Genomic DNA, 71,523 nt, shown 5'->3' on the forward strand with positions numbered 1-71,523 from the left:
AGTCCTCACGTCACCTCCACAGGTCGTTCAGACGGACACCTGAGTCAGTAGGAACCATGAACATCAATGTGCTGGGGTATTTCTCCACATGGATGGAGGCCTGGACCACTGCCCAGCTGGTCCCTCAACCTGGGCTCGGCTCACAGTCACTCTACTCCATAGCAAAGAGATTGGCCTGTGACCCCACAGCCCCCTGCTGCCGGGCTGCCCTCCTACCTCTCAGCAGGAGTGGCGCGTCCCTTGAAAGGATGAGTGGACATTAGAGCTGATGAGCAGAAAGATGACCAGATTCGAGAAGTTCCATGTGCTGACCTCCATTAGTCCAGGAATTGGACAGGCTTCCTGACACTTAGTACGATAGATGTTTCTGAATAAAATGACCCATGGAATAACTTTCCGTGTCTTTCTTTAAAATAGGAAAATTAATTAAAAGAAAAAGAAAACTTTGCTTAAAGATCTTTTTTTGAACTGCTTTGTATGTGTGTCTGTTCTGGTACTACCTAAAACATCCTTCTAAAGCACTTCAAAATTCAAACCTAAAGCTAGAGGTTTAATAGCTTGATGCATCTAAGCTATTGGTTCCAGATAGGTCATATTTATGATCAAGTAGACTTATTCTTTTATGTGATATTTTTGGTTTATGTTAGCACTTTGAACGTTCTGATGGAATTACCATGTATCATCTCTTCTAAAATGCCATCAGCTATAAAAGAAGTTTCATTATTTAATGCATCAGTCAGAAAAAAAAATGCCACCAATTTAAGCAACATGCCATTGATTGTAAGACCTAGCAATTTAGCTTTTTTGTTTGTTTGTTTTTATGAAACAGCTCATCTCTTTCCCAATTCCAAATATATATAGAGTTAGAACAGTACAATGTGGCCATAAAGTCTGAAAACAAGAGATTGAACATATCAAATATTTTAATGTTCTATCAGTAAAACAACTACTACATTAAATCAGTTCATCAAACAGCATGAAGACCTACAATAACACAGCAGAACAGAGGGAGAGTGACAGCTCTCTAGAAACCAAATTTGAAGTAACAGAAGATTACAATGTGACTGACAGAGAACTGAAAATTGCTATCATAAAAAAACTCACTGAGTTACAAGAAGACTAAGAAAGATAATTCAATGAGCTTAGGAATAAAATTAATGAACAGAAAGAATACTTCCTCAAAGAGACTGGAGCTCTAAAAAAAAACTAAACAGAAATTCTAGATATGAAGAACATAATTAATGAGATAAAAATAATGTAGAAAGTACGAAAAATAGAGCAGACCATATAGAGGAGAGAATCAGTGAGCTCAAAGATAGAAACTTAGAAATGATCCAGGTAGAGGAGGAGAGAACTAAGATTCAAGAAAAATGAAGAAATTCCTAAAGAAATATCTGACTCAATTAGGAACCATAACATAAGGATTATAGGTATCCCAGAAGGAGAAGAGAGGGAGAAATGAGCAGAGAGCTTATTCAAAGAATTAAAAGCTGAGAACTTCCAAACCTGGGGAGGAAAATGGACATACAAGTACATTACATTAATAAGGCCGGCATGCTGGGCATGCTGTCTCGGGTGCATTCCTGTCATTGTTTGCCCAAGACAGGGCACAGCCTGAGAGTGGGGGCCCCAGCTCTGCTTATAGAGTAAGAGTCCGTGGAAATATGCTGTTGGTAAATATCCAATAGTGTAATAGCTGGGTCATATGGTATTTCTATTTTTATTTTTTTGAGGAATCTCCGTACTGTTTTCCACAGTGACTGCACCAGTTTGCATTCCCACCAGCAGTGAATGAGGGTTCCCTTTTCTCCACCACCTCTCCAACATTTGTTGTTATTTGTCTTGGTGATTGTAATCACCCTAATGGGTGTAAGGTGGTATCTAAGTGTAGTTTTGATTTGCGTTTCCCTGATGATTAGTGATGTTGAGCATCTTTTCATGTGTCTATTGGCCATCTGTATGTCTTCTTTGAAAACATGTCTGTTCATGTCTTCTGCTCACTTTTTGATTGACTTGTTCGTTTTTTTGTAGTTCATTTGTGTGAGCTCTTTATATACTATGGAGATTAACCCCTTATTGGATATATGATTTGCAAATATTTTCTCCCAGTTGGTGGGTTGTTTTTCATTTTTATCTTGGTTTCCTTTGCCTTCCAGAAACTCTTTAGTCTGATGAAGTCCCACTTGTTTATGTTTTCTTTTGTTTCACTACACTTCTGAGTAGACATGGTATTGAAAAAGATCCTTTTAGGTCTGATATCAAAGAGCATACTGCCTATATTCTCTTCCAGAAGTTTTATGGTTTCAGGTCTTACCTTCAAGTCTTTGGTCCATTTTGAGTCTGTTTTTGTGCATGGGGAGAGATAATGCTCTACATTCATTCTTTTGCATTTGGCTGTCCAGTTTTCCCAGAACCATTTATTAAAGAGGCTTTCCTTACTCCAGTGTATGTTCTTGGCTCCTTTATTGAAAATTAGCTGTCCGTCGATGTGTGGTTTTATTTCTGGGCTTTCAGTTCTGTTCCACTGATCTGTGTGTCTCTTCTTGTACCAGTACCATGCTGTTTTGATTAGTATAGCTTTGTAATAATATTTTGAAGTCAGAGATTGCAATGCCACCGGATTTGTTCTTGTTTTTCATTCTTGCTTTAGCTATTCAGGGTCTTTTGTTGCCCCAGATGAATTTTAAGATTCTCTGTTCTATTTCTGTGATGAATGTCATTGGGATTCTGACTGGGATTGCATTCAATCTGTATATTGCTTTAGGTAGTATGGACATTTTAACTATGTTTATTCTTCCAATCCATGTGTGTGGAATATCTTTCCATTTCTTTATGTCATTATCGATTTCTTTCAGTAATGTCTTATAGGTTTTTTTTGTATAGGTCTTTCACCTCCTTGGTTAAATTTATTCCTAGGTATTTTATTCTTTTTGTTGCAATTGTAAATGGAATTGTATTCTTGAGTTCTTGTTCTGTTAGCTCCTTATTTGAGTATAGAAATGCTACTGATTTTTGTAAGTTTACTTTGTACCCTGAAACTTGGCTACAGTTGTTGATTATTTCTAATAGTTTTCTGATGGATTCTTTAGGGTTTTCTATACATAAAATCATGTCATCTGCAAACAATGAGAGTTTCAATTCTTCAGTGCCTATTTGGATTCCTTTTATTTCTTTTCCTTGCCTAATTACTCTGGCCAAAACCTCTAGTACTATGTTGAATAAGAGTGCTGAGAATGGGCACACTTGTCCTGTTCCTGTTCTCAGAGGGATGGCTTTCAGTTTTTCCCTGTTGAGTATGCTGTTGGCTGTGAGTTTGTCATATATGGCCTCTATCATGTTGAGGAAATTTCCTTCTATACCCATTTTATTGAGAGTTTTTATCATAAATGGATGTTTGGTCTTGTCAAATGCCTTCTCTGCATCTATGTAGATTATCAAGTGGTATTTTTTCCCTCATTTTGTTAATGTGGTGAATCATGTTGATGGATTTGCAGATGTTGAACTATCCTTGTGTTCCTGATATGAATCCCACTTGATCATGGTGTATGATCTTTTTAATGTATTTCTGTATTCAGTTTGCCAATATTTTGTTCAGGATTTTTGCATCTATGTTCATCAGCGATATTGGCCTGTAATTTTCCTTCTTTGTGCTGTCCTTATCTGGCTTTGGTATCAGGGTGATGTTGGCCTTGTATAATGTGTTAGGAATATTTCCTCAATTTTTTGGAATAGTTTGAGAAGAATGGGTAATTAATCTTCTTTGAATGTTTGGTAGAATTCTCCTGAGAAGCCATCTGGTCCTGGACTTTTATTTTTGGGGAGGTTTTTGATAACTGTTTCAATCTCTATACTTGTGATCATTCTATTCAGATTCTCTATTTCTTCTTCATTCGGTCTTGGGAGGTTGTAAGAGTCTAAGAATTTATCCATTTCTTCTAGATTGTCCAGTTTGTTGGCATATAGTTTTTCACAATATTCTCTTATAATCTTTTGTATTTCAGTGGTATCTGTTGTAATTTCTCCTTTTTCATTTCTAATTTTATTTATTTGAATCTTCTCTCTTTTTTTCTTAGTGAGTGTGGCTAAGGGGTTGTCAATTTTGTTTACCATCTCAAAGAGCCAGCTCCTTGTTTCATTGATCCTTTTTACAGTCTTTTTTGTTTCGATTTCATTTATTTCTGCTCTGATTTTTATTATTTCCCTCCTTCTACTGAATCTGGGCTTTGTTTGTTCTTCTTTTTCTAATTCTGTTAGGTGTAGTTTAAGATTATTTATTGAGCTTTTTCTTGTTTGTTAACATGGGCCTGTATTACTATAAATTTCCCTCTTAGGACTGCTTTTGCTGCATCCCACATGAGCTGGTATGGTGTGTTTTCATTCTCATTTGTCTCCAAATATTTTTTTATTTCTCCTTTTATTTCTTCAACAACCCATTGGTTGTCCAATAGCATATTGTTTAGTGTCCACGTTGTTTTCCTTTCCCTGCTTTTTTCTTGTAGTTGATTCCTAGTTTCATAGCATTACGGTCAGAGACAATAGTAGATATGATTTCACTCTTCTTAAATTTATTGAGGTTTGCCTTGTTTCCCCATATATGGCCTATCCTTGATATGTTCCATGTGCACTTGAGAAGAATGTATATTCTGCTGTTTTTGGATGGAGTACTCTCTATATATCTATTAAGTTCATCTGGTGTAGTTTTTCATTTAATTCCACTATCTCCTTGTTGAATTTTTGTCTGGATGATCTATCCATTGAAGTAAGTGGGGTGATGAGGTCCTCCACTACTATTATGTTGTTGATAATATCTCCTTTTAGGTTTGTTAATAGTTGCTTTACGTACTTTGGTGCTCCTGTGTTGGGTGCTTATATATTTATACGTGTTTTGTCTTCATGCTGGGGAGTCCCTTTTATCATTAAATACTGCCCCTCTTTGTCTCTCTTTACCTATTTTATTTGAAGTCTACTTTTTCTCATATAAGTATGGCAACACCTGCTTTCTTTTGTTTGCTGTTAGCTTGGAGTATCGTCTTCCATTCCTTCACTTGGAGGCTATGTTTGTCTTTAGAGCTGAGATGTGTTTCCTGGAGGCAGCATATTGCTGGGTCTTGTTCTTTAATCCATCCTGCCACTCTCTGTCTTTTGATTGAAGAATTCAGTCCATTTACATTTAGAGTGATTATTGATATATGAGGGCTTAATATTGCCATCTTATTGCATGTTTTCTGGTTCTTCTGCATATCCTTTGTTTCTTATCCCATGTATATTGGGCTACTAACTTGATTAGGTAGTTTTCTACGTTGGTTTTCTTCATTTTCTCCTTGTTTATCATATATGTCTCTGTTCTAATTATTTGTTTAGTGGTTACCATTAGTTTCATATAAAAAGTCTCAAAGATGAGATAGTCCATTTTCTGATTGCCTATTTCCTTAGGCTATACTGATTCTGTCCCTTTCATTTTTCCCTTCTAATTTATTTTTGTCATATCTTATTCCATCTTGTGTTGTGGTTAAGGTGATGATATAATTTTTATTTTGGTGTTTTCCTTTTCTTTATGCTTGATGTAGGAATTAAGTGTTTACCAACCTGATCTGATAGAGAGCTGCCAATTTCTGATTGTTGCATATCTATTCATCTCTTTGCTCAGGGCTTTGTAGCCTTTTTCCTGTTTTCTTTTTTTTTTTTCCTTTCAGATATGAGAGCCTTCTTGAAGATTTCTTCTAGTGAGGGTCTTGTAGCAGTGATCTCCCTTAGCTTTTGCTTATCTGGGAACGTTTTTATTTCTCCATGATATCTGAAGCAGATTTTTGCTGCATAGAGAATTCTTGGCTGGAAGTTTTTGTCTTTCAGGATTTTGAATATATTATTTCACTCTCTCCTAGCATATAAGGTTTCTGGTGAGAAATCCACTGAAAGTCTGATAGGGGTTCCTTTGTGAGTTATTTTCTTCTGCCTTGCTGCCCTTAATATTTTTTCCTTGTCATTGATTTTGCCAGCTGTACTGCTACATGCCTTGTAGTAAGTCTTTTTACATTAATGTAGTTGGGAGTTCTGGTAGCCTCTTTTACATGGATTTCCATCTCCTTTCCCAGGTTTGGGAAATTCTCTGCTATTATTTCTTTGAACAAGCTTTCTGCTCCATTCTCCTTTTCTTCCCCCCTTGAATACCTATAATCCTTATGTTGCATTTCCTGAGTCATATATTTTTCTGAGAGCCTCTTCATTTCTTTTTAGTCTTACTTCTCTCTCCTCCCTCAGGAGTGTTTCTATAGTATTATCTTCTAAATTGCTAATTCTGTCTTCCATACTGTGAGTTTTGTTGTTTAGGGAGTCCATTTTTTTTAAATCTCATCCATTGTTTTCCATCTCCAACAATGCTGATTGGTTCTTCTTTAAAGTTTCAATCTCTTTTGTGAAGAAGCTCCTGATTCGTTAATTTGTGTTTCTGTGTTTTCTTGTAACTCGTTGAGTTTTTTCATGATAGGTATTTTGAATTTTTTGTCGTTTAGGTTATGGATTTCTGTGTCTTTGGGGTTGGCTTCTGGGTACTTGTCATATTTCTTCTGGTCTGGAGATTTAACATGCTTTCTCATATTGCATGATGATGTGGATTTTTTTCTTAATTTTTTTATTGAGTTCATAATAGTTTACATCAATGTGGGACTTCAGTTGTACATCATTTCTTGACCATCACCACATAAGCACTCCCCTTCAGCCCCTGTGCCCACTCCCTGCCCCTGGTAACCACTGAACTGTTATCTTTGTCCCAGTACTTGTTTATATTCCACATATGAGTAAAATCGTCTGGCGTTTATATTTTTTAGACTGGCTTATTTTGCTTAGCATAATTCCCTCTAGGTCCTTACAGGTTATTGCAAATGGAATGAATTTGTCTTTTTTCTGGCTTAGTAGCATTCCATTGTGTGTGTGTGTGTGTGTGTGTGTATATATATATTACAAATATTTTCTTCCAATTGGTGGCTTATCTCTTTGTTTTGATCCTAGTTTCTTTTGCCTTCCAGAAGCTCTTTAGTCTGATGTATCCCCACTTTATTTTTTCTTTTGTTTCCCTTGTCTGAGAGGACACGGTATTTGAAAAGAACCTTTTCAGTTCAATCTCAAAGAGTGTACTACCAATATTATCTTCCAGGAGTTTTATAGTTTCAGGATGTATCTTCAAGTCTTTGATCCATTTTGAGTTTATTTTTATGTATGGTGTGAGATAATGGTCTACCTTCATTCTTTTGCATGTGGCTGTCCAGTTTTCCCACCACCTTCAGGCGTATGGCTGTGTGGGTATCCCAGAGGTCTCCTGTGTTGTGTGGGTGTCCTCTGTTGGTGTTTGAATGTCCTGCTAGTCATATTTTAGAAGGGAGAGTCTTAGGGAAGAGCTGACTCTGCCATGATGCTGACGTCACTCAGCTCTGCTTAACTTTCTGAGGAAGAGCCAAACTGTTTTCCACAGTGGCTGCACCATTTTACATTTCCATCAGTGATATATGAAGGTCCACATCCATATCTACATTTATTCTGTTGATATGCTATACTAAACCCTATACTAAAGTCACAAACCTTAAAAGCAAGACCCAACTGGAACACAACTGTTTCCAAGTAATGTAACTGTGTTCCAGAACAAAGCTCAAGAATATTGATGGGAATACAAAATACATCCAACACCCAATGAGGTAAAATTCACAACACCTGGCCTCTAACAAAAAATCGCCAGGCATGCAAAGAAGCATGAAAATGAGACTCATAATGAGGAGGAAATCAGCCAGCTGAAACTGACCCAGATATAACAGAATGATAGAATTCACAGACAAGTACATTAAAACAGAGTATTAGACAAGGACTATATTCCATATGTTCAAAAAACTAGAGGAAAATATATTAAGAGAAGGAGAAGATATAAAACATGCAAATCAGATTTCAAGGGATTAAAACTGTAATATCTGAGATGAAAAATATACTTTATGTGATTGTCAATGGGTTGGACATTGCAGAAGAAGAGATGAGTGAACTTGAAGACACAGTAATAAAAAATGCTCAATATTAAATGGAGAGGAAAAAGACTGAAGAAGAAAGGGGCGAGGGAGGAACAGGGCATTAAAGAGCTATGGGACGACTTCAGTAGCCAAATATGTGTGGAATTGTAATCCTTGAAGTAGAGAGATATGAAAAAATATTTGAATAATGGCTGAGAGTTTTTTCAAAATGATAGCAACTGTAACCCCACAGATCCAAGAAGTTAGATGAACCCAAGCCCAAGAAACATGAAGAAAATTACACAAATGCATATCATAATCAAATTTCTTTGAACCACTGATAAAGAGGAAATCTTAAAAGCAAGAGAGAAAAACAACATTAAGTACAGAGGAACAAAGATAAAGATGGCTGCAGATTTCTCATCAGAAATAATGCAAACTATGTCAGTGGACCAACGTCCATATGAGTGGAAGAAAAACACTGACAACCTAGCATTCTTTGAGTAGTGAAAATATCTTTCAAATATGAAGGCAAAATGGAGGGTTTCTCAGACATAGTATAATTGGAAATAATTCCTTACCAGCAGACCTGCACTATAAGATTTGTTAAAGAAAGTTCTTCAAGCAGAAGGAAGATCATAAGAGATGGAATCAAGAAAGGAATGAACACTGGAAATAGTAACCTCATAGGTAAAAATACATATATGTGTATATATACAAACACACATATATATTTTAAAATTAAATATCTATAAAGCAAAATTGACTATTTAAAGCAAAAATAATAGCAATGTATTATGTGGTTTTAAACATATATAGGAAAATATGATATCAATAGCACTAAGGCCAGGAGGGGAGAAATGAAAGTATGCTTTAATTGGTTCTTATTCTGCAAAGTAATATAGTATCATTTCAAGGTAGGTTGGTTAAGTTAAAGATGTATTCAAAAAACCCACCACAAAGGAAGCACTAAGATGACATAGAGTTATTACAGCTCTTAAGCCAACAGAAAGGATAAAATGCAATGTTAGAAAGAACTCAATCCATAAAAAGGCAGAAAGAGGAAAAGGGAAACAAGGAAGAGATGGGTCTGTTCCCCAAATAGAAAAGAAGACACAGGAGGGTAGATTTAAATCCAACTGAATCCATAATCATATTAAGTGTAAATGGTCTAAACAAGTCAGTTGCATCCAGTTGATGGTGCTGTTGAGTTCAACTGTATCCTTTCTGATTTTCTGCCTGCTGGGTCTGTCCATTTCTGACAGAGGGGTGTTGAAGTCGCCAACTACAAGAGTGGATTCATCTTTTTCCCCTTGCAGTTCTATCAGTTTTTGCCTCATACATTTCAATCCTCTGTTGTTAGGCTTATACACATTGAGGATTGTTATGTCTTCTTGGAGAATGGACTCTTTTATCATTATGTAATACTTTTCTTTATCCCTGATAATTTTCCTTGCTCTGAAGTCTGTTCTGTCTGAAACTAATATAGCTATTTCCACTTTCTTTTGATTAATGTTAGCTTGGCATATGTTTTTCATCCATTTGTTTTTATTCTATTTATATATTTACATCTTTATATTTAAGTGGGTTTCTTGTAGATGACACGTATAGTCACATAACGACGTTTAAGTCAACAACAGTCCCATTAGATTAGCACTATATGACTGAGGCGTAGTGGGTGATAACATTTAGGTTCACTGAAGTACGCTCTATGACGTTCACACAATGACAAAATTGCCTAGTGATGCATTTCTCAGACAGTATCCCCATCCTTAAGTGACAGTGTAGTTGGATCTTGTTTTTGGATTCACTTTGACAATTTCTCTCTTTTTTTTCCCCTGAAATGGAAATTTTATGTTTTTTTTATTGAGGTAACATTGGTTTATGACATTATAGAATTTATAGTGTGCATCATTATAGTTTGATTTCTGTGTAGACTACATGATGTTTACCACCCAAGGACCAATTTTACCATCCATCACCATACACATGTGCCCAGTCACTAATTTGACCCTGCCCCCTCCTCCCTTACCCTCTGGTAACCACCAATCCAATCTCCGTATCTATGTGTTTGTTTGCTGTTCTTGTTGTTTTTATCTTCTACTTATGAGGGAAATCATATGGTATTTGACTCTCTCCATCTGACTTATTTCACTTGGCAAAATATCTTCAAGGTCCATCCATGTTGTTGCAGATGGCAAGATTTCATCTTTTTTATAGCTGAATTTTATTCCATTGTGTATATATACCACATCTTCTTTATCCATTCATCCCTTCATGGGCACTTAGGTTGCTTCCAAGTCTTTGCTGTGAATAATGCTGCAGTGAACATAGGGGTGCATATATCTTTACATATTTGCACTTTTGTATTCTTTGGATAAATACCCAGAAGTGGAATAACTGGATCATATAGTAGTTCTATTCTTAATTTTTTTTTGTTTGCTGAGGAAGATTTGCCCTGAGCTAAAATCTATGCCAACCTTCCTCTATTTTGTATGTGGGTCACTGCCACAGCATGGCCACTGATGGGTGGTGTAGTTCTGTGCCCATGAACTGAACCCAGGCCACTGAAGCAGAGTGTGCCAGACTTAACCACTAGGCCATGGGGCTGGACCACTCTTTTTAATTTTTTGGTGAACCTCCATACTGTTTTCCATAGTGACTGCACCAGTTTACTTTCCCATCAGCAGTATATGAGGGTACCCTTTTCTCCACACCCTCTCTAAAACTTGGTATTTCTTGTCATGTTAATTATAGCCATTCAGACCAGTATGAGGGGATATCTCATTGTAGTTTTGATTTGCATTTCCCTAATAATTAGTGATGTTGAACATCTTTTCATGTGCCTGTTGACCATCTGTATATCTTCCTTGGAAAAATGTCGGTCAGATCTCTTGCTCATTTTTTAATTGGGTTTTTGCTTCTTTGTTGTTGAGATGCATGAGGTCTTTATATATTTTGGATATTAACCCCTTATCAGATATATGGTTTGCAAATATCTTCTCCCAATTTTTAGGTTGTCTTTTCATTTTGTTGATGGTTTTCTTTGCTGTGCAAAAGATTTTTCATTTCATGTAGTCCCATTTGTTTATTTTTTCTTCTGTTTCCCTTGCCTGGTGAGACATGATATTCAAAAAGATACTGCTAGGACCAATGTCAAAGAGCATACTGTCTGTTTTCTAGGTATTTTATTGTTTAATTTATTCCTAGGTATTTTATTCATTTTGTTGTGATTATAAATGGGATTGAATTCTTAATTTCTCTTTCTACTACTTTGTTGTTAGTGTGTAGAAATGCAACTGACTTTTGTATGTTGATTTTGTATCCTGCAACTTTACTGTATTTGTTGACTATTTCTAATAGTTTTGCAGTGCATTCTTTAGAGTTTTCTGCATATAGAGTCATAGCATTTGCAAATACTAAGAGTTTCACCTCTTCCTCTCCAATTTGGATCCCATTTATTTCTTTTTCTTGCCTAATTGCTGTGGCTAAAACTTCCATTACTATGTTGAATAAGAGTGGTGAGAGTGGGCATCCTTCTTTGGTTCCTGTTCCCAGAGAAATGGCTTTCAGTTTTTCTCTGTTGAGTATGATGTTGGCTGTGGGTTTGTCATATACAGCCTTTATTATGTTGAGGTACTTTCCTTCTGAACCATTTTGTTTAGAGTTTTTATCATACATGGATGTTGGATCTTGTCAAATGCTTTCTATGCATCTGTTGAGATTATCATGTGATTTTTATTCTTCATTTTGTTAATGTGGTGTATCCTGTTGATTGATTTGTGGGTGTTGAAACATCTCTGCATCCCTGGAATAAATCCCATTTAAGTATGTTGTAAGATCTTTTTAATCTGTTGTTGTATTCGATTTGCTAATATGTTTTTGAGGATTTTGCACTTATTTCCATCAGTGATATTGGCCTGTGATTTTCTTTTTTTGTGTTGTGCTTGTGTGGTTTTGGTATCTGGGTAATATTGGCCTTGTAGAATGAGTTCAGAAGCTTCCCCTCCTCTTCAATTTTTTGGAAGAGTTTGAGAAGGATTGCTATTAAGTCTTCTTTGAATGTTTGGTAGAATTCACCAGGGAAGCCATCTGGTCCTGGACTTTTATTTTGGGGGAGTTTTTTGATTACTGTTTCAATCTCCTTACTGGTGATTGGTCTACTCAAATTCTCTGTTTCTTCTTGATTCATTCTGGAAGGTTGTATGATTCTAAGAATTTTTCCATTTCTTCTAGATTATCCAATTTGTTGGCATATGGCTTTTCATAGTATTCTCTTATAATCTTTGGTATTTCCCAGGTGTCGGTTGTAATTTCTCCTCTTTAGTTTCTGATTTAATTTATTTGAGCCTCCTCTTTTTCTCTTGGTGAGTTGAGCTAAAGGTTTGTCAATTTTGTTTAGCTTTTCAAAGAACCGGCTTAGTTTCATTGACTTTTTATATTGTTTTTTAGTCTTGATTTCATTTATTTCTGCTCTGATTTTTATTATTTCCTTCCTACCACAGACTTTGGGCTCTGTTGTTCTTCTTTTTCTAGTTCCTTTAGGTGCAATGTTAGATTGTTTATTTGATATTTTTCTTTTTGTTGAAGTAGGCCTGTATTGCTATAAACTTCCCTCTTAGCAGCACTTTTGCTGTATCCCATAAAATTGGCAAGTCATATTTTCACTTTCATTTGTCTCCAAGGTATTTTTTGATTTTTCCTTTGATTTCTTCAATGACCCAGTCGTTGTTCAGTAGCATTTTGTTTAATCTCCACATATTTGAGGCTTTTCCAGTGTTCCTTTTGTACTTGATTTCTAGCTTCATACTGTTGTCATAAGAAAAGATGCTTGGTACTATTTAAACCTTCCTAAATTTACTAAGACTTGTTTTGTGGTCTAATTTGTGATCTATTCTTGAGAATGTTCCTTGTGCATTTGAAAAGAATGTGCATTCTGTGCTTTTTTAGATGGAATATTCTGTATATGTCAACTAAGTCCATGTGACCCAATGTTTCATTTAAGGCTGATGTTTGCTTATTGATCTTCTGTTTAGGTGACCTATCTATTGATGTAAGGGAGTGTTAAAGTCCACTACTATTATTGTGTTACTGTCTGTTTCTCCTTTTATGCTGTTCAAAATTACTTTATAAATTTAGGTTCTACTATGTTGAATGCATAGATGTTTATAAGGGTTATATTCTCTTGTTGGATTCTTCCCTTTATCATTATGTAGTGCCCTTCTTTGTCTCTTGTTATAGTTTTTAAGTCTGTTTTGTCTGATGTAAGTATTGCTACCCCAGCTTTCTCAGCAATGCCATTTTATGAAGTATCTTTTCTCTCTCTTCATTTTCAGTTTATAAGTATGTTTAAGTTTGAAGTGTGTCTTTTGTATGTAGCATGTATGTGGCTCTTCTATTTTTATCCATTCAGCCACCCTATTTCTTTTGAATGGAGCATTTAGTCCATTGAAATTTAAAGTAGCTATTGATAAGTATATACTTATTTCCATTTTGTTAGTTTTTTTTTCCTGGGTGTTTTAGTAGTTCTTCTCTATTTCCTTTTTCTTTTGCTCTCATGCCTTGTGATTTGATGGCTTTCTCTAGTATTCTGTTTGGGTTAATTTTTTGACTATTTATTATAGGTTTATGATTTATGATTACCATGAGGTTCATATATAATAACCTATGCCAATAGCAATCTACATTAAGTTGATGATCTCTTAAGTTTGACCTCTGACTAAAAGCCCTACTCTTTTACTCCCCTTACCCCAACATTTTATGTATATGGTATCATATTTAACCTCGTGTGTGTGTGTGTGTGTGTGTGTGCGTGTGTGTGTGTGTGTCTCTTAACCTCTTATCACAGAAATAGATAATTTTGGTACTTTTGTCTTTTGACCTTCATATTAGCTTCATATGTAATTGATCTTCTACCTTTACTGTATATTTGCCTTCACAGTGATTCTTTTCTTTGATAATTTTCTTATTTCTATTTGTGGTCTTTTCTTTTCCAGCACATGACAGTAACTTTGGTGCTCTGTAACCAGACCCCTGCAAATCACCCTTACTTACTGTGTGATCATGGGTAAGTCATTGAACCTCTCTGTGCCTCTGATTCCTCATCTGAATGCTACCCACCCCACATGGCTGTCACAGGGGTTAAGTGAAGAAGTAAAGCACTTCCAGCAGCCCCGGGCACCCAGTGCTGTTGCGGGGTCCCATCCCTGGGTGTGGGCCTCCTTGCAGGCTCTTGCTGACAGTGTGTGGGCTGAAGGAAGTCCTGGAAGCTGAGCGCTCTGCATGGACCTCACCTCTCAGGGCCATCTGTAAAGCCTGCACTGGGACTGTCCCCACATTACTGTGAGGAACGAAAGTCGTCCCAGCCGGGAGCCCCGGGTCTGCCTGCAGCGCCCCTGCTCTTAGAGGCTGCCGTGACCGGGGATGACGGGGACAGAACACAGGCCTCTGAGTCACAGAGAGTGGGGAAGTCACTGTAAATCTGTTTTTCCAAATCATGTTATTTTAACTGCCCAGGGCGCATGCCCTCAAGAGCAAGGACACTCGGCTGGGCTAGAAACACTTTCTCCCCTGAAAGGCCCCATTGTGACCCCGAACTGCTCCCGAGTGATTCCCAGAACAGCAGGCCCTTGTGTGGGCCCCGCAGGCCTGCTCACTCCACCCCCAGCTGGTGTGAGAACCCTCTGCTCCTCTGTAAGGTCAGCATAGGAGCCTTAAACCCCCCATTCGGGCTGCTGCCGGGCTTCTGATCAGAGATGCTTCTTAGAGTTTGGTTCTAGGATGTCGATGAAGCTCAGCTCCTGTAAATTGCATCCTCCCCAGAGAAGGGCAGGTCCAGTGGGACCGACTGTGAGCAGAACAGGGGCCAGGGGGCTGGTCCCAGAGGAGGACTGCGTGTGGATGAAGCCCCTCCCAGGCCACCCTGCCCTGCCCTGGGAAGGCCACCAGGAGAATGCCCCCAGGAGGTGCCCCAGAGCCCCATGAACAAGGGGGCCCCAGCCACTGCAGTCACAGACGACAGCCTCCAACACGTCCTGGGTGGACGTGACCCACAGCTGCCTCTCGCTGTGGGCCCTCCCCTGACGCACACCCTCAGCACATATTTGTAGGGACTGTGGTTTCTTCTGTCCTGCAAGCTTTGGTTCCTGGTCACAAAAGAGACATCAGCTTCTTCTGAATCCTTTCTTGTGCCCATGGAGGCATTCAGCTCTTTGTTCCAGGAGTTTAAAACGCCCAGTTCCTCACCATCTTTACAAAGCATCAGCTGCACTGGGTGGGACTTTGGCTTTGTGGGGCTGCAAAGTGGAACTTGGCAGTTGCCTGAACTGGCATTGTTCTGACTTTAAAGCTCACACCAGCCAGCCCCTTTCAATAAGGACCTGGACTTGGCCATGTGGCCTGCTGAAAACCCTGCCAGTGGTCTGTCCCAAATGTCCGGCTTCATCTCCTTCTGAAGGCCCACTGGCATCAGGGCCAGTGAAAGGTCTCCTGTCGATGTCACTTACTGAGCGGCTGGAGGACAGACCCTCATGGGGACAGGTCTGGGCACCCCAGAGCAGTCAGCAAGCACAGGGCCCCAGGGACAGAAGGAGCAGGCCCAAAATCCAGCTCCAGTTCTCCCTAGCTGAGAGAGTCTGTTTCCTCACCTGTAAAAGGACAGTCGTGGCATCTCCTGTGGCCACGGGGAGGACAGGAGGCTACAGAGATGTAAGGTGTTGATTCAGTGCCTGGCCCAAGGAAATTCTAAAAGCAGTTTATTATCCACATCACTAACTGGAACAGAACACACAGCCCACTGTCCACAACATCTCTGACCAGCTTCACAGAGTGAGAGGAAACTTCTATACCTTGTTTTCTTGTGGCTTGAGGACTGTCTAATTGAGCACAGACCTCTTTGTCTTGTAGGAAAAAGAAGGGACCCCAGGCTGGTACTTGGTGAGTGTCCAGAGGGTGAAGGCATCTGAGGCCCCTGGTAGCTGGGGAGGGTGGGAGACCAAGTGCGGGCCTCCCTGAGTGCAGTGGCCGAGCACACACAGCTGTCATCTGAACTGCCATTGATGCCACATCTATACAGTCATTCTAAGCCAAGGATTCCTCAGAAAGAAAGCTGGAAAGATGGTCCTGATACTGGGGAATCGAAACAAAATGCACAAAACACCCAACAAAAGTGTTGAACATAAAGGCACTTTGTAAAGTATTTCAAAGGTTTATCATCTTCCACCATGGATGTATGTAAGTACTTGTTGGACCAGTATCATCCTCATGACAGGTAGAATCTCCATGAAGACTTAGAAACACGCCACCAGATGGGGGTTCAAAAGAGCCTGTGGAAAATTCCAGTAGAGAGTTCTCAAGCTCCGGTCCAGGGCTCAGCAGGGATCTTTGTTTCGTGGTCTCTCAGATCACAGTCCCTACACTCCACCCCACCGCCCCCTTCCACAAATAGGAGATGACCCTGAAAGAAAGACGGCTCAGTAGTTGGAGGTTAAACGCAGCAGGTCCCAACCCTGACAGGAAGGACAGGGGCGAGTCAGCATAACACCCACAAGACACACAGCATTGCTCTTCTTTTGGTTTCTTTTTTCCACCTTCAAGAGCATTTCTGCATGCTGAAAAGCTTTGCTGCAAGGTGGGCCGATCAGTTATCACTATCTGAATCTTCACCTAAACTATAGTCTAATATGCCGCAAGAAGCACACACATGTTGCATGTATACCAGAGTGGCTAGGCACGAAAAAACCTGAAATGAAGATAAATGACCATTAATGGGCACGCATGGGGAGATGACTAGGCACGGGCTGTCCACACTTGGGTGGACACTCACGCTGAGCTTGGGGACAACAGACCCAAAGTGTGTGGACTGTCACTGTTTCCCATCACTCAGGCAGACATTCTTTCTCACTGAGCCCAGACGTGGTCCTGAATGCTTTCGGCACAGAGCTCCAGGTGACCTGATGACCCCCTGGATGTGGTGTGCAAGATTCACTGTCTCCATATCACATCATCATGCTGGTGCCACCAACTGCAAACAGGGGTCCTCAGAGGCCCCTCAAATGATACAGGCGAGTATCAACTGCTCTCCATGGGAAACTTGCTTCCTCCACACCAGGAAGAGCCGGGTCCACCAGCTGTGAGCCCAGCGGCCTCAGTTGGAGAACATGAGCACAGGGTTTGCTGGCTCTGGGTAAGGTCTCGATGCTGCCTGGATGTCCTCAGACCCATCAGAATGTTATTCTAGGATCATAATCTCACAGACACGGGCGAGGAGCCAGGCTCACAGGACTGAGGGACAGGGACAGGGAGGTGGGATTGTGAGATGCTGCAAAGGAGGGGCTCCTGAGAAAGCCGCTGGGAAGATGCAGGCGGCTGTTTAGATGCTGGGAACAAAGTCCTTGGAAAGGTAGCACAGGGTCACCTGTGGACAGTCAAGTCCCTGGGGTTGAACCCTGAGTGACCAGGACTCCTTCCCATGTGCACGGACACAGCTGATATTCTGAACAGAAAGGTGGGACTTCACATTGAACCGGGCTCGTATCCCCCTTGATGGTTTCAGCCCAGCGCCTCTGCCTGCTGAGAACATCGTGATTCCTGGTTCTGGCACTCCTGACTCTGCCTGGGTGCGCTCACATTTCTCCAACTCAGCTAACAGAAAGGGGGACACAATCAATTGTGGACTGGATAAAGAGACGCTGGGATAGTCATGAATGGAATACTCTACAGCAACGAGAAGAAACAGTCTGCATCTCCACCCAACAGTGGGACGAGCCTCACAAACCTAAGGCGGAGAGAAAGAAGCCAGAGAGAAAAGACACACACTGTGCAATTCCATTCACATGAAGTTCAAAAGCAGGCAAAATCGAGCTGGGGAGCTAGGAATCAGGCCCATGGTCATCCTTGGTGTGGGTGCACAGTGACGGCGGCAGGACAGGAAGGAGGTCTCTGGGAGCTGTTTATGATGCTCTATTTCTTAATCTGGATGCTTGTTACACAGAGGGGTTCACTTTATGGAAACTCATCAAGCTGTGCACTTGCATCCTGCTCACTTCTCTGGATCTATGTTGCATTTTCATAAAACATAAAGAGAAGTTGGAACACGGTAGAGCCCAGTGGTTCTCAGCTAGAGGTCTGTCCAGTGGGAAGGGCATTAATCCACCCCATCTGGGTTGTTCCGCCAAGTGCTGACCCACTAGCCATGTTCCATCTACATGTCATTACTGTTGTCTGCAATAACTTTATGGAAGTTGTTGGCAAAGGCCTTGCTGATGTCTGTTCAGAGAGAAGGCTTCTGGGGTTGGAAAGGGGCGAGGTATAAGGCTCTCTAGATGAGGGGAGATGAAACAGAGTCATTTGAAGGATGGAGGAGGTGTATGACCAGCCTCCCAAGAGAAGGAAGAGCATCCTAGGGGCTGCCTGTCTGTGCTACTGTTTAGAAACCAGCCATCTTGGGAGATGAGCCAATATGGGAGGCGATACCACACTGTGGGACATTTGAGGGGTGCAGGGAGCATGAGGTGGCCATGTTGATGGATCTGGGGAGCATGCTGGGAGCTTAAGAGGAGCATGTGGCTTCCCTGGGGCAGGGGATGGGCCCACAGGGACCAGCAGACAGGCTTTGAGGAACCTTCCTCAAGGAATCAAATAACTCCCATCCCTGTGGGATTTCTCTCAGCCTCTGCTCTGTCCTCTCCACAATGGGGAGATGGCACAGCTTTGGCTGCTGGAGCTGCTATCTTGTGATCTGTCATTACGTTTCACCTCAGGATTTCCATAATTCATAAGTTGACCTCTAGAAATCTGAAGAGTGCTATTTCTGAAACTTTTTCTTATTTTTTAAACAATACCCTTGGCTAGAAATACATCTGATATGGTGAGTCAGCACACATGTGCAAGCCCACCATGCACAGCTCTGGAGAAAAGTTTTACAAAACAATACATGCTCTTACTCCTGTCATTCCAACCCATTCCATAAAAAGGAAATCCAGGTCATGACCTCACATGACCTCCCCCATCAGTGGGTCAGGCCCCGCAGTGGAGACCGTTCCTTTTAGAGCTCAGAGACCTGCACACACCGTGCCCCCAGTCACACACAGTCGGCCCCCGCGTTTGTTCTGCTGACGGGGTGAATGAGGCTCAAGCCCTGCTCCCCCCAGGGCTCCTGTGAGGCCTCGGCAGGAAGCTGTTCAATATCCACAGTCCTCGAGGGGAAGGGACAGGAATCGCCGTCCCATTTCACAGAGGAGCAGGCCGAGGCTCAGGGAGCACAGGGGACGTGCACGGGGAGCTGGTGAAGACGTGACCTCCGGCCCCTCCTCCTCCCACAGGTGCTCAGAGCTGTGGGGCAGGAGACGCCGTCACGAGGAGCCAAGGCCTGATTGCACAGCAAACACCCACAGCTGGGTGTCTGGACTCACTGGGCCCAGAAGGGCCTCCCCACAGCCCACCCCAGAGCCAGGGCCTGGGGAGACCCCCGCCACTCGATTTTCACCCCAGGCCTCAGTCTCGCGCCCCTGACTGTGCTTCCATGGAAGACCGCTCAGGGGGCCAGGACACCCAGGGGCCAGACTCACTGCTCCAAGCTGGTGCTGAGGGTGCTGACAGGGCACCTGGCCTGACACCAGCCCCACCCATTCCCGGTGACCTTGGAGCACGTTATCCTGCTCGTGGTGCCCTGGCTCTCCATCTGTGAAATGGGGATGACACAGCGCCCACACCCCAGGGCTGCTGTGAGGGCTCAATACGATGGTTCACAGAGAGCTCGGATGGTGCCGGGCATCAGCAGTCCCGTCCTCACACACCCGCCCTCCACAAAGCCCACCCGGGACCAGACCCTGGGCCAGCCTAGGCCTGGGCAGCGCAGGGCAGCCTTCCACTCAGACCCTCTGTCAGCGGGCAGTGGGAGCTGTGCACACGGGTAGGCTGACTGGGGGACCCACCGTAGCAAAGATGTTTTCAAGATAATGTTGGTACGTGAAGTAGGAGCCCTCTTGCATGTTGTTGGTGGCCAAAGCTTCCAGGATGGAGGCGCTGAGGTAAAACATGGAGGCGAAACAGTGGTAGACTATGTCCTGCAGGGTCAGAAAGGGCGGTTGGAGAGATGAGGAGCCCAGACATGGAGACTTGGCGCAGCTCTGCTCTCAGCAGGGCTGGTCCATCCCACCCGTCCCCACAGGGCATGGCTCAGGATCCTTGGTCGTCTTCCACTGCTTCCTTTGACTCTCCCCACCCCATCCACCATCACCACACCCCCACACCCTTCACATGGAGGTTGTTTGCTCAGCTGAGTTTCATCTCGCTGGTTTGGGGGCAGAGGAAGGGATTCAGTGGAGAAGGGACACTGCTCTCCCTTGAGGGGGGATCAAGTGAGGGGGGCAGCTGTGGAGTTAATAGGTAGGAATTGGTTCTGGACCTGAGAAGTGTCATACATGGTCACAGTCCTAGTCTGGATGTGGCCTCGGTGACCAGTGCAGGGGAGAGAGGCCCAGACCATTTCCATTGTTGTTTTCTTGTCATTTGGGTTTTTTTTGTGGGAAAGGCAGGGGACTCCACATATGTTTACAAGGAAAAAAGTCCTAGACCGGGGTTTGAGTGGCTGTAATTGGGAGGTGATTTCTCAAGTGACAGAAGGAGACCTTTTGAGTGACAGCCCAGGCCAAATGACCCCACCCACTCCAGAGGACATAAGGGGCAGGGGTCCATGAGTAAATTTTACCCTCTTGAGAGGCCTTAAGCCAGAATTTATGCAGAACAGAGACCACAGGTTATCCTTCTCCCCCATCAGCTCCTCTCTGGTGACCCAGCTTTAGAAGCTGTGACATGGAGCTGGGCAGTATGCATGGCCTCACATAGGCAGCCAAGGCCAGCCCCCAGGACCCTGCTCCCAGGAGATGGAAATCAGCCCTCCTGGATGATGGGAGGTGCCAACAGGCCCCTGGCAGGTGCAGGCAGGATGGGAGGGGGGTTGGGCTGCTGGTTACACAGGAAAAAGGCAGTCACACAGGAGGAAGCAGAGCAGACGGTGACAGTTAACCTCTGCCGTCCCCTTCTCCTGCCCTCCTGGCTGCAGGGAGCCCTGGGCTGCTGTGCACAGCTCGGAGCTGCAGGCCTGGCCAGCTCAGCCTTGGAACATGGTGGGAGACGTCTACAGGGCAGCCTCAGCCAGCACTGGAAAAGCCAGCCTCCCAGGGGAGATGGTCCTTACCAACCCTCCTCAAACATCCAGGTCTGGGACTCACCAGGATAACCCAGGAAGTCTCCTCATAGTCACTGCCACACATGTACCAGAAGAGCAGGACAGTGGTGCCCACGGAGCAGAACACAGACACGAACATCACCCAGCCCTGGGTCAGGGGGAGGGGCACCAGGGACGAGGCGATCAGGATCCACACGAGGCCCCCTAAGACCTGCAGAGGGAAGGAGGGCAGGGTGAGCATCGGGCCAGGAGAGCCCATGCCCAGGAAGGGCCAGACCCAGAGGTCACACTGGGGCACGAGGGGCAGAAAAACAGGAAGGAGGCAGAGAACAGCGGGGGGCATTTCCTCACCAAGAATGACTCTTTCAGCCCCAAGGCTCTAGGCTGACTCTCCAATCTCAGTCTTGCCCAATCCTGTGCTTCCTTGCCTTTATTCACTTTTTAAATACAATTTATTTTTTGTTATTTAATGAGTACTTGTATCACATTTATATGCCAGCCACTGTCCTAAGCACTTTACAAATATTAACTCAGTTAGTGCTCTTACAACCCCAATGAGCAAGGTACTGACCATTTGTCAGATGGGGAAACTGAGGAACATGGAAGTTAAATAATTCATCATCCCAAGAAAGAACTTCTACCAGCCAGTAGTATTATTAGAAGGGATTATATCCTTCCTAGTGTGTTTGATTTAAAAATATCCTTTCTTTTATGAAATGGTAGTGTCCAGAAGATTCTTTTGGTCTTTATTGCCAAAATAAATTAGCCACATTGTGTCATTACCAGTTTTTAAAATAATTGACCCCTTAAGTCCCCAAGTCCAGGAAGTGCTCTGAGTGCTGGCGCTGGGGCTGGAGAGAGGGCTCAGGGCAGCCGGGCTCCTTGGGGGGCTGAGGATGGGCATGACAGAAACACTCCCTGGTCATTATTCAGAATACACCCCAGTTATCTTCACAGAATCAGTGAGCCCCAATCAAAGAGGAGCATAAGGACAGACATGATGGTCACAACACCCCTCAGTGCCACAGTCCCGCTCCCCCTGTGGACAAGCTCACCCCAAGCTGGGACTCTCTGTACTTCTCTTCCCTTCTACTTGTCCATCTTCATCCCATTGACATCAGCTCAGTCTCATCCACCATCACCACCCAGAATATACAAGTATGTACTGGGAGCCTTTGGGGAGAAGAAGAAGAAAAAAATGGAAAAGGCAAAAAAACCCCAAGACCCAAGGATAATGTACAAAACTAGACCAAAAATTTCCAGACTTAAGAGTTTACATCCGTGGTCTACCGGATCAAATGATTTTTGTGAAAAAAATTTCCTCAGGAGATAGTCATGGGGGGAGCTCTCGTGTAATCTCAGAGACGGTTCTCTCTTTTTCTCTCTGAATTAATCCACAGGAGGCAGGCGAGGGTGGTGAAGGGTGTAGACTTTAGAGCCAGAGTTACCAAGTTGGAATCAGCTCTGTCACTTACTAGCTGGGTGGCCTGTTGTCCCCGGGCGAGTCTCTTAACCCCTCTGTTCCCTCTCTGAAAAACAGTGATAACAGCAGGACTGCCTCATGGGGTTGGGCCCGAGTGCCTGGCACGTGGGGAGCACTCGAAGTGCTCGCTGTCACAGCTGTCATGTGATGAGGCAAAGCCTCCCCTGTAACCACGTGACATCTCAGGAGGGCTAGGATCTCACCGTGCACAGGGACTCCTTCCTCATCCGGGTGCGACCCAGGATTTAAAGATAACTTCAAAATCAGCAAAGAGACAAACCTGTGATCTCCCAGAAACCAAAAGTGGAGGAAAATGTGTGTGCCTCCACAGAAGGACACAAAGGACGTAAAAATATGAGCAAGTCCTCCTGCAAACAGTGAGCCTCGGTCACAAAGGGAAAGGGATCCTCCTGCACGTTCTTGAGATCCGTGTGGCATCCCCCTGCTCGTGCGGGGCTGGAGGAGCTCTGTGTGCACAACCGTCCAGTGTTCTTGCTGCAGGACGTGGACACCTGAGGTCAGTGCAGAGGAATTGCTCATATTCTCTGGAATTTTCTCGGGGGCTCCATCTTACTGTGTCAGGGTCTCCACAAGCAGACCCTCTTCCAATAACAAGTCAAGACATGAACCACAGAGCACTTCCCACACAAACGTCTGGCTTTACCCAGCAAGATAAACAGAAACAAGAAGGATCTGTGAAAAAGTCCGTAAGCCACCTCTAAGAGACAAAATCCGTGGACATGTAGACCAGACGGGAGAGGCTTCTGTGCAAGGAAAACAAAAGGTATTGATGGGAGTCACCAAATAGGTGAGCGATGTGGTCAGCTAACAAAACAGGTGTGCACCTGCCAACAGTGAGAAGAAACCCACATCAACGGCCCGGCGCTTCTCTGAGGGTCCCAGGCGTCTCCCTGGGGAGTGGTGGTGACTGTCAGTTTCACCCTCTGTCTGCCCTTGGGGTCAAGGATTCTCTTGTGATTCATAAACATTGTCCAGGTGAGAGACAAAATGCTAGCCCCTTTCCCACCAGTGCATGCTGAGAACAAATGTCTCAGAGGCCACGGTCTGGGCCGGGACACAGGCAGACTCGGGGTCCTGGTGGGAGACCAACCATAAGCAAGGGTCTGCAGGACAGGAAATCGGTGCCTGTAGGTGGGCTTCTGAGTGGAGGCATTCGGTGAGCTGGGCCTGAGGGACAGAGGACTTAGCCCCACCATGCCACCTGCACCAAAGGAGCATCACAAATGGAGAGCAGCGAGGACTGTGGGGCTGGTTCTGGAAAGAGTCGTAAGATGTAAAAGCTGGGTGGTTCCTTCCTGCCAGGGCCCTCAGTCCAACCGTCCCTGGCTTATCACCAAGCAGCCACAGGGCAGGATGGAGGCTGGGGAAGTGGGGCACAATTTTGTGCCAGAGAATGTCCCCTCCCTGAACCAACGCCCTCCCAGACGGTGATGCGTTGACCCTGATGACAAATCAGTTTTAAAGGTTTGCTCCAGGCCCACGGGAAACTGGTCCCTTTGCCTTCGGGCAGATGCAGCAATTTGCTTGGCTCTCAGAATTCAGAGCTTTCCCCCCACCACGCCTGGCACCAGCCTGGCAGGGCGGTGCAGAGAGAGGCTCAGGAAGTCCCCACCCCCAAGGCAGAAGGCAGGACGGGACTGCCATGGCCCCCTCGTCCCTTTGGCCACCCCCATCAGGCTGACCAGGGGCAGCTCCGAGCACAGGAGCCACTGGAAAGCCCTACAGAGGGGGCTGTCTCTGCAGTACTTGGGGACCCCAGGGACAAGTCATGTGTGCCTCCACAGCCCCGCCCACCCCCTAATCTCACTCTCCCCCTGCCTCGTGCACCCTGCCCGGGAAGGGCATGGAAGGTCAAAGGTGGCGGGGATCAGCCTCACGGCCCATCCTGCAGGTGCCCCCTTTGAGCGCGGATCGGCCAGTTGATCGGAGCAGGTGTTTGACTTATTAGTAAATTAATGATAATTGCACCTAATGGCTATTGAGCAGAAGCTGCAGGCACCACGTGGTTTGAAGAGCTTTGCATACGTTACACTCACTTAATCCTCACAGCAATCCTGGAGGCCGGTGCTATTACAGCCCATTTCATTGATGCAGAAACTGAGGTGCAGTGGCCGCTCACACTCCCACAGCTGCTGAGGGCCAGCTCTGACAGGCTGGTTGTGGAGCCTGGTCGGGACGGCCCTGTGTGTGGCAGTCACCCAAGGCTACACACTGGCAGTTCACCATGAAACCTTCCGTGGGTAGGGCCATTTTGTAAATGTCCATGAGAACAGTAACACGGAGGGAGAGGAGACTGCCCAGTAGCCTTTGTCCTGCTCCCTCCTCCCTGAGTCTAGAGGAGCAGAGAACCCAAAGGAGGTGGTGATGGGAGGCAGCCTCCCCTCCCCCACCCTCCACTGGCTAACAGGCTCTGTCCCTTCAGAGGAAAGAACACCAAGGTGTGTGTTTAAGACCAAAAACAAGCAAAAGATCTGAACCCTGAAGGACATCGCTCCCTCTTCGGCAGGCACAGGCCTGTGGTCCTCATCCCCGGGTCCATCAACATGACCTTTGTCACCCCACCCCCACCCCTACTGCCAGGGTCAGGATGTGGCCTTCATCTCCTGTCCTTCCTCCTTTGCTCTTTTCCTGGAGTGTCTCCCCCAAAGCCTGTGCCCTGGACCCTCTAAGGACCTCCTTCAAAGGTGGATCCAGGAGTTTCAGGGTCCTCCCTCTCCCCATCCTGCCCCCTCCCCTCCAGCCGTACAGCCTTCTAACAGGAGAGGGACTCTGGGGTGCAATTTCAGGTCAGCTGAGAGGGGCTGGGTGGCCCTGGGCCTTCCTCTTTCCACTGCCGGTGCAGATCAAGGTGTCAAGGCAGGTGACAAGGCTTTTCTTCTGGTTCCTGCATATGTTCTCAGGCCCAAGGGCCTTGGTGCCACAAAGCGACTCACCACAGGGGTGGCTCTGCTCCAATATGGACAGAACAGTAGCTATTAATGAGCTGGGAGTGCTAGAGAGCCTGGAGCAGAGAATCAAGGCCAGTCCATCCCCCTAGGAAGTCATTATGCTGCTGGGGCCCAGCAGGAGCCAACCAGGAACCAAACCTTCCACCAGAATGCAGAGGGCAAGTCAGGGCCCAGGACGCAGAGAACCCAGGGAGCTGCTCCTGCTCCCGGGACAGTCCGAAACCTGTGAGGAGTCGGCCACACTTCTCCATGGCATCAGTGCTCCAGGGACCAGGGGATCTTCACCCACTGTGCTCATCCATCAGCACCTGAGGAGGACACCTGCTCGGCCATCTCATAGGGCCTGCCCTTTGTGGCCTTTGTTCTCAAACGCTATTTCCAGGGACTGAGACTTGAGAGGCCAGGAGGGAGCCGAGACGGGCTTGTGTCACAGATGGGAGCCAGGGCTCAGCTCTGAGTCCATTAGGATTCAGCCTGCAGACTGTCTAGACTGGCTGGCCCCCTCCCACCTCAAGGCAGGGCCCAGGGGGGAGCAGTCCCCCACCCCAGCCCTTCCCTCAGAGGATGTGCCTGAGCCCAGAGCAAAGCCAAGCCATTCCTAAGGCTGCAGAAGTGGCCTCGGCCAGTTGCACAGTGCCCTCTCCCACTCTCTCTGGGCCTGTGGGTGCCCATTGAGAAACAAATGGCAAGCAATAGCATATACTGGAGTATAAGAGGAAACCATTTGGTGTAAAACTAACTTGGCCCGATCTTGTTTATCCAAAAGGGCCTGACGTGGCCGTTGAGCATGCATTGTATATTTGCTTTAAGCATTTGCTATGTCCCAAAGATAAGAACAAATGTTTAAGATAAAGATGCAACTTCCCCCTCGTTGGCATTTCCTTAAGGATAAACATCTCTCCCTAGGCTAGGAACTGATTGCTGTGCTCACCTGTGACCACCCAGCTAGATACAGGAGATCTGCCACCTGCTGCGTGAATCACTCTGACAGCTGGGCAAGCTCATGACTGTTGTAAAAGGGACATCCCTGTCATATGTGATGTATGCTCTTTGTTCTGAGACGGGATATAACCACTCTGTGCACCCCACTTCTTTGGTGCCCTTCCTTCCTTCCTCAGATTTGGCTCATAATAAACTCACACCAATTTTGATTTATAGATTGGTTAAGAATTATATGTGTCTACATTTCTTGGTGTAGTCAGCATGATTTCAGAGAAACCCAGCAGAGACCATCTGGAATCTATGCTGAACCGGCATTCAGTACCAACAGGGACCCATTGAGCCCCCTGGATCACTGCATTCTTCAGGTGACGCTGGTGAGTTCTCCTGAAACCCAGACCTCCTTATTTTAAGTTGATGGTCCAGAGCTGTTTGAAACCTTAAGACTAAGTGTCTTAAGCGGGTACTGGTACATACCCTAGGTAAGAGGAACCTGGGAATGAAAAACCTAGGGGGAATTTCCTACACAGGGGAGCCTAGGAAAACTTTGGAGTGAGTGGGGCAGGCTGACGTTTTAATTTGGCTTTAAACTGGAAAGAATTTATTTATAAATTCTGAACAAATTGCTTGATAGAGAAATGAGAGACTGAATATGTTCAGCTCCAAAGGAAAGGGACATTGCTCCTCCAAGCCGAAGGGTGTTCTCAGGTGACTGAGAACCTTAGCATGACTTTGGAAGATCAAATCCCTCAAGACATGTATCAGTCCCATAGGGAACTCCACTATCATTCATGTTAATTAAAGGTTTGTCTAGGGAAGCACTTATAAGGGTTGGTCACTCACATTCCAAGCCCCCATGGTGGTTTTAGGCTGCCAGAGGGAGAAACCAAGGCATGTAAGAGAGTGTTTATGACCTTTCTCTAGGGAGTAACACTCACAAGCAGCACACTTCTGACCCACCACACTGTCCCTAGGAATTGTTCAGACTTTATAGCCAAACAAAAACCTAAAAGAAAATTGGTAAATCAAGCTTCTAAAAAAGCCCAACCATTTCCCAAATGTACAGCCTCTCCTCTAAGCTCCGATTGGCTTCATGTTGAGACTTGCAATTGCTTAACAAAAGGGGGACTATTCCCATCCCAGATTCCAAAGACTGAGAGAAAGAAAGAATATGGGAAAAGAAGTTTTTGCAGATGTCACCTGCCATGAAAACACCCTTACCCAAAAACCTAAGGAAAATTTTTAAAACAGAGGCTGCAGAATCTTCATTGTGTCTTGTTTATGTGTGTGTCTTTATATGTATGTTAGAAATGTGTGATATCTGCCTCCAGATGGTATAATTTCTGAAGAGCTCTATTCAATTGATTTAAAGTAAGCACTTACAAAATTTTTTTCTAGATGCAACTAATCCAAATGTCTTTCAAGTTAACATGATATGAAATAATAAATAAAATAATAAAAAATAAAAGCTTTTTTAACTTTGTTGGTTTGATTAAAATAGGAATGTCCTTAGAGTTATCAGCATTGGCTATGATGCAGACATGAAGCCTTTATTCTACATTTACTGGTCAAATAAGCTGATGTTATCTCTATTACGAAACTGGTTAACAAAAATAATAACTTAAAATGATGGCTAATTTTGTCTAATGTCTCATGAAGTCTTGTATGCAATCTAAACAATTATTGAGAACAAATAACTAAATAGATGTGGAAAAGATGAGTGTTGAGTGAACTTTTAACAATAATTATGCATTATGCTCTATGGACTTAAAATAGCTTCCAATGTCTCTTTGGTAACTTGAAACTTGGAAGTTTTTCTAGGTTATTTTAATTGATACAAATTCATTGAATATCTAGGTCATCTCTAAATAAGATAAAATATTGAACATTAATTATTTAATATAAGTTTATCTACTCTTGTCTCCTTATTACAGACAAACTAAAAGGTGTTTAGGTCTATGAGTAAACATGTATTGTACTTTATTAAAAGATTGTACTATGAAGTAACATGTTTTTAGAAATTGTAAAGATATTTATAAATTTGCCAAGCCACAGAATTCTAATGTAAAAGACAGTTTAAAATTACTTACTTCTTAGTTTTCAGTAAAAAAATTAAAGTCTATAAGGATTAAAAATTCTAATTAATATATGTGATTAAAGCTACTAAAAATTAAAAAGGAAAACATCTTTGTATTTAAGGAAAGAGGTATATTTTCAGTAAAGAAGTTATAAGTAATGGAAATATTTTTGTTTGTTTTGTTAAGAAAAGTAAATTTGTCCCAAAGTAATAGGAGGGGAAAAAAGGCATGTGACAAGTTCTGAATGTAAAAAGAAAATTGTAGAAGGTTGATGGAAGTAAAACCCTGAGGAGTTTTGTACATGGTCAAGGTGGCTAAGACTGAAATGAATATAATGAAGTAAATGAGTTTTAGTATAAAAAGTAAGCTGGTACGAGCATTAGAATATGGCTTTCTGTCTTAAATGGGAAATTTTTCTTAAACTCTCAATCTGCTCTTGATAAAGACGTTATAAAAGGTTTTTCTTTATTTTTGAGTAAGTTTACTTAAAAGAAAGAAGATCTAGGTTTTGTTGAAATAATTCCTTATGTTCAAAAAGACTGAGGTCTCTCTGTTAAGGTTTTTGATTGTTTTAACTCTCTGTTTGCCCTTGACTGTTTCTGTCGTGACTTTGGTTAAATGGATAACTAAGCATTATTTCACAGCAGCCCTTGTTTCACAGTCACAAGATCAGCAACCCCTTGATCTTTAAACAAGTATTCTAAAATCTTTTGATATTTTGACAAACTCCCCATAATTCATATCCTAAATGGAGTCTTTCTTTTGGCTTTCTTCTTTGAGAGGTTTCAGAGAGCCCCTGGGACTTCTCAAAGAAATTTGTTCTCTCTTCCTATAAAGGGAGGGATGTTAATTAGGCTTGTTTGGTATGCTAAATTGCATGGGAAGCATTGTCAAGTACATGATGATAAACCTTAGTCTATATTGTGTAGGTAGATATTATTCACTATTTTAACCCTGCTACCTTGCTTTCAACATCACAAAAGGAAAAGACCATGACTGCATCCTATTATTTAATTGGTTTATAGATGGGTCTCACTTAAACAATAATCAAGGACTTTACCAAGCTGGAGATCCTGTCCAGCTCAAGAATACCTACTACTTTCTTTCTTTCTTTTTTTTTTTTTGTTTTTTTGAGGAAGATTAGCCATGAGCTAACATCTGCTGCCAATTCTCCTCTTTTTGCTGAGGAAGACTGGCCCTGAGCTAACATCCATGCCCATCTTCCTCTACTTTATATGTGGAATGCCTGCCACAGCATGGCTTGACAAGCAGTGCCATGTCCCCACCCAGGATCCGAACTGGCGAACCCCAGGCCACTGAAGCAGAATGTGCGCACTTAACCACTGTGCTACCGGGCTAGCCCCCCACTCCTTTCCATCAGCTCTGCTAACCCAGTGAAAGATGTCCTTCTTTAGGCTCAAGAAATTGCCATGGAAGAACAGAAGTAAAGGTGGCAACAAAAGGGGGGAAGATGATACTTTTGGAAACTTTCTCCCACAGTGGTTCATAAAGGCTATCCTGGTTGTGCTATATGCCTGAAATATTATCGAGGGAAACTGTTTCATGAATCACAAGGTGACTTTCTCCTTCCTAAGGGACCCTTTGAAGTATGGCAATTGGACTTTGTCCAAATGCCACCATCTCAAGGATATAAATATATCTTGTAATGATCATTATGTTCTCACTTTGAGTTGAGGCTTTTTCTTCGGAAGGGCAATGGCTTTAGGTAAATTACTATTGAAAAGGATGATTCCTGTTTGAGTAATTCCTGCCGAGTTACACAGTGACCAGGGAACTCATTTCACCAGACAAATAATTAAATCTATTTGTAACATTTTCCCAATAATGCAGCATTTTCACTGCATTTACCATCCCCAATCCTCAGGATTGATGGAAAGAACTAATGGCACAATTGACACTCAACTGGCAAAGCTTTCAGAAGCATTTACTCTCTCACAGCCAAAAGCTCTTCCACTTGTGCTCCTTAATCTTAGATCTAATCTTAGATCATGATTTTGGTAAACATTAGCTATCTTCTTTTGAAATACTAATAGGACAGCCTACGCAATTAGATGAGTAATTATATGAACCAACTTTGCTTAATGGTGATATATTATATTGTTCTCAGGGTCTCATTACGATGCTTAAAAGAAATGAAAGGTTGGTAGCTGATTCTTTTCACAGAGAGCTCCCAGACCTTTAAGATCATGGACTATAACCTGGGGAACTTATTTATGAGAAGAGGCATCAAATAAAAGACTCTTTGCAGCCCTGTTGGAAAGGACCACACCAGGATGAGAAAAAGATGCATCTGTTGTAGACAGCTGTCCCAAGACTCCAGACCAGGCCTGTATTCCCAAACTTATGTCACCTCATTTAAACCTTTCTTATGCTTAAACTGTATACCTGTTTTATAATTGTTCCATTTAAGATTTTAAAATACTATCATACGTAAGAAAGTGACTGATTTGGAACATGAGTACAATGTTTGTGCAACAATCTAAAATTAATTGAAAATTATATAACATATGAAATGCTTCCTCTGTTAATATGTACACCTCTATGCTTGATCACTATATCTGACTATTTCCCCCCATTGTGGACAACAGGGCAAATAAATGAAATAGAAGCCTAGCACTGAGGGACATGATGGACCCAGGGCAGGCAGCAACCACCCTGGTGCCAAGGGACAATATTTTGACCACCAATGCTTTCTATCAAAAGATTATAGATCAAAAGGGAAAAATGATAAGTAAGTGGCAAACAATAGGACATATTGGAGTATATGAGGCAGAAATTTGGTGTAAAACTAATTCAGCCTAAACTTGTTTTTCCAAAAGAGCCTTATGTGGCCATTGAGCATGTATTGTATATCTGCTTTAAGCATTTACTATGTCTCAAAGACAAGAACAAATGCTTAAGATAAAGATGTAACTTCCCCCACACTGGCATTTCCTTAAGCATAAGCATCTCTCCTTAGACTAGGGATTAATTGCTGTGATCACCCTGTGACCACCCAGCTCAAGACAACAGACCTGCCACCTGCTGTGTGAATTGCTGCGCTGTGCCAGCTGGGCAATCTTGTGACTGTTGTAAAAGGGACATGCCTGTCATATGTGATGTATGCTCTTTGTTCCAAGATGGTATATAACCACTCTGCACACCCCAATACTTTAGTGCCCTTCCTTCCTTGAGCAAGGATGGCCCCAGGCTAGTTCTCAGATCTGGCTCATAATAAACTCACCCCAATTTTGATTTATAGATTGGTTGTGGATTATTCGCCTCGGCACAATAGTCAGCCTTTGATTCTGGCCAGACCTGAGCCTGAGCTCTCCCATGACATGGCATCTGGGACCCTCCTACTCTCTCCTGAATGCACTGGGACAGAGAGGAGGCCTCATACACCCCTGACATTACCCCATCTACATTGAGCCCAAGAATGACTTATGGAAAGGTTAAAAGCAATCTTTCTCCAAGGAGCTTGGTTGTGATGTCATATGCATGACCATCACAGAACTGAGTCCACCATCACACTTAGCAGCTTCCAGACAACAGCTCAGAGTCACTGACTGCTAATCAAACCAGGCCTCTGGTTCTGGAAAACTGTAAAAGTCACTTAATTCACAGAACAAACCCCCGAGAGACCACTGCCTGTAATTCCCCTCTTTAGAGAGGAGGAAGGAGAAAACCCGGGCAGTGTCCTCACCCCTTCTAAACAGCCAAGAGAGGGGCCCACAGCACAGGAAGATGACACAGGGCCAGGGGTCAGTGGGCACAGCCAGGGAAGGCCAGCCTCACCCACTGTCCTGCACTGGCCAGCAGGGCTGCCCCTACTCCCTGGGGACTGTATGAGTGTCCTTGGCTGGGGCAGCACAGCGAGGGTGCCTGCCCTGAACCCAGGAGACCCTCAGGACCCTGGCTTCCCGCCCCAGCTTCTCACTGAGAACTGTCCCCACTGTCCTCGCCCCCATAACTACATCGAGGGGGTGCGCTGGCCTACCGATGCCCACTCCAAACCTCGCTGGATCCATGGGGGCTGGGCAGTGACTATCAAATGAAGATTCGTGGGTCTGCCTTGGATGTACTGACTCAGAACCTCCAGAGTGTGTATGTGACAAGCAGGCCTGGGGGTGTGAGCTCCCCACTGGCTCTTAGCTGTCCCTTCACTCCCTGGGAGGAGAGCAGGGGACAGGCCTTGCCCAGGGTTCACAGGTGGGTGGGGTCCCCTGTTCATGATCCCTCCTACTATGAGCAGTTCATCTCAGGTGTTGGAGTGAATGCAGGAAGCTGGATGTGACCTGCTGTCACTGCAAGAAGTCCCACCCTGGAGACCGGGGCACCTGGGCAGCTGCCGCCCCTCTTAGAGCCTCAGTTTCCTTCCAGCTCAGGAAAGTCAGGTTTCTGCTTCTGCATCTCTCAGCCTAGGAGTCCTCATGGGGCCTTCTCTGTGGAGCCGGAATGTGGGTCACTCACCAGAAAGCTGCTCTGTCACCCTGCCCGCCACCCCACTGCCCCATCCTGGTTCTGGGGTCTGAGAATCCCAGACAGGTGAAAATCTAGGGCAGGTCCCAGGTCACTCTCAATTAACAGGAAGTCCCCAGTCCCTTTGGGTCACAGAAATAGGCTCATGTTAGTAACTACTCCGTCCAGTTCACTGTAAGAATGGAAACTGCACACCGACTCTAGGTGGTTCCCCCATCCTACCCCACCCCACCCCAAAAAGTGCACCCTACAAGCACTGCCTCCCACCAGGTGACCCTACCCCTCTGAGTCCCCAAGCTCCTGAGGGGCGCATGCAACGAGGGGGTCTGCCCTGGAGAGAGGGTGGCATCCAGCAGGCTCTGTCCACAGAAAAGTTCTCTCCATTCCAGCCATTCTTTCAGGGGCTGCACTGCACACAGGCTGGGGGGAGGGAGCCAGGTTAATGACTTCACAACCCCTTTCCAGGCATTTCCTCCCCAAATTCTGAAAGTGTGGGACAGGGGGATACCTCCTGGTGCTTTGTGAGAGAGGTTTCCTCTTGGGGCTGGCGAGAGCTGAGACAAACAGCGTCCTAGGTAAACATCCTGTGCTGTGAATGGGGGACTGAGTGTCAGGATGCCCCTGGCTTAGAAGGGAGGGGGAGGAGGAAGAAACAGAGACTGTGGTTGCAAAAGGAATGTCCCCCTTGGGTGGGGACAGGGGAACAGGCCAGAAGCAGAGCCCTGGGTGCAGCTGTTGGGGAGGGGAGACCCTGGGCGTTCCACCGGGGTCTGTGTGGGGTGCACTGGGACCCCACTGCCTGCAACAGCCGCATGGCCTGTGGGCTCCGGGGGCTCAGAGAGGCAGTGTCACAGCCCTGGCTGGGCTGCCTTCCACCTCCCGTGAGGACCATGAGCTTTCAGAGGGCAGGAGCTCTGGGGTGGGGTGCTGGGCAGGGCAAGGTTGCCAGGCCCCACCCTGAGCCATCGCCCTTCCCTGCTCTGTGGGCAGTGTCCCTGCCTTGGGGGTGGGGGGAGCCCCACCCTGTTGGTCCTGGAGGCCAAGGGTTTCACATCTGCCCCTCCCAGGCTATTGGGAGCTCAGGCATGGAAATGGGAACTGTGAGTAATCAACTCACTGGATGACAGATTTAAAAACTAATCAAGCATTTTACACCCATTGGATTAGCAGAAAATCATAAAGTCTGATGATGTCAGATGTGGCCAGGATGAGGGACAACGGGGACTTTCATCTGCTGCTGGTGGGAGTCGGGAAGGTCCAGGGTTAGCCTGAAGCTTATACAATTTGGGGACCTTCTTTATAAAAGAATAAAAAGTGACTCCGAATCTTGGAAGGGGCCTGAGCAAGTAGGGGTCCTGAGCCTAATTAAGCTTCATACACTTCCCAGTGACTCCGCTCCTGGGCTGTGTAAATTGGAATAACCCTTTTGGACAGCAATGTGGTAACTCTGGGAAGATGAAGACGTGCGTTCCCTATGACCCAGCGAGTCCAATCCTCTGTGTGTCCCCCAAGAAATTCCCAACATGTAACCACAGAGGCAAATACAAGAATGTGCTTTGGCAATGCCGTCTGCAGCAGCAAAAAGCCACAGATTAGATATAACCAAAATGCCCATCGACAGAAGAATGGATAAACAGCGTCAACTGTGTATAAACGTCAAGAGTGTATAAACCTCAACACCGTTGCATGGAAAGCTCGGTGCAGAAGGACATGACAGGATGACACTATTTCCATGAAGTGTGAAAACACAGCAAACAGTGCCCTGTGGAGCTCACAGGCAGTCAGGGCGCAGGGAAGGGCTGACCCTGTCTGGGCATCAGGACCACCACGTCCAGCCCGGGGCTCCTGAGGATGGAGGGAGGGGAGTAAGACAGCGGCACATCCAGGGCTTAGAAGCCTCCTGAAAAGCTTATTTCCTTCATACTAAAAGGAAATCGGGCAAAATATTAAGATTTGACAAAGCTGAGTAATAATTACATGGATGCCTATTAAAGTATTATATATAATATTTTTTTCTGTAATATTTTAAATATTTTTTAATCATTGTTCTTTTAAAACAATAGTTCACATAACATAAAGCTAACCATTTTAAATTGCTCAGTTCAATGGAATTTAACACATTCACGATGCTGTGCAGCCGCCACCTCTATGTAATCCCAAACATTTTCTCCCCCAAAAGGAAACCCCGCACCCATTACGCAGTTGCTCCCCATTCCCCTCCTCCCAGCCCCTGGCAAACCACCAGTTTGTGCTCTGTCTATGGATTTGCCTATTCTGTGTATTTTATATGAATGGAATCACACAATATGTGACCCTCGTGTCTGGCTTCTTATACTCAGCACAGTGTTTCCAATTGTGTGGGATGTCTCAGTGCTTCCTCCCTTTCTAGGGCTGCATAATATTCCACTGTGTGAATAGATCACAGTTTGTCCTTTCATCCATTGACCGGACATTTCGGCTGTTTGGACCTGCTGGTTACTGTGAATAGAGCTGCTATGAACACGCATGCCCATGTGCCTATTCAGGTCCCTGCTTTCAATTCTTCTGGTTACAAACCAGGCGTGGAATTGCTGGGTCATACGGTAACTGTTTTGAGAAACCACCAAGCCATTTTACATGCCTACCAGCAATGTATGAGGGCTCCAATTGCTCCACATCCTTGCCTGCACTTGCTATTTTCCAGTTTTTGATAATAGTCATCCTGATTTCATGTGAGCTGCTACCTCACTGTGGCTTTGATTTCATTTTCCTAATGACTAGTGATGTCGAGTATCTTTTCTTGTGCTTGTTGGACATCTGTCTATCTTCTCCAGCAAAATGTCTTTCAAGTCCTTCCCCCACTTTCTAACTGGCTTATTTATCTTTTGGTTGTTGCCTTGTAACAGTCCATAATTAGAAATCTCTCCCAGGGTGGCCAGCGGCTCCTCAGGCTCTTTAGTTCTCTGCTCTTTCACACACCCAAGCACATCCAGCTTCATATGCACAAAGTGTGCAGAGGAAACGTAAAGGACAGGTGTCTGCCCTCTTTCCTGTTCTCCCTGCTCCCTGGGCCCCACCGCCAATCTAGAGAGGAAGAAAGAGATTGGAGGTAACAGCTGAGACATCCAGCATCTCTCGGGAAGTGGGGGTCGGGGTCGGCATCTGGGGAGCAGGGGCTGAGGTAGAGGTGAGAAAACAGCTTCTAAGACAGCTGAGAGGGCAGGACAAGGTCTGGACAAGGGAGAATTATTTCTTCTAGAAGCCGCTACTGTTGCAAGTCACAAAACTGCCCTGGAGGAGAAAGTTTCCACTAACCCAGGGCTCTGAGATTTCCCACCCCCTGCTCTCTCCTTTCGCTTGGTGGGATTTTGGTGATCCTCCTGTTCCCTCCCCCACAGAGCACCCTGCCTGGCTGGGCTGTCCCTCCCCCAGGGGCACTCCTTCCTCTGGGCTGGGACACCAAGAGGAGGCAGTGGGCACTGGGCTGTGCCTTCTGTGAAGCCAGGTCCCCCACACCCGCCATCTCCTGCTGCCACCTGAGCCAGCTCTTGTGAAGGCAAGAGAAGGAGGTGCCCCAGAGTCTTCTGCATGGAGCCCAGCTAACACCCTCTCACGATTCTTGTCACAGTGCTCCCCAAACAGCTGCAAAGGCAGAGGAAGCCCCTCATTAGGGGAATGGAAGAGACACTAGGAGGACCTTTTGTTGCTTAAAAATCCCTCTGCCCATCACGCCTCACGGTTAGCCACCATCACTTTTGGTCATGAATCTGCCTTTGTAAACACAGTGGCCTCTGATGGAACCACCATCACTCATCCCGGGTCCTGGGCGCTGTGCACTCATCTTCAGACGTCCAGCCTCAGGCAAGGACAGGCCAAGCGCTGAATATACGCACCCTGAGGAGCCACTCGGGGAAAGAATGTTCCAGTGGGTACAAGCCCCTCCCCACTCTGGGCCTGGGTGTCCCTATCTATAAATGGTGGGGCTGGGCACAGTGGTGTCCAGGGTTTCTTCCAGATGTCACTTCCTTGACCCTGGGTGGCCCCAAGACTTGATGTCACTCTGGATACACACAGGTGTGAGCTCAACTCAACCCTCACAAATGCAGTGATACGGGGCCACCAGATGACCTCGGTCCCCTTAGCCCTTTCCCCAAAACCTCCATGGATGACAGAGCCTGCTCCCTTTCCTGGTCACACCCTCCCACCTCCAATCAGGCAAGAAGAAGCTGGGGTCCTGTTTTTAAACAGTCAGGTTTGAAGACAAACTTCCAACCAACTCTTCCGCATTGGGGGTGCAGGAACGGAGTCTCCGTGACTGCATCGCTGGGCACCCACAGAATATGCACAGCAGCCCCTCCCAGGTAAGGGCCTGTGGCCCCTGGGGAGTTTAGCCTGAGGGCGGTCTGAAGTTCCTGATACAGTGAGCACTGTACCAGGAGCCCAGGGTAGGAAGCGTTTTCCAGCAGCTAACAGCTGACCTGTGTGGCTGCAGCCGAAGAAGGAACCAGCCACAGGTAGGGAGGCCACTGGATGGCTCAAGGTCAGCCAAAGCAAGGTACCAATTGGGCCGGCCTCTCCCCTCCCCCTACTCCACACACAGGGCAAAATGACTGTGAATCAAACGATGGCCTGTTTTATTATTTCCAGATCAAAGGTGTCGCAAATATATTCTCTCACCAGAAACCTTCAAAGGCCAGAAGAGAATACTCCAGATTCAGCTCCTCCCTCACCAGCCCAGTCCCCAAACCTCGGTTGGTGATGCTCAGGCTTCTTTTGCTGATTTTTGTAAATGAAATCCTAACCCTGGACAAAGCTGGCCACCTCTACAAGGACGTCCCTGTCCCATAAGGGCTTCCTCTCCGCCCAGGTTAATGGGGTCAGGAGCACAGCTATGGAACCAGCACACAAGGAAGGACCCTGGCCTGCTCCCAACATCTGACCCATGCTGCCTGCGAATGTGGTTTTTCCACCTAAATCCTGGAGATTGTTTCCCCCTTTGTCGTTGGTCTAAAAGGGGCCAAACCACTGGGGTAGGGAGAGACATTCCTCACCCTGGCCCTGCCATCCCGACGCTCCCCGGACCAGCAACTTGTGGATCTGGTCAGAGGTCTGTGCGGAGCCCCCGTGATGGCATGCCACAAGGCCCATCCCACTCCCTCCCAAGCTTGGGCGCCAGCCACTCACAAGCTCCCAGAAGAAAAGCGCTGGGTATTTGATGAAGACTCTGACGCCGCTGGGCCGGGCCATGCCGGCATGCTGGCGTGCCATCGGGACAGGAGGCTCGAGATTCTGGTTCCACGCTGACCGCTCACTTGCTCTCAGAGCCCAGTGACCTGGTCCCCCCGCCCAGAGCGGATTAAGAGCAGAAGCGCCTGGGACCCAGGAGGGAGGAGCCCCGGGCCGCCGCCTGCCCCGCGCAGTCCGTGCCAGCCCTGCGCGCCCCAAGGGACCCGCCAGACTGCCTGGGGCGCCGCCCAGAACCGCCCGAGGGCGCGCAGCCGGCTTGCAGAGCTGGGGTCGGGGCCTGACTGCTGTGTCCCAACTCCTGGAGCCAGCACCCGTGGGGAGCAGAAAAAGGCGCTTTGATGAAGAGTTTCGCACGCTTTGCCCTCTTCACAGGGGATCCCCATCCCTTAAGAACGAGAACCATCAATAATTAGGCTCCCAAAACTCCCCACCGCGGCACCGCTCGGGTCACCACTGCTTTAACTGTTCTTAAATTGGGTCGCCTTCATCTTTCACAGGGTGCCTTGATATGCGCGACCTCCGCCTCTGGGCTCTCTGTGGGACGAGGTCCTAGTCCTGCCCGCAGCTGCAGGCTGGGGGTCTGCCGGGGCCCTGTCGAGACCAGCTCTGGCCACCACCCCTCCTCCCCAGCCTTCGGAGCCCGCGTCTGGAACTCTACACCCACAGTCCTCTCGACTCGGTGCTGGAGCTTCAGTCTGTCCGTCTGAGGGGAGGTGGCTGCTCTCAGCCCTGCCAGCCCCGGAGGAGGGCGGTGGAGGCGGCGCTGGGGCCGATCTGCATTGAATCCAAGGGACAGGAAGGGCCGCCTCGAGCAGATCCCTGCCCTTCTCTCAGAGGGGGCGGCCCTGCGTCTCTGCGGTGGGAGGACTCCCCTCCCCGTGTCCTTCCACTACCTGTTGCCTTTGGGTTTTTGTTTCCTGGACCACAATTTCTTTATTCTTTTTTAACTGTATTTTTAAACAAGTATCACATTCCAGGAGTTTGCCTGGTTTTGTTTTTGTTTTGTAATTCAGATACTACTGCTGCAAAACTCATACAAGTCCTAGAATCTGCCCGCAGTCCAGGGCAGCCCCAGCTCAGACTCCCCAGCACTTCTGTGGCTGCACCCGCAGCGGCACCAGGCACCGCACCCTCTCTCCAGTGGGACCCTCACTCTTTCCCTCTACACAGCTCTGTTTCCTTCCCAGTCCCTGTGGAGAGAAGTCAATTCCTGGACACATTTTCCAAACAAAACAAAACAAAACAAAACCCATGCCATGAGCTGTCCATTCTGACCACTCATGGAGAGGGACCAGGCATTTGAAACGAGAACATCCCACTGCGCCTCTGTGAGCCTCCTATGGGGCTGCTGGTCTTCGTGGCCTGAGACCCAGGGTGCCCATCCTCTTCTTCCCGAGGAGACTCTGGTGGGGACAAGCCACAAGACACCCTCAAGCAAATCCATCCAAAGTCGATTGGCAATTTCTCTGTCAGTATTCACTAACACACAAGGTCTCAATTCTTTATAACCTCTTTGCAGGCCTTGAAGTTTTTTGTTTGTTTTTTCTGCTGGCTATTTCAAACCTTTGCTGCTAAATTCCTCAGGCTTGGGCTCGTGACTTTGGGGAGAAGGCACAGCTCCCTGGTGCAGCCCAGTGAGGCTGATGGGCTCCAGCCTCCTTTGATGAGGCCCAAGAGCCACAAAGGATTTAGGAAGGTCTCTTTCTCTGTGACCCTCATCTCACCTGCCATCTTTGCTTGATGGTCCTCTTCCTGACCACACTCTACCCTCTGCAGGGCAGCCTCAACCCCGTCCCCATCCACCTGTCTCCTTCGTGCCATATCACGTCCTCAGTGCCCAACCAAGACCCCAGCCCATGCATGGTGCTCAGTAAGTACCTGTCCTCTGCCGGGATGGACCCGACCTTGTTGGTGCTTGACCGCCCAAGGAGGAAGCACAATGACTCTGTTTGAACGTAGAGTACGGTCAGTAGAGACGGTCTGTCGGCATGTCACAGAGCTGCCCCAGGGTGCTCTGGGCCACAAGCCGATGATGCAGGGAGTTCATGTCCATAAGAAGACAGGATCACACTTTGGTTTCCAGCAGGACATGAGAAAACACCCTCAGCCCATAATGACTCACTGCAGGGTCCTCGATCCTACTGGCAGCACAGTGGGTGTGAACGTGGGGTCATTCTTGGAGGATCTGGGGCTTCTGTCAAAACAAAACATGGCCTAGGGTGGGTTTCTACAAAGTAGGAACTAGAAAGTGATGATTGCTGTGCCAGCCTGCGGGTGGAAGAGGTCACCTCCAGCTGGTGTGTGTCAGGGGAGGGAATTGGGGGTGGGAGAAGGGACTGGGGGACAGGGACCTGTTCAGAGAAAGATTCATGGGGCAGGAATTGCCAGGAAATTATAATACGTGGGATTTACTTTTGGGGTCTGTAGAATGACCCCCATTTTACTGATGAGGTGATGGAGGCTCGGGACGATTAAGTAGCAGTCCAAGGCCACACAGCAGGTGAGTGGTGGAGCTCAGCCTTGAACCAGAGTGATGCTGTGCCTCCAAAGCTGCAAGCCCCTGATCAAGACCGTACTTAATGGATGGATGGAGAAGGAAGTCGTGGTATATACAGACAATGGAATATTATTCAGCAATAGAAAATGACGAAATCCTACCATTTGTGACAACATGGATGGACCCTGAAGGCATTATGCTGAGTGAAATCACTCAGGCAGAGAAAGACAAATACTGTGTGATCTCATATATAAAACCTAAAAACAACAACAAAAATCCCACCAAACTCATAGAAAAAGTGATCAGACCTGTGATTACCTGAGATGGGGGTTGGGGGAAGATGAATTGGAGGAAGGTGGTGTAAGGGTATGAACTTCCGGTTATAAGATGAATAAGTACTGGGGACGCACTGTACAGCACGGTGACTACAGTGAGCACTGCTCTATGAGATACAGGAAAGAAACCATCAAGCTGGACACCTGAAACTCACACAGTGATATCTGTCAATTATTCCTCCATGAAACCAGAAAACATTTCAAACAATATAGAAATTTAACAAAAAGAACCAAGCTTAAGATGGACAATTGCCAGTCAAATGCTGTGTTCCATGCAGACCATTGGCAGCCACCCAAGTCCAGTCTTCATGCTCATCTCAAACGTGGTGCTAGGGACTGGCTCCCTGAGGCATCTCTGCTCGGCTCACAGGGCTCTGGACCTTTCCTGCCCAGACTGGGAACACAAGGTTGGAGGCCATCATCCCCATTTATGGACAGGGAAGCTGGATGAAGGCTCTTGTGGCCAGCACTGACCCCAAGAGACTGTATCTGTTTAACAGTCACCTACAGCTCGGGATTCCCACTCCTGGCGAAGCAACAAGGGTATCTGCTGGGCCGATGGACTAATGGAGTCCCAGCTGCCTTGACCCTGGGATGGCAGAGGGGAGACAGCACTGCTGAGGGCCTACTAAGTGCCCGGCTCCACCATAGGCACTTGGCCCACATGACCTCATTAATCCCATGGAGCCTTTCTGACAGCTGTCACCCCATCCTGCAGGCTGAGATGGGGAGGGAAGGTGTCCAGGCCAGAGAGAGGACACCTGGATGTCTTGACTCCAGAAGGTGGACTGTCCCCACTGTCTCCGTGCCTACTGCATAAAATCCAAACAATTGAAACCAGAGCTGGTGAGTGGTGGCTCACCAGAGAGCTATCCTGTGATGGGTCCGTGGGACACCTGTGCCCTGCGGCCTCCAGTGACAATGATCCACCACATGTAATCTTTTTCACTTGTTCCCACCCTCTTCCAGGGTCATGTCTCCTAGTTCCAGGGAGATTGGCTCTCCCCCACCGCCTGAAACACTCGTCACCAAGCTCCAGATTCCGAGCACGCAGCAGGGGCTGGCGTTGTCTGGTGTCTCAGGGACAGGAACAGAGGGTGGAGGGTCTGTGAGTAGGGAGACAGAGTCCCTCCTCCCTAGGCGAGTTCCATCCAAAAGGGACAGCACATTCAGAGTCAATAGACCCCTGGGCTGGGCCTGCACTGGGCGCTTTCCCCATGTCTACAGTCCAGACGCTGAGAGGAGGCACACGGGCCAGTCATTCTGCAATCAAGCTGGGGTGGGGACAGGGCCCATTTCTGAGCACGTCTTGGGTGCTCTGAAGATGCAGCAAGTAATAGAGGCCCTGCCCTCAGTGCCCCATCAGCACCAGGTCAGTGAGTGCCGGCAGTGGGAGCAGGGTGGACGTGCTCCCTGCCTTTGTGAAGCTTCTCACGGGGGCAGGAGATGGGCACCCATCACACACCTGCGTCATAAATGTGTAACGAGGTTGGTGCTGGAAGGGAGCCCCAAGAGCATCCACCAGCACAGCTGGGCTTGGTCTGGGGGTCGGGGAGCTTGTGGGAGGAAGGGGCCCTTTAGTCAGTGAGCAGTGGTTAACTGGGGGGAGGGTGAGGGGGAGAGAGCTTCCCTACAGAGGAACAGCCTGTGCCAGGCCCCAGGCCATCTCCTGGAGGAGCATCAGGCACTGCTCCCCACACTGCAGGGCAACAACTATAAATAAGGAAATCCATCATAAGAGTTGGGGGCACTCAGGGAGGCGCAGGATGTAGAACGTGGACAGCCACGGGGGTCCAGGGCAGAAGGAAGCAGGCATAGGCAGCGAGTTCTGGGAGAAGAGACAGGACTGATGCCCACAGGGCAGTGTGAAGAGGGCCTGTGCAGAGCAGAGGGAGGAGGGATGTGCCAGGCCAGGGAGCAGCAGGGGTGAGTCCCAGAGGCCAGAGAGCCTTTGATCTCCATCGGGGGCAGGGTGGCTCCTGGGGCAGAGCTGGAAAGGCCAAGGGCAGGAGGGGCTCAGGAGAAAGAGGCAAAATTCAGAGTATAAAGCCTCCATCAAGCTCAGTCATGTCCCCTGTTTGGCCCTGAGAGTGACAGGGCTCATTTTCTCTGCCCAGAGAGGGGCTGGACCTTGCATCTCTGCGTGAGAGCTCACGACCTGCCCAGTGAGTTCCACCGGGAATCTGGTCCAAGTTTCCCAAAACATAAGAGGCCCAGAGCAGGGCTGGACCAGTGGGTCCTGGGAATGCAGCCTCAGCAGGTTGGGGCTGGGTGGCCTGCTCCCCAGTTCAGCACTTTCCTCCCAGGTTTCACCTACAGCCCCTGCAGAGCACCTTTGCCACACAGCGAGCTTCTTAGATGGGGAAGCAGTTGCTGAGGGAAGATCTGAATCTAGCAGATGCCTCCTGGGACAGCCCTGGCCCCTACCTTTCACTCTCACTCTTATCCTGCTTCCTGGGCTTCCTCCAAAGGCCTCCCCATGGGGACTGACCCCTCATGATGACCAGGAGCCCACCTTCTAGAGAAGCCACCTGCCCTGGAGTCATTGAGAGAGTGAGGGAATCTCTAACCTCCCACCTACCGTGCCAGTGGGCCCTGTCGGCACTCTATTCTTCTTAGCATTTCTGTTTTCTATTGGAGAAGATATACTTACACTTAGAAAACACAGCTATGGAAATTGTACTACTGCCCCCTGATTCTCCCAAATCAAGGCAACTGCTTTCATCTCTGGATATAATCTACTAAAACTCGTGGAAAGGAGACTTGTTACCTCTCTGAGCTTCTACTTCCACGTAGTGACTTGTCCATTCATTCAGCCTCAAGATTTGTCCGTTCATTCAGCGCCCAAGCTGTCTGAGCACAGGTAACCAGGCCAGAAAGGGAGGCACATGTGGGAGCCTCAGCGGTGGAGGTGAGGCCACTGTTCCTCCAAGCATCCAGCGTGGGGGCCATTGAGGCCCTTGCCAAGGCCAGTGTGAGGTCCTCTCTAGGGGAGGAGAGGGGAGTCCAGCAGGTGCCCATGTGTCTTCAGGACTCAGAATGCTTGTTCAGTGCCAAGAGCTTTAAACAGCACCAAGGACCAGCCCAGAGGTCTCTGATTTGGTCTGGGTAGCCTGGAGATCTGGAACAGCCTGAGATCAGAAAATGCAATAACATCACAGAATCTGAACCAAGTAGAGGATGAAACTTGGTGCAGAGAAGAATGGCGTGTTCTTCTGGAGAGGAGTAGGGACTTGCTGACTCATCTCTCGGTGCCCAGTGCTTAGCACAGCGCCTGCTCCATGGGAGGGACATGAGTGTTTGTTGAAGGACAAGGAGAGAGAGTGGAGGAAGGGAAAGAAGGAAACAGGGAAGAGAAAGTGAACCATGCAGGCAGGTTCTGGAAAGCTGAGGAACCCTCAAACTCCACAGGCGCTGTGTCCATGGGTTTCCTAAACTTGCCAACCGTGACGTGAACTGTGTCCTAAAGGAAGAGGAAGTAAAAGCTCTTGGCTGACCCGGGTCTTGGGCTATGACCCAGAGCAGCCAAGCCCTTGGAAGGAAGAGAGGGGACCCGTGGCTGCCTCACCTGCATGACAGAGGAGGAAGCTCCAGAGAGGTCACCCCAGAGGTAGGCAGGAAACAGCCTGGCTGAAGAGGGTAGACAGCAACCACAGCCTGTGGGGAGGAGGACTGGACACTCACGTCAGCAACTCAGCTGGTCTGGGAGCAGTCCTGATGGTGCAGAGCTACCCGTTGCATCATGGGGGATGATTCAGACCCCATCAGTTCTGCATCACCTCCCAGACTCATCCCTTCCCAAACCCATCACCTTGCAGACCCAAGACCTTCCAGACCCCATCATTCTCTCAGACCCTCACTTCCCAGACCTCATCACCTCTCAGATCCAACATCTCCCTTCAACCCCTTAATCCTCAGAGAGACCAGAATCCTGGCTCTACCAGGTTCTCTGAGACACGACATCCTCTCCCACCTCCCCTACCTCTGATCAGTCACTCAGAGGGAGCAGGTCTGGAAAAGGACAACCCATTCTCCAGAAGGCCTTGTGACCACGTCCACTCAGCACAGGACAAGTCAGCCAGACACACGAGGTCTATGTTCATACTGTGGGATACCACGCCAGTGCTGGAAAAGGGACAGTAGACAACCATATGCTGACACAGGAGGGGGGCCGGGAGAGCATGGGCAAAGAGGAAGTTGCAGACCAATACATAAAGCATAATCCACGCTTCTCCGTTAAGAAAATAAGTTTGTGAATGCATAGATAAATAAGTACCTGTAAGGACAGAAGCCACACTTTTCACAGTGGTTCCTTCTGGGGATAGAGATTGGTGGGCAAGGGAGAGGTGGGGCTGAGGGTAGGAGAGAGATATCACTTTCTCTTAAATAGAGGACATAGAAGATAGAACTTGTAACTGGAAAACTCATTAAAGGTGAGCACGTTGGGTTCCACCTGCTGACCTATGGACGTCCCTCCATTCTGCCACGCCGGGACTCCTGCACGCGGCAGATCCAGCTGGCTGGGGCAGCAGAACTTGGATCTCTGAGCTCCCCACTTCTTCAAATGTCATCCTTCTTCTCCCTCCCCGCTATGACCCAAGCCTCTAAGATCCAGGCTAGAGGTGTGACTGTCAGAGCTAGTTGCAGATCTGAGGCCAGGGTCAAGGAGGCCTGCCTCCCAGCCCACAGAGGCCTGGCTGGTGAACACCCCGAGCTTTTCACTTGCTCATGCTCCCTCAGTCATGGGCTGTGACCGCCCTCTTGCCTTGGGTTCCTTCCCAAAGGAAGGAGCTGAGCATTCGGGCATCTGGTCATTCTGAACACTCGTTTCCAGCTTTCTCTTCTGTGTATCACCTTCCACAAGACAGCTACACATGGGTCAGGGCTGCGCCTCTAATTTTGTCACAGTCATCACCCTCCCTCTGGCCCCATGTTGAATACACAACAGAGATCTTGGGGAGTCCTCAGACTATAGAGTGAACTTGGGATCTTGGGAATCTCCCTTCTGCTGTTCACTCGCTGTGCAACTTCAGACAGATCCCTTGGTTTCTGAGCCTTTTTTTTCTCGTCCATAAAAGGCAACAGCACTCCCTCCTCACAGGGCTGTTTGTGGATTGAAGGAGACAACGTGTGTCAAGTGTCCTGTGCAGTGCCTGCCGGGAGGCAACTTCCAGATGCGGAATCTGGTGTCAACAGATGCTCACAATCCCCCGGGACTCATCACCATCACACGTGTGTGCCCCTTCACTCTCAGAAGAAAAGTGTTCTCCCTTATTGGACGCAGATTCATGAGAGAACATTCTGGCTCTCACTCACACACCTGCATCCCGCCTCATTTCCTGGTCATCACCTTCTGGGCCTGAGGCCTGAGGCTGTTGCTGTCCCTTCCTCTTTCAGCAAGGGGCAGTTTCTGTTCTGGTCCCTGCAGGAGCCACCAACCGTGCATTCCTGTAACTCAGAAGATGGGAAGGCCAGGGAGCCAATCCCGCAGTCGGCAGCTGAGAGATGAACCAGAGAATGACCTGTGTGAACGGCCCTATGCCTAACTTGGAGCTGTTACACGGGGTCCTCACAGCCTCGCAGTGCTGGGGAAGGAAAACCAACTCCAAAAGGTCCCGGAACTTTCACCAGCAAATAGAATCTCAGCCCCAGTAGGAACCCCCTTGTGGACTCTCTTTTTCCATGAGTCACCCCCATTGCTCCCTCTGTGCCAGCAGCTGGCACCACATCATGACGGGGACCAGGAGGTGTCCAGGGTGGCAGCTGGATGCCTTCTCCCCTGCATCACCACACCTACGTCACTTGGCCAGCCTGCTCTGACATTTCACCCTCGAGTGACCTCTCAGGTGTGTGGGGATAGATGGGGGCCGCCCAGCTCTAATGTAGGGGAGAGGAGAAGAATTTCCGTTGGCAGCCCCGCTGGCTCTGACTTGGGTCATGCCTGGTTCACTGGGGTCCTGAGCTGCTGCCTTCAGCCAGAAGGCTCCATGTTGCCCCCATGAAGTCCTCTCGCCTCCTGCTCCAGCACCCCCGCTTAGAGGGCCCGCGTCCTCTCACCACCTACGTCTGCACCCCGCTGGCCTCTGAGTCCTGCCCTGGGACGTAGAGGAGGGCAGCTTGACTACCCTCCCCTGCTCCTTACCCCTCTGCCTCCCCACCCCCACATCCCACTCACACTCTCCTGCCATTGCCTCCCACCCCCCACCACTGTCTGCAGGAGCCCCTCCCAGCCCCCAGGCTCCTCTACAACCAGGCCAGGGCCAGCTCAGCCACAGATTCTCTTTCCCTTTCAGTACATCTCTTGTAGTTCACAAAATAAGTGGACCTCTTTCTTCTGGTGATAAGGTGTGGGCATGCACTGTTGCTAATTATATGAATAATAACTGTTCCATTTTGCACAAGAGTTTCCTCGTTCTCACTATTTTACGTATGTTATCTCATTAATGGCCCAATAACTCTACTTAAAAAAAGATATTTTTTTTTATTGTGGTCAAAGACACTTAACATAAAATTTACCATCTTAACCATTTTTAAGGGTACACTTCAGTGGTACTAAATACCTTCACATTGTTGTGCAACCATCACCACCATCCATCCCCATAACTCTTTTCATCTTGTAAAACTGAAACTCTATAACTATTAAACCATAATTCACCATTCTCCCCTCCCCCAGCCCCTGGCAACCCCTATTTACTTTCTGTCTCTGTGATTTTGACTGCTCTAAGTACCGAGTATAAGTGGAATCACACAGTATTTGTCTTTTTGAGACTGGCCTATTTCACTTAGCGTAGTGTCCTTAAGGTTCATCCGTGTTATAGCCTGTGTCAGAATTTCCTTCTTTTTTATGGCTGAGTAATATTCCATTCTGGGTATATACATTTGTTTATCCATTTATCTGTTGATGGGTACTTGGGTTGCTTCTACACTTTAGCTCTTGTGAATAGTGCTGCTATGAACATGGGAGTACAAATACCTCTTCAAGACTCTGCTTTCAATTCTTTCAGGTACATATCCAGAAGTGGAATTGCTGGGTCATACAGTAGTCCTAATTTTAATTTTTTGAGGAACTATTATCGTGTTTTCCAGAGTGGCTGAACCATTTTATATTCCTACTTATAAGTACACAAGGGTTCCAATGTCTCCACAACCTCTCCAACTCTTATTTTCTCTTTTGTTTTGTTTTTTATAGTAGCCATCCTAATGGGGGTGAGGTGATATCTCATTGTGGTTTTGATTTGCATTTTCCTAATGAGCAGTGTTGTTGAGCATCTTTTCATGTGCTTATTAGTCATTTGTACATCCTCTTTGGAGAAATGTCTATTCAAGTCCTTAGCTCATTTTTTAATCAGATTCGTTGCTTTTTTGTTGTTGAGTTTTAGGAATCCTCTCTATATTCTAGATATTAGTCTCTCATCAGATATATCATTTGCAAATATTTTCTCCCATTCTATGGACTGCATTTTTACTCTGAGGGTAGTGTATCTTGATGTAGAACTTTTAAAGATTTTCATGAAATAAATTTATCTATTTTTCCTTTTATTGCCTGTGCCTTTGCTGTCCGGCCCAACAAATCATTGCCAAATTCAAATATTGTGAGGCTCTTGTCCTATGTTTTCTTCAAAGAGTTTTATGTCTGACATTTAGATCTTTGATCCAATCTGAGTTAATTTTGGTATACTGTATTAGGTAAGGGTCCAAATTCATTCTTTTGCATGTGGATATCCAGTTACCTGAGCACCATTTGTTGAAACATCTGTCCTTTCCCCACTGAATGGTCTTGGCACGCTTGTCAAAAATCATTTGATCACATATGCGAGGGTTTCTTTCTTGGCTGTCTATTCTATCCCATTGGTCTATATGTCTGTCTTTATGCCTATACCATGCTACTTTGATTCCTGTAGCTTTGCAGTGAGTTTTGAAATCAGGAAATGTGAGTGCTCCAGGTTGAGTCTTCTTTTTCAAGATCATTTTGGCTGTTCGGGGTCCCTTTAGGTTCCATCTGAATTTTAGGATGAATTTTTTTAAATCTGCCAAAAACATCATTAGGATTTCGATAGGAATTGCATGGAATCTGTAGATCACTTTGGGTAGTGTGACATTTTAATGTCAAGTCTTCCAATCCATGAACATGGGATATGTTCCCATTTATTTACATCTTCTTTGATTTCTTTCAGCAATGTTTTGTAGTTTTCATTGTACAAGCCTTTACCTCCTTGGTTAAGTTAATTCCTCAGTATTTTATTCTTTTTGATACTATTGTAAAGGAGTATTGTAAATGAACCACTGCTTTTGTAATTTTCTTTTCAGATTGTTCATTGTTAGTGTAGAGAAATGCAATTGATTTTGCTTATTGACTTTGTATCCTGCTAATTTGCTGAATTCATTTATTAGTTCTAACGGACTTTTGGCAGAATCTTTAGGGCTGTTTACATATAAGATCATGTTGTCTATGAAGAGAGATAAGTTTGCTTCCTTCTTTCCAATCTGAATGCCTTTTATTTCTATTTCTTGCTTAAATGTTCTGGCTGGATCTTCCAGTGCAAGATTGTATAGAAGTGGTAAAAGCAGGCATCCTTACCTTGTTCTTGATCTTAGAGGAAATGTTTTTAGTGTTTCACCATTGAGTATAATGTTCAATGTGGGTTTTCCATATGTGGCTCTTGTCATGTTGTTAATTCCTTCTATTCTTAGTTTCTTGAATGTCTTTATCATTAAATGGTATTGAATATTTTCAAATACTTTTTCTGCATTGATTGAGGTGATGATGGGGTTATTTTCCCTTCATTCTGTTAATGTAGTATATTACATTGATTGATTTTCATATGTTGAACCAACCTTGCATTCCAGGAATAAATCCCAATGATCATGGTGTATAATCTTCTTAATATTCTGCTGAATTCTGTTTGCTAGTATTTTGCTGACGATTTTTGCATCAACGTTAAGAAGGGATATTGGTCTATAGTTTCTTTGTACCATCTTTGGTCTTGACATCAGGACAATGTTAACCTCATAGAATGGGTTTGGAAGTGTTCCCTCCTCTTCAATTTTTTGGAAAATTTTAGGATTGGTAATAGTTCTTCTTTAAATGTTTGGTAGAATTCACCAGTGAAGCCATCAGGTCCAGTGCTTTTCTTTGTTGGGATTTTTTTTGATTACTGACTCAATCTCCTTGCTAGTAATAGGCGTATTCAGATATTCTATTTCTTTGTGATTCTGTCTTGGTAGGTTTTGTGTTTCTAGAAATTTGTCCATTTCATCTAGGTTATCCAATTTGTTGGTGTACAATTGTTCATAATACCCACTTATAATCATCTTTATTTCTGTAGAGTTGGTAGTAATGGTCCCACTTTCATTTCTGACTTTTTAACTTGTCTTCTCTCTTTTTTTCCTAGTCCATCTAGCTAAATGTTTGTCAATCTTGTTGATTCCTTTTTGTTTCATTGATTTTCTCTATTCTTTTAATAGCCTCTATTTTTTCTAGCTCTGCTCTAATCTATTATTTCTTACTTTCTGCTAACTTTGAGTTTACTTTCTTCTTCTTTTGAGTTTACTTTCTTCTTCTTTTTCTGGTTCCTTAAGTTGTAAAGTAAGTTACGATTTGAGATCTTTCTTGTTTTGCAATGTAAGTGCTTCTAGCCATACATTTCCCCCCATAGCACTGCTTTTGCAGCACCCCATAACTTTTGGTATGTTCTGTTTCAATTTTCATTCATCTTTAAGTATTTTCTAATTCCCTGTTTGATCTCTTCTTTGATCTACTGATTGTTTAAAAGTGTATTGTTTAATTTCCACGATTTTGTGAATTTTCGAGTTTTCCTTTTGTTACTGATTTCTAACTTCATCCTATTGTGATCAGAGAAGACACATTGTATAATGTCTATCTCTTTAAATCTATTGAGACTTAATTTATGGCCTAACATATGACCTATCCTGGATAATGTCCCATGTGCATGTGAGAAGAATGTGTATTCTCTTGTTGTTGGATAGAATGTTCTGTATGTGTCTGTTAGATCTGGCTGGTTTACTGTGTCATTTAAGTCCTCTGTTTCTTTACTTATCTTCTGTCTGGTTGTTTTATCCATTATTGAGAGTGGGGTATTGAAGTCTTCCCAAGTCCTCCATTGAAAGTTGCAGGGCTTCATGATTCCAGAATTCCAAAATAGTTACATCAGATGGATTCTACCACTGCAGCTGTTGTTCAGATGGGGAGAAAGATTCCTGGTGCTTCCTACTGCATCATCTTCCCAGAATCCTCTGGCTAACAGCTGTACTTCTTAAGTGGAAACTTTGTCACCTTTGTAAATGGAAAAACAGTATCACTTACCATATATAGAAAGGAGCTCTGAAAAGATAGTATGAAACCCACACAGCAAAATCATATTCCAGAAGATTCTGTGGCCAAACCAGGGTCTCCACTAGGGCCTGAGAAGGTGTGGAGATGTGGCCCCAATGACAGCATGAGAAGGATGAGACCGGCTGGCCCTCAGGGTACAGCCTCATCTGAAGCTCCCTGAGGAGTGGGCTGAATTGACTGTCCTCTGCCAAGGTAGGTTTCCTGCCACTCTACATCTCCAACACCCAGCATTGTCAAGTTCCTTAAATTTTGTCAATCTGAAGGGTCTGAGGTGATATTTATAGGTGTTCTTTATATTTTCAAGTACTAGCACTGTGACAGTTTTATTCTTTGCCAGTGTCTTTTCCAAGTCTGTGACTTCTGGGACAGAAGTTCGTTTGTTTTTAATGAAGGAGACTTTATCAGGCTTCTCTGTTACAGTTTGTGTTTTCTGTGTCTTAAATTCTTTCCTATCCTAAGATCATGGTTTATATTTTTCCCATTTACGACTTCAATCTATATAGAATTGACATTTGTATGGTGAAGGTAGAGATCTAATTTCACTTTTTCAGATGTTGGATCATTGTCGCAGCAACATTCACTGAACTGTCCAGACTCCCCCACTGCTCTTGAACCTGCTTTTAGATGTCTGGAGTATTCTTGGCACATGGACAAGAACTTGGAAGTAGCAGTTGCCTCCTGGGAGGTGAATTGGGTGGTTAGGGGACACAGGTGGAAAGAAAAATTCTTTTTGCCCCATACACTAATCTGTACCTTTGAGTTTTGTTTGAACTGATGAATAAAATAAAAAGAATGATTTATTTAAAAAATTGAAAAGGGAACACTTTTCTCACCATAATTTGATGCTACTTACAACCTGAAATCTCCTGGCTCAGGTACTCAGTTCTGAGGGAGTGTGGGAGTAGTTAGGAGCGCAAGGGAACTGATAAGTCTGGTACCAGAGATTTCTGAGGCCCTAGTTCAATATTTCCCTAAGAAATCCATCTTGCAAGGAATGTTAGGCTAAGGTGCCCACTGCTAGGGGTGCACACAACTTTTACAATTTTGAGAAATATCACCATATCACAAGTGTCACCCTGAGTTTCTCATGGGTTTCAATTGCTGCTTCACTTGTATTACTTAATATGGCCTCAGAGCAATTTATGCTTTCTTTTGTTGATCGCTTTCTTCGTGTGTCAATGCATCATTTCTACTTTGCTATGGTCTTTGTGGTCACCAAGTTCTTCCTGCACTGGAAAGCAGGAACCAATCTAGTGGTTGGCCACCAAAAATCTTGAAACCCTTGGCTCAAAAGACCACAGGGGCCAGAAGGGAAATGAGTTCTTAGCTCCCTGTTCTGGGTTCTGTCTTCTAGGGGCATCCAGTAAAGAAAGATGGTGAGTGGAGTGTGTTTTCATCAGCTGTGGCCTGGTCAGCAGAGTCAACAGCATGGAGAAGAGAGCCCAGCTCTTGAACAAGCAGGAGGAGAACCTGGGGATCTGCACAGGGTGGGGGACATGGTGGGATCAGTGCATAAAAAGGTTGATGGGAAAGCAGGGCCTGTGGAGCCCTAGGAAGCAGAGGGAGAGTGAACTGGAAGATACCTCTCTCCTGCTCTAACCCAGGCCTGCAGACAACCATTGGGGGGCATGATTTCCTCTCATCAGCTTCGCGCCAAAGCCCATGGACTCTCTGAAAGATTTCACCCATCTGTCTATTCTCTCCTCTCCCTCACTGCCCTGCTCTAAGCCTGAGGCCTCCCTGGCTGCGGCCACTAGGCAGCCTCCTTGCAGGTCTGGAGGAGCCCTATAGAGCTATGCTCAGGGCACTTCGAGCCCATGCTCACGCCTTCTGATGGCCTCTCCTCCACAGCGCTGCCCGGTTCCCCTGTCCCCCAGCCTCATCTCGGTTGTTCGGGCTGTTCAGGTCTCACCACTCCTCCTCTCCACTCCTCAGACAGAGGAAGCCTGACCCCACGTCGGGGTCTTGGTTCTCTCTCCACCCGGAACCCCTCTTCCTGCAGGACTCAGTCACGTGATCTCCTCTTAGAGAGACCTTCCCTGACACACCCACCCCAGAAGCCCCTTCCTCCCCACATCACTTCTTGTGTCCCCCGATCACTTCTCATAGCAGTTTCTTCTGTTCAGGATTGTCCAACGTTTACTTGTTTAATGAACGCTCACCCTCTGGAAGGCATGTCATGTTCTCCATCTTGGAATAACACTGGCGCAGAGAAGGCCCTCCACAAACAGCTTTTGGGTGAGCCAATGCATCTCATAGGGTAATGTGGTGAGATCCTTTGAGAAACTGGAAGCCAGCCTAGTTCAGAAAGCAGGGCTGGTCCTTTTATTCATGCCGATGAGAATTGATCTGCAGTTAGTACTTGCTGCTGAGCTCTCTGGTCCTTCTGTTTACACTGATGAGAATTGATCTGTGGTTGTCACTTGCTGCTGAGCTCTCTGGTCCCAGTGGGGACTCTGGTTCAAGGAATGTACCAAACTCTAACCCTTGGTTCAGTATGGGAACCCCTTCTTGGGAGAACAGCTCCAGGACTCAGTTGGGTAGAATGTCCCTCAAACTGGCAGAAAATTCTTCACTGTTTTTCTCTATTCTTTTATCTCTGGGACCATTCACCAGGTATCTATTACCACCAGGCATAATACGGAAGATATACAAGGGATGTAACTCAGGGGGATGCCCCCATAACCCCTTGCTATAGGAACCCTACAGGAGGAACAACAGGCAGGATGATGCCCTAGGTTCAGGGGGGATCTTCAAAGTAATAGACCCTTTTCTTTCATCTCTCTTAAAGTTACAGTGGCCATTTTGGGCTCCTTTTGAGCTTTGAAACTGAGAAACAAAGGAATCTTTAAAGAGTCAAAGGCTCCACCTCGGGGAGCCCCCACTCTGGTTTCCAGGCCTGATCACCCCGGTGACTCAAAGTGGGGTGCCCTCTCTTGGCAGTTGACTTGTTGAGTATTTTAGGTGCCTACTGAGTTGGTTATGAGGATAGGAGACCTGTGATTTATTCTGTGAAGTGTGCTGCCAGTGGTATGTGCTCCCACACAAGAACTGTTGTGTGACCCTTATCTTGATAACCCTCGGGAAGAAGCCTGATCTCTTCTCTTCCTTTCCTTGTCTGTTTCATTTGTCACCTCCTCTGTCGTCACCAAGTCGAGGTTAAGTTCAGGTTGGACCTGAGCAGAACCTGGACCCTCTGTAAAATTGAAAACTTGAAAACCGTTTGTCAGGGACTTAACTTTCAGCTCTGGTATTAGGAGCCCTAGCCTCTGGTCCACTCCAGGCCTTTGCCTCTTGCATCCCTGGCTCGCCTTGTGCTGGCTTAGGGACTAAGTGCCTGGGCTGACCGGGACTTAACTAAATCTTATAACTACGTTGACACCTGCAGTTGTGCTCTGCACCCTTTCTCCAGCTGCTGTCAGTCAGATGCTGGCTTTACTATCATGGGGAATGCCCAAAGCATGCCTGGAGACTCACCCCTTGGGTGCACTTTAATTAATTGGAAACACTTTTAATTGGATGGGTTATGCTCCAGAAACTCCATCTTCGAGGAAACTTGAGGAGTTTCTCTGTGCCTTTGTGATGTAGTTAATTCCTAGGACTGAAGGGAAAGAAAAAGGAAAAAGGAAAAATGGTCATAGAATGCCCTTGCCAATAATTTAGCAATTTGTCTTGAGTGTCTTCTCTACAAATATTAGTAAACAGGCTCAAAACAAAATTTGGATTCATAACTGGTGAGTTTTGTATTACTGTACTTGATTCATGGCCATAATTTTTAAAATGATAGCTGTGGAGACTCTGCACATGAGTGTCTATATGCATGTTATTTATGTGTAATATTTTACCACTGGATGGTATGGCCAAAATTAAGAGCTCTGTTTAATTGGCTTAAAATAAGTGCTTACATAAACTCTAAAAGTAATAAAAATTAACCCAATGTCTTTCAAGTTAACGTGATATGAATTAAACTTTGGTAAATGAAAGCTTCTTTAAGTTTGTCGGTTTGATTAAAATAGGCATGTCCTCATATTTGTCAGTATTTGGATATGATGCAGGCATGCAGCCTGGGTTTGCTAGTCAAATAAGCTCATGTTGTCTGTTAGAAAATCATCAGCAAAATGATAGCTTTAAATGATGGCTAATTTTGTCTAATATCTCATGAAGTTTTTGTGGGTAATCTGAACATAATTGTTGGAAACAAATAATTTAGATAGATAAAAATGGGCAAGAGTTTTGGGTACAATGATTATGTTTTATGGTCTGTATACTTGGGGAAAAAAACAGCTTCCAAATTCTTGTTCATAACTTAAAAGTTTAGAGTTTTGCCAAGTTAAGTTAAATGATAAAAATCTGTTGAATATCTGGGTCATTTTTGGATTGAATGGAACACTGAAACATTGCTGAACATGTCTAAAGTTACCTACTTTTGGCTTCTTATAACAGAGAGGCTAAAGGATGTTTGGGTCTATTAGCAAACATACCTATGTTTTATTACTATGAAGTAGCATGTTATCTAGAAATTACAAAAAGTGTTTAGAATGCTGAAATAAAAGGCAGTTCATAATTGCTTAGTTTTTAGTTTTTACTAGGGTCTGTTAAGGGTTAAAAATTCTAAGTAATATATGTAATTAAAGCTACCGGAAATTAATAAGGAAAACAGCTCTGTATTCAAGGAAAGTAAAGTATATGTTTTCAGTGAAGAACGTATAAAGAATGGAAGTATTTTTGTTCATAGTGTTAAGAAAGATAAATTTGTCCTGAAGTACTAGAAGCAAGAAAGAAAGCATGGGGCAAATTCTGAATGTAAAAAGAAAGTTGTAGAAGGTTTGTGAAAGAGAAATTCAGAAAGGAGTTTTATGCCTGGTCAAGCTGGCTAAGATTAAAGTAAATCCAATTAAGTAATTGAGTTTTAATAATAAGCTGGTGAAAAATCAAAATTTGGTTTTCTCTCAAAGGATAATTTTCTTGAACTTTTGGCCTTCTCTAAGTCTGTCTAAAAGACAGAAAATCTGTTTTATCAAAATAATTTCCTATGTTCAAAAGGATTGAGGTCTCTCTATTGAGATCTTTTGACTGTTTCTGTTGTCATTTTGAATATATACCTGAGCATCGTTTTGCAGTGAGTGTTGTCTCCTATTTGAACAAGTATTTTAACACCTTTTGATACTTTTGGCAAGCTTCTCCCTTAAAAAAAATATTCAAATTCTGAGTAAAGGCTTTCTTTTGACCTGGATGAAGGAAGAGGATTTCTCTGAGGATTTTCACAGGGCCCCTGAGACTTCTCAAAGAAATTTTTTCTCTCTTCCCATAAGGAGGAAACTACTAAACTAATTGGGCTTATTTGGTCTATTAAATTACATGGGAAGCATTGTCAAATAGGTGATGCTAAACTTCCTTAGGTAGTATTATGAGGATAAATGTTATTGACATAAATGGTTTAGAATTATATAACATTCCTAAAGTTCTGATCTGTCCTGGTTGTCAGCCGTAGTTCTAGTTAGTGTTGTATGTCACAGAAGTAGCTAAGTTTCTTTATCAATTGCCCTTTTGAGTCTTTTTTCATTTGCAGATAGTTGCTGTTTTACTCTGATGCTTTTTGCTTTTGAAAATATGTTTCATCTTCAAAGAACTTCATGGAAAGGCCTCTGGTGCTTACTCTAGAATACAAGTTTCTGATAAACTTCCAGATGGCAAAACTGAACTGGGTAAGAAATTACAGAATTCTAATGGAGAAACTGATGACCTCATAAATCTGCTAACAGAAGATTAAGATCAAGAATCGATTACACAGGACTGTATGAACTGATGAGGATGATTATAGTTTTTATGACTTTTGCTTGAAATATTGTTGATTTTTTTATGTGTTGTTTTGTTTTCTCAGATTTAAGGAAAACTTTTTCTCTCTTCTTATGTTAACTATGACTTACAGCAATTTGGTGAAATTATACCTTTGTGAGCAGAGCTGAAACATTTATCTTTCTCCCTACCTCCTCCCTCCTGAATTTGGAAACTTAGTGAATGAGTATGGTTATTTTGTGTTAATATAGTTACTTGAATAAGTTCAATAAGAATCTGTTCTCCTTATAACAGGATACATTTGTAAACATTGGTTATCTTACCAAGGCTTTGACAGGAATGTCATATTTGAGAGAAACATGCAGACTCAGATATGACAATACCACCCTTGAGGAATGATGGTTGACTTTCTGGAATAAAGCCACTTGGAAATATTGGCCTGGTACCTTGCTTACAGAGATTCCAGCAATCTTACCTGGTAAGTAGGGGAGCTCACTTATCTGGCAGGAGCAAGGAACCTAGAAATATTTGGGGGGACCTCAAAAGAGAGGATCCGCCAAAATCTGTAGGTGTTGCAGGCAAAATCTGATGGCAAGTTCTTGTCTTGGCTTTTCTGGCCTCAAGAAGCTTTAAAGTTCAATCTGAGATTCCTCATAAAAAAATTCCAGCAAAGCAGATTTAAGAGGCTATATGATCAATTGCTATTCTTGCCGCACCTGTGTGAATAATTGGACCAAGTTTTATTGAAACTACATGTTTTGCAAACCAGTTAGTCTTAATTTGGCTATCTTTTGTAAAATGAGAGTGATTTTAGAGAGAAAAATTATGTTTTGGCAGAAGCTATAGTACGCATTCATGAATATTAGATTCTTGTTCTTCTACAGGATTCATCTATTACTATTTCTAATGTCTCCTTGTGGCCATCCGTCTCTGATACCTAGGAGCTCCCTGGCCACAATCAAACCTTTTCCTTCAACTCTACTGCCCAAATACTAATTAAATTATCTTCGTTCAAGTGGATCATAAACAACAAGTTCCTAAAGTAAAGTCCCCAACCTATCAATACACAGGATGGACTATAGCAAATTTGGGACAAATTCCCCATCATGTGTGTTCTCATATCATAGCCTTAAAAAATGCAGATTGGTTTGGGACTGACTGGGATAGATGGCCTGGCACACATTGGTTAGCCCCTAAAGGCACTCAGTGGTTATGTGGCCCCAACTTATAGCCTTGGCTGCCACCTGGATGGATTGGACAATGCACCCTAGGCTTCATCTGGATGCAAGGTAGAACTGCATTTACTATATCTCCTCCTGCTAACCTACTCAGCCTACAACAGCGCTGGATTCATTCTGTCTTCCACTGGTATGATCACCTTGCCTCAATTTTCCTTCCCCAATTAGGAATCGAAAGTGTCATCTGGGACATGGAAGCCCTAAACAAATTTACCATGAAGGCATTAAATGATACACAACATAGCCTTTCACTGCTCGATTTAGAAGTATCCCAAATGCATAAAGCGGTTCTGCAAAACCGAATGGCACTACATGTCTTGACAGCAGCACGGGGGGCACTTGTACCATTATAAAAACCCAATGTTGTGTCTATATTTCTGACTACCATCAAAATATCTCTGGCTTCCTATCTGATATGAGCCACCAAATTAAATCCATGTCTCACCCTACCGTATCCCAAAACGATGGATCAGGTCCAGGTCTCTGGACCACTAGCAAAACCTTATTCATTGGGTTAATCATATTGCTTGGATTTTGTATTATAATTTGTTGTCTATTTTGTTGTTTGTCTTCCACATGTCAACAAAGTTTTGCCTCCTGGACCACTTCTCATCAAATGATTCTCTCACCTCCAGAGGAGCTGTACACCTTGTCAGCCTTGGACTCCACAGGTGCAACCTTCCAGTCCACTGAACTTCCTGCCTGTATCCCTATGGCCCCATTTAGGGACAGCTCTATGACCTTCTACAGCCGGAAGTAGTTACAGAAGATTGACCATCGTCCATATCCCCAAAAGATTTTGGAGCCAAATGGGTTCAGGGGGGAATTTTATGTTGAGGATCAAGGCTGCCCCGGGTAGAGAAGCCCACGGCGTCCTGCCCTACATATGGATCTATATCACCCTCTGGGAAGCATAGGATGTCCTGACCTGATCTGACCTGATTCTTATCCAAAGTTATAGGACCACGCGATAAGCAGACCCACCCTCCCACACTGATATCATTTTAAAGACTTCTTTACATGATCTTTCCTTTCTCTTGTAAAGAAATAATTCACATACCAATGCCTTATAAATTTAGCCCTACCCTCAACCCATTGCAGCTTTTCACTGCCCCTGGGTTCTATTCCCATGCTTGCAGCTCTTCACTGCCCGTGGGTCCCGTCCCCATGCTACTCCATGCTATTGTCTGAATAAAGGAACACTACTACCAGAACTTGAGAGTCCAAGAAATCTTTCTTTCAACTCCTCTGCTCTCCAAGCCCGCATCAATTCTCATTTTCTCTATCAGTACACATTTCCTTTCCCCCAGAGATCCGTCAGAATTCCCTTAGTGTGCACTGGTTGTGCCCTAGAACTGATGTCTGATGTGAAAGTTACAGGTTCCTTTGTACTGTGACAAGAACTTTCCTGCCCTTCTCTGCATTTGTGCATTTGCCTTCCACCCTCTCATCCACTTGATGCCCCTCAACCGCACTTACCACCTGTGTAGCCCCCATGCCTCTCCTTCCTGCTCACCTACGGCAGCCCCTCTCCAGGCCTCTAGAGGCACTCGACTCATCCAGCATGTTTTGTACAGTAATTATTCACTAACCCCTGTAACAGGCCTGGGAGCTTCTCAAGGAAAGAATAATTTTAAACTTCTGTCTATTCTTAAGGTCTGGAGCATACGTGTTTGAGGAACACTCAAACTCAGTGAATGACTGAGTCTTGGAATCATTTCCACGGGCTCTGGGGCAGAGCGGTGGCCCTAGGTGTCCTGCCCTTGGCCCTGGGGATGAGGGAGAGGAATGCTGGCTTCTGGAGGGTGAGAGCCAGGCAGAGGAGGGGTGGGGCATGGACTTTGGACTGATTGCTTTGCAAGTGAGTTGTCTGTATCTCTAAGAATTGGCCACCCTGGGAGGGGGTGTCTCTCTGTATCAGCAAGACTTCAGATGTCAGAGCATGAAGAATACAGAAAATGAGAGGCTCCAGCCCTGTGCCAGAGTGGTTAAGTTTGCATGCTCTGCTGTGGCAGTCCAGGGTTTTGCCAGTTAGGATCCTCGGCATGGACATGGCACGGCTCATCAGGCCGTGCTGAGGCGGCATCCCACATGCCACAACTAGAAGGACCCACAGCTAAAATATACAACTATGTACCGGGGGAAAAAAAGGAAAAAATAAAATCTTTAAAAAAAAAGAATACAAAAAATGAGAAAATACAGTTACTCCGCAGAGGGGCAGGCACCCTACAGCTGGGAGGCTACTGAAATAGGCACTGAACAGCACACACCATCCAAATCCACAACAGCAGAGTAGTCACTGGATGGAGTCAGTGATTTCAACAACGGGTACTGGGCATGGGGGTCTGACTGGATGGACCACAGCATGAAGGCTGCAATAATTCACCATGAGGGGCCACATATCTTTTCAGGGGTAAGAGCAGGCAAAATTGGGCTGCCAATGGAGAAGCAGGGGGATAACCACCCAGTCATTCATTAGATCTTTCATATTAAGTTTTAATCCTTGAAGGCCTTGTTTTAACTTACATAGGACCATGATAACTATTATGACTGGGGAATCCATGGGGTCCCATTTTGTCAAATCAATTTGTAAGTGCCAAAGTCTTAATTTATTTATTTATTTATTTATTTGAGGAAGATTAGCCCTGAGCTAACTGCTGCCAATCCTCCTCTTTTTGCTGAGGAAGACTGGCCCTGAGCTAACATCCATGCCCATCTTCCTCTACTTTATATGTGGGATGCCTACCACAGCATAGCTTGCCAAGCAGTGCCATGTCCGCACCTGGGATCCGAACCGGTGGACTATGGGCTATACCAAGAAGTAGAACATTCGAACTTAACTGCTGCGCCACCGGGCCGGCCCCCAAAGTCTTAATTTAGTCTCAACTTATTACTCATTGTGTCAGAGCATCTGTGGGATATTTTAGGGCAATGGGACTATAACTATGGGAAATTTAGCCAAGGCTACAGTTAAAGGGAGGCACACCTATCTTTTCTCTATCTTATGATTAGTTACTTCCTAAGATTATAGGGGGTACCATGCATGTTTAATTGTCCCCAGGTGTAACTATAATTTGAACTCGAGTATTGATTAAGTCCATGAAACCGTCTATTGATGCATTCATGCAAATGTTAAAGTTAATTTAGAACCTATCTTGTATAGGCAAAAAGCCAATCTGGACTCTTTTATTATTTTTGCTGAATAATTTTTAAAGTAAATTTAGGTTTTCAACTGAGTCAGATTATGGACTTCTGTTTCAATTTAATTATACATATTTATATATATATAAATGTATAATTATATATACATATTTTTTTAACCTCCTCCCCCTGATATCCAAGTTTCTTTGGTGTTTTTGTAAGGGAGGCTTCCAGCAGCCTAGAGCCCTGGTTTTTAGTTTCCGTCTTTGAGAATTGATGGTGTGGGCCTTCTAGGAGGTTACAGGAAAAGGAGCGGGAGGGGCCTCCCCTCCTGGGGTCCGGGTTTGCTCTGAGGAGAGAGAGCAGCCTCTCCTGGGACAGCACAGTTACCCTGTCTGAGGTCTCAGGCCCTTTGCACGTGGACAGGCGGGGCCCTCACTCAGGCCCAAGCACACTGGCAGGGGCTCTGCAGTACTTAAGCAGCTGGGTAACATCTGCAGGTGTTAGGGTGGGGGAGGGTGTAACTCACAATACCCCTGAGGACCTGGGGGCAGAAAGTGTGAGGTGACAGCAGCCAGGTGGGAGCAGCAAAGAGACAGGTGGGCTGCTACCCCCACCTGAGCCACATCCACATGAGACTAGGGTGCCATTTCTCTACCACGGGGAGGCCAACCAATGCCTTCTTCACCAGGGGTCACCTGAGCGACACCAGCGTTCTGCCCCAAAGAGTGAAAAGACAAATGACACAGAAGCAGTGCCCTAAAGTGGGCCTCGCCTGAGCTGGCATGCAGTCCCCAGAGTTGAGACAATTAGCACCATTTGGAATATCACCACAGTGAGGAAATTTGGGTCAGGAGAGAGTGGTGACCACTGGCAGACACAGCAGCGGGCAACAGGGCCAATACACCAGCTCTGTGCCAAGCCCCTCTCCATGGTCTGGAGCAATTAACAAACCAAGAGCAGTCTCCCCAAGAGGCCATCCGAGAGCCAGAGGTCATGGCCACGCCATCCTGTCACAGCACCAATTGTTCCATGAGATTTAAAGGTTTCTCTGGTGGGGACAGAATACAGAGACCCTCAGAGGCTCCTTCTCACTTACAGCTCCAACCAGGGCCAGCTGCCAGGCAGGGCCACACAGGAGCTTGCCCTGGGGAGGGGGGACAGGCAGTTGGAGCTGTAGGGGCAGCCTGTGTGTGGCAAGTGCACCAGGAGGAGGTGAGCGGCAGGGGCCGTGGGAGGCAGGCTTCTCAGCAACCAGGGGTCAAGGGAGGTTCCCAGAGGAGGCTGGATCAGCCTGTCTGAATGATCCCCTGGGCTGGCAGGGAGCGGACACCTGCTGCTCAGGGATAAACAGGAGCCGGGCCTGGTCCCTTGATAAGGAGGCTGGTTTGGCAGGGGCCTCATCCACGGGCAGAGCGGGGAGGGGAAGATGCGGTCAGACCAGTCAGTAGTCCCAGTTTCACCAGACGTCAAGGCGGCACATGACGTTGGGCCTTAGTTTTAGGCCTCACAACACAGAGGGGTGCTCTGCACCGTGGCTTTTTCATGTCCTTGGATGTTACTGTGTGAAGATATGATGCTTGGAGCTGTGGCAGCCTCCCTGAAATGATGAGGGAAAGCCATGGAAATAACAGAGAGACTGACCCCGGACCTGACTGTGGTCAAGCTACTGAATTAATCCACCCTGCAGGTACCACACCTCTGGTCTTTTCAGGATGTGAGATCCAGCACTAGATTCCTTATAGTTTAAGCCACTTTGGTTGGGGATTCTGTTTCCTGCACTCAGAAGCAGCCTGACTCACTGTTCACACTGCATGATTGCCTGGATTTCTGGGGCCCCATCTCCACAAGGCCAAGGAGCTTAGAGCAGCTGTGGGTCCCTCTAGATCTCTCTGTGTGTCTCTGATGTGCTGTTTATACAAAGCCCCACAAGCCCCCAGTCTACTGGAGTGTACTGGGGCACAGGTCCCCCCGGGGCTGCCCAGCCCTGGAGAGGCTGGGTGCTGTCCCAGGCAGGACGCCCACCTCTGACTTGGAGTCAGCGAGGCTGAGGGCAGTCACGGGCCAGCCTGGCAGTGGGGGAGGTCAGAGTCAGTGACTCACTGAACCAGACCAGGGGGGAGCTGGAGGAGAGGGCACTGTCCCCTCTGCTGTGGTCACTAATGACCTGAGGACCTGAGGAGAAGGTCTAAGTGCTGACCACCGTGAGGCCAAGGTGCTGGGACCAAGGCCCTGAGCCCTGGGCCACAGGGGGCTCTGCACCCAGGAGGACGGGAGTCCCTGGGAGAGTGAGGCCCTGGTAGCCTGTCCCAGGGCCAGAGAACACTCTCTGGTGGGCTGGGTGCTGTTGGGGGCTGTCCCTTGCAGCCCATGACTTCTAGGCAAGGTCGTTGGTGCCAGGAGCTGTGTGCCAGGTCTCCTGTTGGTGGCTAGAGCCACGTCCCAGGTCCCTTCTGAGAGTCAGAGGGTGGGAATAGTGAGTCATTGGCCATGTATTAAGTGCCAAGTGCTTTTTACCCATGATCTCTGATCTTTACAACCATCCTTATTCACAAAGAAAGTGATGCTCAGAGACACCAAGTGACTTCCCTAAGTTCACACACCAAAGAAGTGGGGAGCCTGCTTTGTCCCAGGTCTGTCCAAGAATGCAGAGCCTGCTCTTCCTCCTGGCCACCATCCTGGGTATGCAAAGCCTTGGGCAGTTGCTGCAGTGGCCAGCATGGTGACCAGGGCAGGTGGGGCCATTACCTTGTCCCTGCACCTCAGTGCCCTCAACTGTAAAGTGAGGATGTTGCTGTCACTAGAGTTGACAGGGATGTGTGGGGGTCCTGGCTCAGAGCAGCCCTTGACCACTGCGTGACTGGCCTCCTGCTGGACCGTCTCCTTTAGAATTTACCTCTATCCATTAGAGGAAAGTGAGGAGATGGAGCTGATGCCGGCAGCATGGAGTCAAGCCCTAGGCCTTCAAGAAAGTCACGGATGACCCCATCATCTAGTCTCCCCACTGCAAAGTCCAAGGTGCAGAGGCCCTTGTCCTCACGGCCACCAATGTGCTGGGAGCTGGGGGAACACAGGTGGCTGTGCACACAGTGGTGGGGCTGCCCTGGGCTGCAGGGTTTATTGGCTGGTGAAAGACTTTGGAATTTAATCTTTATTTCCATCACTCTGCAGCCAGAACAGGACTGGTGGACAGTAGTCCCTGTTGGGCTAGGCAGTTGGTCACTGGGTGCGTCTAATACTCCATCCAAGGCCGGACAGGCATATCCAGAGCCCAGCAGGCCCACGGCAGGACTCACTGACTGACTGGGGGAGAGCTAGGCCCCGCACCTGCAGCTCTGCAGGCTCCCACAGCATAGGATGGAGTGGATGTGGGAAGGCCCACTCTAACTCCTGGCACCTGGAGCGGAGGGCATGGTGGCTGTGGGGCGAAGACAGAGGGGTGTAAGGAATGGGCCCTTGGTGGGTGCTGTGAGGCCTGCTGGGAGCTGGGTCACAGAGCATGAGTTCAAGTCCACTTCTGTCACCTGGAAGCTGAGGCATCTCACTTCACTCCCCCAGCCTCAGCCTCCTCCTTGTGAAGCAGGTGCACTCGTGGTCCCTCCCCTTGGGGTCCTTAGGGACTCACTGAATCTTTCCTGTCTTGAGCGCATCCCACCTGAGCAGCTAACAAAGCAGAGCCTCAGGCACTAGTTATCACCCAGAATCCTCCCCATCTCTCCCCGCTCTGTGCATCCGCCCAGCCTGCATTCCCACCCGTGGGCCTTCCCCCTGTCCTGGTCCAGGATGGTCGCTTCCTCCCCACCCTCAAATCCTGCCCCTCCCACAAGCTCCTCCATCAGCCTTCCAGCCCGCAGGAGCCTCAGGCACAGAGTGAGACACTCATCTGAGACGGGACTTTGACCACAGTGGGAGGAAAGGCAGCAGCGTGCAGTGAGAGGACTATCTCCTGATGGAAGGAAGCCCTCGTGTGGCCCCGTCTCCTGGCCTGTTGTGTCCTGGATGTGCTCCTGCTGTCTGTCCTCCAGGCCTTTGCTTGGCATGGTCTCCCCCTGCCATGTGCCCTCCACCCACACTCATACTCCATGGAGCCTGCAGCTGCCCAGGTGCTATGGGCTGAACTGTGTTCCCCCAGGTTCCCATGGGGAAGCCCTCACCCCACTGTGACGGTAGCTGGAGGGGGCCTTGGGAGGTGACTAGGTTTAGATGAGGTCATGAGAGTGGGGCCCCACGATGGGATTAGTGTCCTTAGGAGAAGAAAAGAGAGACCAGAGCTCCCTCTCTCCACCATGTAAGGACAGAGGGACAAGGAAGCCATCTGCAACCCAGGGAGAGAGCACTCACCAAGGACAGAATCTGCCGGCACCTTGATCCTGGACGTCCCAGCCTCCAGAACTGTGAGAAATAAATGTCTGCTGTGAAGCCCCCAGTCGGTGGTGTTGTTACAGCAGCCCGAGCTGACTCACACATAAGGGGAGAGTCTCCACCCTTGATTCCAGCTGTAAACCCACCATGTCCACTAAGAGCCACCAAGTGTCCTGGGCAGCAGCCACTGCGCTGAAGCTGATGGAGATGAGCCCACACCAGCTCTATCAGGAAGTCTGCTGGAACGCCCACTGTAAGGACAGGAAACAGGGGCACAGAAATATGGAGTCACTCGCCTGAAGTCACACAGCTGGAAAGTTGGGATTTGCACCTGATTCTGCTGGGCTCCAGAGTCCATGGTCTTAACCACAGTGCTGGATTCTGCCCCAACCCAGCGAACGTGCCTCTGGGTCTCAGTAATTCGAATTTAAAATTGTTATTTACACACTCATGATTTACAAAATGTACAAACACAGCTTTGTTAGCCCATTACCAGGGTCCCTTCCAAGGGCCAAGGAAGGGCCCGGAAGCTGAGGCTTCACAGCCTAATGGTAAATCCTCCTGTGCTTCTGTTCTAGCCCTCCAAACCTTATAAATAACTGAAGAGTAGATTTATCAAATAATAGTATACATGAGGGATCTTAAAATTACTGCCTAGATAATGCAAATTTAGAGCAATAATAAAAATTGTGGCTCCTAGGGAGAAATTAGGTCTTACCTGGACTAGACTTCCCCTGTTATGATCACAGCTCCTTCTTTTCATGCTTTTTAGTCCATCTCTCTGCCCACAGGGCTTGGGATTTGGGGTCACTTTGGTCCCTCTCCAGCCCCCCAGGAGGCCTCCTCCATGGCCCCTGTCGTCGTCCCTGAGGGAGGGGTTGAGGCAGGACCCGTCAGGCAGAGCTTCCTCCACTTTACAGTTTAACACCCAACCCACCAGACTCACAAACTCAACACCTAGTGTTACTGAAGGTTTAATCTCAGCCAACACATGTTTAAACTTTACATATTTTATCTAACATATTTAGCAATTATTTTAATGGTTGCCCCTTTATTTCTTGATGGTTAAATTCCCTTAAGTCTTTAAAAGTGTATTTATAAATGTACTAGTTCTTTTTTCTTTAAGTATTCTAATTATTTGATTTATATAAAACTTCCTGAATATTTAAATAAATCATAAATATAGTGAATTAAATTTAGAAATATTGTATGTTTTAAGTTCTTTCAAGTCTATTGATCAAATTTAGGACATTTTAACCTAAAACCACAAACCTCAATTAATGACATTTTAAAATGCTCAAAACTTTTATTCTACTAGGCCAAATTCTTTTCAGCTTGACAAGACACGTAGGATGTGATACATGCACAAATTTACATGCAACATTATTATCACAGGTTTAATTCTCAAGTAATTCTGTACTTCATCCTAAACCCTCTTGGGCCCTGGTTGCACAGATGGGGCAGAGCCAGGACGGCAGAGCAGAGGGAAGGCTGGAGCAATGGCGCTGGTGGAGGTGACCAGCAGGCCAGAGGGACCCGCAGCCCTGGGTCAGGTCCGGCCTGTGGGAGGAGCAAGGCCTCCACAGTCCCTCAAGGGCTTGTCCCTGCCCGCTAGGGGAGGCTGGTTCCCTCTCAGGTGCCACACTGCTTTCCAGGCAGCGGCCACAGTAACGGGGGCGTCAAGCCAAGCTGGAGGGGTGTCATCGCACCTGCCTCGCAGGGATTCTGGGATCTGCCCTGTGGAAACTGCAGTGTGAACCTACAGGAACATGGAAAGACGTCCCAATCCGCTGCACGGAAGGGCGTGTGCAGTGTGAGCCGGTTTCCCTTCCCACATGTGCAGCAGGCTTTCCCAAGGAAACGTCAGTGGAGGCACCCACACTTCACAGGAGGGGCGGGACCCCTGGGGCACAGCAGGAGGAGGGGCCAAGTGCCACCCACCGGAGCCCAGAATCCGGGTTCTAGACTTGACCGTCAGAGGACGTGGAGGATGCTGGGGCGCAGGTGCGCAGCTGTGCAGGACGAAGATGCTGTGGAACAGAGACCAGAGCGCCCGCTCAGAGCGGGACCATCTTTACATGAGTGAGCGCAGCGCCGTGACCTCACGGTTTGAACGCCTGTTTGCAGGTGGATGAACCCCAGAGAGGGCCTGGAGGTGGCCCTGCGGCCGCGCTGCTTTCGGACTCACTTAGGGAGCTCTTGCTGGACTGAGAGGGGAGGCTCTCATGGGCACCCCAGCCCGCTGCGCCCTGGCTGTCCTCACCATTGTCACCCCTTCCTGTCAACAGCCTTGTCCCTGGACAGCTGTGCCACTGTGGTTTCATCCTGGAACAACCACCTGCCGAATTTCAACCCAGGGGGTGAAAACTGTTACAAGACTCCTCACAGCTCCCTCACATGGGATGAAAGGCTGAAAAATGAGGAAGGGCTTTTGGGAGCCAGGGGCTGATCCCCAAGGGGAGGGGGAGAGGACCATCAGCTTGTCTCCTGTCGGGGCTGTGAGGAGCTGTGGAAGAGTTTAACCTGTGACCCTCAGTTTGAGGGACCCAGGGGCTGGTCTCAGAGTCCAGCCTGAAAAATCAGAGTGAGTGACAGGCTGGCTGGAGCCCAAGTGGGTCATGGCGAAGGATGCCAGCAAGGTTTGCCACAGACCAGACGGGGGCCAGACAGGACGGGGGCCTGAGGTGCTTTCCGCTCCTGTGGGAGGAGGACAGGACTGAGGGGCTGCAGGCGAGGCTGGGTGCCCAGGGCCTCCTTGGTAAGCAGCCCAGGTGGACAGAACCACATCCTCCCTCCTTCAGGGTCTGCAGGCCAAAGGGGACAGCAGAGCACCTGGGGGATGCGAGGGGAATGTCCTCAGAAGTCATGGAAACACCTGTCTGAGGAAGAGGCATCTTCCCAGCTCTGCCAGTGCCCCTCACACCACAGGACCCATCTGGATAAACTTCCCCCTGCCGCTCCTGCCGCTTTCCTGGTTCACCCTGGAAGGGTCAGAAACTGCACTGGCAAGAAGGGGCCTGAAAAAGAGCTGAGGAGCCCGCCACGCCCCCTCCTGGGCTGCAGCAGGCTGAGCTGTGGGGGTGGGAGGGAGCCGGGGAGACAGGACTGAACATGGGATCCAGTCTCCATCACCTAGGAACACCTGACAGCTGGCCCTCCTCTGCATCCAGGGTAAGAACCAGCCCCAAGAGTGAGTTAAAGGGACAGACGGCAATTCAAATGCAGCTGCTTTCCGCCTGCTTGCACAAGTCCCCCTGAACATCACAGGCTGTTGGAGGGGCCAGGCTGGGTAGGAAAAGTGGAAGCAACTTTCCTCCTTCCCCCTCCTGCCCATTCCAATGTCATGCAGAGTCCTTCCTGCCCACTCCTGGGTGAGGTCTCAGCTTCTCTGCTCCCAGCAGCGCTGTCCCACAGAGAGAACAGGAGCCACAGCTGTGCAGACCTGAGTGTCAACATTCTGGGGCCGCAGGAGAAAAAGTAGAACAGAACAGGTAGAATTAATCTTAATAGTGTATTTTATTTGGCCCAATATATGCAAAACATTATCATTTAAACATTTAATTAATATAAAAATTATTGAGAATTTTACATTCTTTTTTTTTCCATACTAAGTCTTTGAAATGCCGTGTGCATTTCACACTTCACAGCACATCTCTATTCGGACCGGCCTCGTTTCAAGTGCTCGGTAGCCGTGTGTGGCTGTGACATCAGGGATGGTTTTGTTTTCTGGTGTTAAAATATCCAGTCCGGTTTGGAACCAAAGCTGCAATGTTTTATCGCATTCGAACGACCCCCTCCCAGCCCGGGGTGACTTGGGCTCAGACCCCCGCAGTCAAAGGGGCAGCTGGGGGCTTTCTCTCTCCCTCACTTTACCTTTTCTTCCACTCCAGAGCTGCTTTTTCTGCCCCTGGCACCCTCTTCCTCTGCCAGGACCAGGGGGCAGAGGCAGTTAGAGGACAAGGACAGAAACCTGGGCGCCAGGTCTCCCTGCAGTCCTCCCTGCTGGGGTCATGCCCTGGGCGGCCTTTCCCTCACTGTGGGTTTTTGTGCTGGGAACTCCACCTGTGGGTCATTCACAGGGCTCCCCATTTGTTTGCAGCTCAGCTCTGGGCTGCTGGCTGTCCACCCCAGGCTGGATTCCCCTGGTGGAGGTTACCCTGCCTCTCCCAGCCTCCCAGACCCCTTGGGGATGCTCATGCCTGCGGCTGCCCCTGCTGCCCAGGGAAGGCGGTGCGCCCCCTCCATCACTCTCTCCTCCCTCTGCAGGAGAGGCCCCTCCAGCCACCTGTCCTGCTCTGAGATTTCCCAGACACAAATCTGGAGCTGGGCCCTGGCACCCACCTCCCCACATCCCGGGGACCCATTCAAGTTTTCTGGGAACTCTCTTGCTGCCCCTTTATTTGGTTTGAGGGCCCCCTCCCTTCCCCTCTAGCATCAAAGTGAGTAAGGACCCCATTGTCACCCTGTCACATCTACAACTACAGTCAGGAAGGGCTCGCCCGCACCAGACGATTAACATTGTCCATCCCTGGGGAGGAGCATTCCAAGTGATTTTTATTTTCACTTTTTGCATCTTGAAATTTTCTAAAATATTTTTTAAATGTCTACAATTTTTTTTTTCTATAATGAGACTTCTCCTGAGAAGACCAATGACTCTCGGGAGTCAGATAAGATAAAGATATGACTATCTAGAAAAATTTACATCAAGAGTTTAGTAACCAGCTGGTATTGGTGTGCAGTGTCTGTGCACACGTGTGTGTAAACTGGAGGCTGTGTATTTGAAAAGTACAACTTCTCAGACAGCCCCTCCCCTCCTTCCTCTGCTCTGCGTCATCTCCCAGGCTCCTGGCTGCAGGGTTCTGTCGCTGGCCGAGGTGGGCTCTGGCAGGACAGCAGGAGGAGGGTGGAGGGCAGAAGCCAGTGTTCTCTCCCTCTGCTGCTGGGGTGGCTCTGGCTATGGCAGCCATGGGCTCCAGTGGCTCCTGTGGCCGTGGTCCCACTGCAACAGCATCAATGGCGATGTCCCCCTGGGCTGTGGTGTCACCACCTCACTCTGTGTTCCTCTGGCCCTCAGGGCTGTCCCCACTTCCTGCAGTTACTCATCTCTGAGCTCCCTCTTGTTCTCCTTTTGATTCCTTCGGCTCTTCACGCTGTTTGGAAACAGTCGCCTGAATTAAAAACCCCTCCCATGAGATACCTAACGTGGCTTCCCTTTTCTGATCTGGACTCTGGCTGATTCAGTCAGCCGAGCACTGTCACCATGTCAGCCTGGGCAGCTGTGTGGGCCCAGCATCCTCCTCCTCACTCTCCACTCTGCAGCTCCTGGCTGCTCCCCCTCTGGCCAGGTGCTCTGCCTCCCACAGGGGGCAGGTGTGTGGTCATGACGTGGAGCATCTGGCCTGGGCCTGCAGTGCAAGTGACCCCTCAGGCCAGGACTCCTGGTCTCCGG

At 46.7% G+C, this 71,523-nt stretch overlaps 1 protein-coding gene across 2 annotated transcripts; it reads right to left on the minus strand.

The window, feature by feature from the left end:
• Positions 1-14,474: 14,474 nt before the first annotated feature.
• On the minus strand, positions 14,475-38,561 carry LOC106838516 (myelin and lymphocyte protein-like). 2 transcript variants are annotated; one of them, XM_070511741.1, is made up of 4 exons: positions 38,289-38,521; positions 21,218-21,385; positions 19,919-20,050; positions 14,475-16,725 (listed from the first exon to the last, which is right to left on the minus strand). In XM_070511741.1, exons 1-4 carry the CDS (start codon positions 38,370-38,372, stop codon positions 16,624-16,626), a joined length of 486 nt encoding a protein of 161 aa, XP_070367842.1. In that variant the 5' UTR covers positions 38,373-38,521; the 3' UTR covers positions 14,475-16,623. The 2 variants fall into 2 exon arrangements, with proteins under 2 accessions (XP_070367842.1, XP_070367843.1); XM_070511742.1 differs by having other exon boundaries at positions 16,135-16,309; positions 38,289-38,561.
• Positions 38,562-71,523: the final 32,962 nt, after the last annotated feature.

The sequence above is a fragment of the Equus asinus genome, chromosome 6 (genome assembly GCF_041296235.1).
Source record: "Equus asinus isolate D_3611 breed Donkey chromosome 6, EquAss-T2T_v2, whole genome shotgun sequence".
Classification (NCBI taxonomy): domain Eukaryota; kingdom Metazoa; phylum Chordata; class Mammalia; order Perissodactyla; family Equidae; genus Equus; species Equus asinus.

What these genes read in the sequence shown, in the direction of transcription:
- LOC106838516 (XM_070511741.1), bottom strand. Translation starts at nt 38,372, where the DNA reads ATGGCACGCCAGCATGCCGGCATGGCCCGGCCCAGCGGCGTCAGAGTC. An exon ending in CGCTTTTCTTCTGGGAGCTT is followed by an intron (nt 21,386 to 38,288) that starts GTGAGTGGCTGG and finishes TTCCCTCTGCAG; the next exon opens with GTCTTAGGGGGCCTCGTGTG. An exon ending in TTGAAAACATCTTTGCTACG is followed by an intron (nt 16,726 to 19,918) that starts GTGGGTCCCCCA and finishes TCTTCATTTCAG; the next exon opens with GTTTTTTCGTGCCTAGCCAC.